This window comes from Gopherus flavomarginatus, chromosome 2, assembly GCF_025201925.1.
Source record: "Gopherus flavomarginatus isolate rGopFla2 chromosome 2, rGopFla2.mat.asm, whole genome shotgun sequence".
Classification (NCBI taxonomy): Eukaryota; Metazoa; Chordata; order Testudines; family Testudinidae; genus Gopherus; species Gopherus flavomarginatus.
This window is the reverse complement of record NC_066618.1, coordinates 257,967,118-258,021,813: the sequence shown is the minus strand read 5'-3', so window position 1 is coordinate 258,021,813 and position 54,696 is coordinate 257,967,118. Positions and strand designations below refer to the sequence as shown.

The 54,696-nt window shown below is 42.5% G+C and overlaps 1 protein-coding gene across 3 annotated transcripts; it reads right to left on the bottom strand.

The window, feature by feature from the left end:
- Positions 1-20,140: 20,140 nt before the first annotated feature.
- NDUFAF6 (NADH:ubiquinone oxidoreductase complex assembly factor 6) lies at positions 20,141-50,622 on the bottom strand. Of its 3 annotated transcripts, XM_050941185.1 has the most exons (9): positions 50,444-50,622; positions 47,860-47,959; positions 43,595-43,717; positions 40,254-40,310; positions 37,947-38,049; positions 34,545-34,678; positions 32,651-32,752; positions 26,612-26,668; positions 20,141-20,288 (listed from the first exon to the last, which is right to left on the bottom strand). In XM_050941185.1, the coding sequence occupies exons 1-9, from the start codon at positions 50,620-50,622 to the stop codon at positions 20,160-20,162; spliced, it is 984 nt and encodes a 327-aa protein (XP_050797142.1). In that variant the 3' UTR covers positions 20,141-20,159. The 3 variants fall into 3 exon arrangements, with proteins under 3 accessions (XP_050797142.1, XP_050797143.1, XP_050797144.1); XM_050941186.1 differs by lacking the exon at positions 26,612-26,668 and having other exon boundaries at positions 50,444-50,621; XM_050941187.1 differs by lacking the exon at positions 50,444-50,622 and having other exon boundaries at positions 47,856-47,954.
- Between the last annotated feature and the right edge of the window lie 4,074 nt (positions 50,623-54,696).

Sequence of the window (54,696 nt, the reverse complement as noted above, 5' to 3'; positions counted from 1 at the left end):
TTCCCTGGTGGACACACCAAGCTGAGCCCCCAGGCGGACTTCCTGCCTCCTGAGGCATAGTCATGGAACTTTGTAAGATAATAAGCAAGGACACAAAGTCATTTTTGCATCTGTAATGGAGACATTCACCTCTGAATGCCTCCTAATGCTACATGCGGTACTGCAAGCCTTTTTCCTCTCCTGGCACCCCCTATAGGTTGTTGACCTCATTTGGCGGGTCTTCAGTGGCTCAGGCTGAGTCACACGATCAAAATGAACCCCTTCCAGGTTTTGACATTTGTCATTTAACATTAAACACAGATGTCTTCCCCCCTAGTATCAATTAGGGATGACACAGAGTCACATCCTGTTAATGCATGTACTGCAGGAAGTATGTTGGAGAAGTCAGGAGTGAGTGTGTCACAAGTTGCATGCAGAGGTATGAAGCAATACTTGTCAGTGGTGCTGGTAATGGTGCCTGTTTCAATCCACATGGTATCTGTGCATTCCATTTTTGGAAAGTAGTGAACAGAAAGGACCAAAACAACTGTATCAGGTGACATAATTACCATGGTTCCTTTGACACCAAGAGAACCAAAAGCTATATGGGCACATACAGCATGCATAAGAATAGCCATACTGGGTCAGACCAAAGGTCCATCTAGCCCAGTATCCTGTCTTCCAACAGTGGCCAATACCAGGTGCCCCAGAGCAAATGAACAGAACAGGTAATCATCAAGTGATCCATCTCCTGTTGCCCATTCCCAACTTCTGGCAAATAGAGGCTAGGGACACCATCCCAGTGCATCCTGGCTAATAACCATTGATGGACCTATCCTCCATGAACTAATCCAGTTCTTTTTGGAACCCTGTTATAGTCTTTGCCTTCACAACATCCTCTGACAAGGAATTCCACAGGTTGACTGTGCATTGTGTGAAGAAGTACTTCTTTCTGTTTTAAATCTGCTGCCTATTAATTTAATTTGGTGACCCTTAATTCTTCTGTTATGAAGAGTAAATAACACTTCCTTATTTACTTTCTCCACACCAGTCATAATTTTATAGACCTCAATCATATCCCCCCTTAGTGGTCTCTTTTCCAAGCTGAAAAGTCCCAGTCTTATTAATCTCTACTCAATTGTCAGCCATTCCATACCCCTAATCATTTTTGTTGCTCTTTTCTGAACCTTTTCCAGTTCCAGTATATATTTTTTTAGATGGGGCAACCACATCTGCATGCAGTATTTAAGATGTGGGCGAACCAGGGATTATGTAGATGCAATATGATATTTTCTGTCTTATTATCTATCCCTTTCTTAATGATGCCCAACATTCTGTTCGCTTTTTTGACTGCTGCTGCACTTTGAGTGGATGTTTTCAGAGAACTATCCACAATGTCTCCAAGATCTTTTCCTTGAGTGGTAACAGCTAATTTAGACCCATCATTTTATATGTATAGTTGGGATTATGTTTTCAAATGTGCATTACTTTGCATTTATCAACACTGAATTTCATCTGCCATTTTGCTGCCCAGTCACCCAGTTTTGAGAGATCCTTTTGTAGCTCTTCGCAGTCTGCCTGGTACTTAACTATCTTGAGTAGTTTTGTATTATCTGTAAATTTTGCTATCTCACTGTTTACCCTTTTTCCCAGATCATTTATGAATATGTTGAATAGGACTAGGCCCAGTAAAGACCCCTGGGGGACACCACTATTTACCTTTCCCCATTATGAAAACTAACCATTTATTCCTACCCTTTGTTTCCTTTCTTTTAACCAGTTACCAATCCATAAGAGGACCTTCCCTCTTAGCCCACGACAGGTTACTTTGCTTAAGATGCATGCAGAAGAATCCTTATGTCCACTTCCTCCTGAGTATTGTACTAGTCCTGGGCTTCTTAAACACCTCTACTAGTAATGGACTTTACTTCTTCACCATTGGAAAAGCCTCCAGCATGAAGGCATGTTTGTGCTGGATGTGCTCCTACACTCTCATGCATTTTGACCCATATATTCACAGCGGAATGTTTCAAATGGCTGCTTGTTGGAGGCCATGCGTAGAGTTTTTTTCCATGGATGTACAGGATGTCCACCAATCACCTGGTATTTCTTGCATCCAACTTTAGGTCCTGTCTAGCACTGTCTTTGTGCAGTTTTCACTTAGTTATTGTTGTCATATCTGTCAAACGCTTTGATGACAGAATTAGCTTTTTCATATTCTTTTAGGACTGCCTCAAGTACTCAGCAGCCAGTTCATTGAATGCAAGGAATTTGTCTCCAGTCATCATTTGTATGACAGGCATGGCATCTCTGATGTACAATGTGGTTTCTTTGTTGCATGCTTTTAGCTCATAGATTCTTTCATCTTGAACTTCCAGCTGATGCTCTAATTCAGCTCTATCTGTTCTTTTCATTGTTCCATCACCACAGAAGAGGGACACAGGCACTGGTCCAAGTGAGTGATTAAGAACAGTTGTCATTGAAACATCATCTCTGTATCTTGCTAAGAATAGGGTTCTGCAGAAAACAATTTCTGATTGATAGCTGCTGTGATTGTCCCTCCCTTGCCAAAGTTAAATATGGTTTTATTGGCCATGTCAGTAAATGTTTTGATGCCAGATTTCTTGACTGGGCTGAAGAAGCTACGTGTCCTATCAGAATCAAGCCACCTTTCACAAATCTCTGCATTTGTTCTTCACCAATATCAGCTATTTTCAGATCTCTTGTACATCTGATGTTACATGCAGTCCAGTAGGTATCTTGATAAGCACCTCTGGATGTGATTCAGGGTCAAACAGGTTATAGAATCAGGGTTGGAAGGGACCTCAGGAGGTCATCTAGTCCAACCCCCGGCTCAAAGCAAGACCAATCCCCAGACAGATTTTTGCCCAGATCCCTAAATGGCTCCCTCAAGGATTAAACTCACAACATTGGGTTTAGCAGGGCAATGAGCTATCCCTCAGAGAACTGTTATGCTATACTGACAACAAGCAATGAGGAATCACCTCCAAAGGTAGAGGAGGAAAATCCATGTACCCACAAGGCTGAGAGGATCACGGCTACCACTTCTAGGAGGAAACATAGGGTAGTGGTTGTTGGTGACTCTCTTCTGAGGGGGACAGAGGCACCCATCTGTCGCCCTGACAAGGCATCCTGGGAGGTATGCTGCCTGCCAGAATCCCGTATCCGAGATGTTATGGAGGGATTGTTGAGGATCATCTCGTCCTCTGACTACTATCCCATGCTACTCATCCATGTGGGAACCAATGATACTGTGAGGTATGACCCTCAGCAGATCAGAAGTGACTACAGGGCTCTGGGAGTAAGGATGAGGGAATTTGGAGCATAGGTGGTGGTCTCTTCAATCCTTCCAGTGAAGGGTAGGGGCCCAGGCAGATACAGATGCATCCTGGAGGTGAATGCCTAGCTGCAAGGATGGTGTCACCAGGAGTTCTTCAGTTTCCTTGACCAAGGTCTGCTAAACAGAGATGAGGTCCACCTGTTGAGGAAGAGGAAGAGCATATTTGGATACTAACCTAGTGAGGAGGGCTTTAAACTAGGTTCAAAGGAGGCAGGTGACCAAAGTCCACAGGTAAGTCAAAAACATGGAGACCTGGGAGAAGGGTCAGAATCTGGGGGAGCATGGGCTGTTATAACAGGGATAAGGGAGAAACAAGACAGAACGGGGGCTGGAGGGGAATCATATCAGTATCTTAGATGTCTGTACACTGATGTGAGAAGTATGTGGAATAAGCAAGAACTGGAAATGCTAATAAATAAACACAACTATGACATAGTTGGCATCTGTGACAGGTTGGATCACAAAAAACCCCTTGGGAACTGCCAACTGATGTGCTGAGATTACCTCTGAGTCCGTTTTCCCTGGTAGCTTGAGACTTCAGTGCCCTGCCTGGTTTGAGCCAGACACACTAGCCTGCTGCAAACACAGACCCAGATCCCCAAAGGCTGCAGGCTTAACTGAAAACAGCTTAAGAAGAGTTCCTGTCTCCAACACTCAAATGGCCAGCTTCCAATGGTGTCCGAACCACAAATAAATCAATTTTACCCTGTATAAAGCTTATATGGGATAAACTCATAAATTGTTCACCCTCTATAACACTGAGAGAGAGAGAGAGAGAGAGATGCACAGCTGTTCACCCCCCACCTCCCCAGGTATTAATACATACTCTGGGTTAATTAATAAGTAAAAAGTGATTTTATTAAATACAAAAAGTAGGATTTAAGTGGTTCCAAGTAATAACAGACAGAACAAAGTGAATTACCAAACAAAATAAAATAAAAAATGCAAGTCTAAACCTAATACAGTAAGAAAGTGATTACAGATGAAAATCTCACTCAGAGATGTTTCAATAGGCTTCTATCACAGACTGGACACCTTCCTAGTCTAGGCCCTTTCCCCTGGTACAGTCCTTGTTTCAGCTCAGGTGGTAGCTAGGGGATTTTTCATGACTGCAGCTTCCTTTGTTCTGTTCCACCCCCTTATATATTTTTGCACAAGGCGGGAATCCTTTGTTCCTCTCTGGGTTCCCATCCCTCCTTCTAAATGGAAAAGCACCAGATTAAGTATGGATTCCAGTTCAGATTATATATCATATTTCTAGTTTCAAATACTGAAGTGTTACATTTATACAAATAGGATGACCACACTCAGTAGATTATAAGCTTTGTAATGATACCTTACAAGAGACATTTGCATGAAGCATATTCCAGTAACATTATATTCACATTCATTAGCATATTTTCATACAGTCATACAGAGTGCAATGTCACAGCATCAGAGACACTTGGTGGGATAATACGCATGACTGGAATATTGGTATAGAAGGGTATAGCTTGCTCAGGAAGGACAGGCAGGGAAAAAAGGGAGGAGATGTTGCCTTATATATTAAAAATGTATATGCTTGGACTGAGTTTGAGATGGAAATAAGTGAGAGACTTGTTGAAAGTCTCTGGGTAAGGATACAAAGGGTAAAAAATGAGGGTGACGTCATGGTAGGGGGCTATTACAGACAACCTAACCAGAAAGAAGAAGTGGATGAGGCTTTTTTTAAACAACTAAAAAAATCATCCAAGGCACAGGACTTGGTGGTGATGGGGGACTTTGACTACTCAGACACCTGTTGGTGAATATAACACAGCAGGGCACAGATTATCCAACATGCTCTTGGAATGTATTGGAGACAATTTTTTATTTCAGAAGGTGGAGAAAGTTACTAGGGGAAAGGCTGTTCTAGATTTGATTTTGACAAATAGGAAGGAACTGGTTGAGAATTTGAAAGTGCAAGGCAGCTTGGGTGAAAGTGATCATGAAATGGTTGAGTTCATGATTCTAATGAATGGTAGGAGGGAGAACAGCAATATAAAGACAATGGATTTCAAGAAAGCAGACTTTAGCGAACTCAGGGAGTAGGTAGGTAAGATCCCATTGGAAGCAAGTCCAAGGGGAAAAAGAATTGAAGATAGTTGGCAGTTTTTCAAAGAAATATTAAGGGCGCAGGAAAGATAGGAAATATGGCTTAACTAGGAGATCTTCAATGATCCAAAACTCAGAGTCCTACATGAAGTGGAAACTAAGTCAGATTACAAAGGATGACTATAAATAAATAACACAGGTATGTAGGGACAAAAAGGCACAAAACGAGATCAAACTAGCTGGAGACATAAAAGGTAACAAGAAAACATTCTACAAATAAATTAGAAGCAAGAGAAAGACCAAGGACAGGATAGGTCCGTTACTCAATGAGGGATGAAAAATAATAACAGAAAATGTGGAAATGGCAGAGGTGCTTAATGACCTCTTTGTTTCGGTTTTCACCAAGAAGGTTGGTGGCGATTGGACGTCTAACATAGTGAATGCAGTGAAAATCAGGTAGGAACAGAGGCTAAAACAGGAAAAGAACAAGTTAAAAATTATTTAGACAAGTTAGATGTTTTCAAGTCACCTGGACCTGATGAAATGCATCCTAGAATACTCAAGGAGCTGACTGAGGAGATACCTGAGCCATTAGCAATTATCTTTGAAATGTCATGGAAGACAGGGGAGATTCGAGAAGATTGGAAAAAGAGCAAATATAGTGCCAATCTATAAAAAGGGAAATAAGGACAACCCAGGGAATTACAGATCAGACAGCTTAACTTCTATACCCAGAAAGATAATGGAGCAAATAATTAAGCAATCAATTTGCAAACATCTAAAAGATACTAAGGTGATAAGTAACAGTCAGCATGGATTTGTCTGGAGCAAATTGGGTCAAACCAACCTGATAGCGTTCTTTGACAGGGTAACAAGCCTTGTGAATAGGGGAAAACAGTAGATGTGGTATATCTTGACTTTAATAAAGCTCTTGATACTGTTTCGCATGACCTTCTCATAAACAAACTAGGGAAAGGCAACCTAGATCGTGCTACTATAAGGTAGATGCATAACTGGTTGGAAAACCATTCCCAGAGATTAGTTATCAGTGGTTCATAGTCATGCTGGAAGGGCAAAACAAGTGGGACCCTGCAGGGATTGGTTCTGGGTCCAGTTCTGTTCAGTATCTTCATCAATGATTTAGATAATGGCATAGAGAGTACACTTATAAAGTCTGTGGACAATACCAACCTGGGAAGGGTTGCAAGTGCTTTGGAGGCTAGGACTGTAATTCAAAATGACCTGAACAAACTGGAGAAATGGTCTGAAGTAAATAGGATGAAATTCAATAAGGACAAATGCAAAGTTCTCCACTTAGAAAGGAGCAATCAGTTGCATATACACAAAATGGGAAATGACTACCTAGGAACAGAGGTGAAAATAAGCTGGTGTGCCGTACCGGGGCTACCCAGCTTCCCCAGGCAGCAATTTAAAGGGCCTCGGGCTCAGAGCAATGGCTGGAGCCCCACACCCCTTAAATTGCTGCCAGAGCTCTGCTACTGGAGCTCTGGGGTAGCGGCAGCAGGGCTCCAGGGGTTATTTAAAGGGCCAGGACTCCTGCTGCCTTTACTGCCCTGGGCCCTTTAAATAGCTGCCGGAGCCCTGCCGCTACCCCAAGGCGGCATGCGAGCTGATTTTCAGTGGCACTCACACTGCCCGGGTCCTGGCCACCAGTCCAGGGGGCTCTGCATTTTAATTTAATTTTAAATTAAGCTTCTTAAACATTTTAAAAACCTTATTTACTTTATATACAACAACAGTTTAGTTATATATTGTAGACTTAGAGAAAGAGACCTTCTAAAAAGGTTAAAATGTATTACTGGCACACAAAACCTTAAATTACATTGAATAAATGAAGACCCAGCACACCACTTCTGAAAGTTTGCCGACCCCGGTCTAGATAATACTTAGTCCTGCCATGAGTGCAGGGGACTGGACTAGATGACCTCTCGAGGTCCCTTCCTGTCCTATGATTCTATGATTAAATACAAAATAAAACCTTCTACCAGGCAGACTAGATCAGGGGTTCTCAAACTGGGGGTCAGGACCCCTCAGGGGGTCACAAGGTTATTACCTGGAGGGTCACAAGCTGTCAGCCTCCACCCCCAAACCCTGCTTTGCCTCCAGCATTGGTGTTAAATATATTAAAAAGTGTTTTTAATTTATGTGGGGGAAGGGTGGTCGCAGTCAGAGGCTTGCTATGTGAAAGGAGTCACCAGTATAAAAGTTTGTGAACCACTGGACTAAACGCTAGATTTTATGTACAACAGCTTACACATGGAGCAGCATTTTTGATGGGTGCCACCTGGAACTGGGATACCACTGATCCCACCTGATTCACCAGACTGGGCTTCCTTTACACTGTACTGCTATGACAGGCCCTCAAGCCCCCTCCAGCATACATACAGGTAGAGACACACCCAGGTGCAGTTACACACAGATGCTGAGATCAGCTCTGCATGGGAAGGCTCAGATAAGGCACCTCTCAGTTCCTAAACCCAAAATTATACCATCTTGTGCTGCACAGGGAACTGCACAGCATAAGCTCATGAAATTTGCCCCCATCCTCAATGTGGATGAAGATATGCAACAGCTTTCTCCCCCCAGTTATGATTTCCACACACTGGTTTTAGACAAAACAAAAACAAGGTACAAAACAGGTATAACAAGGTACAAAAACTACAAAAGATAGATTTTAAGTGATTATAAGGGATAGCAAACAGATCAAAGCAGATTACTTAGCAAATAAACAAAAAAGCAATCTACACTTAATATACAAAGACATTGGATATAAGTAGCAAATTCTCACCCGAATTGTTTTTTTAGGCAGTTAGCAGATATTCTTGAGGGCAGGGTTGCTGGACCCATTTTTATAGTGGGGGTGCTGAGAGCCATTGAACCAAAAACTGTAAATCCTATATAAAATGGAAACCACTTCAAGTCAGGGGGTGCTACAGCACTCCCCGCAGCTCTAGTTCCAGCACCTATGCTTTAGGGCAAGCTGCACTTGCTTGCAGTTTAAAACTCCAGGTATTCCTTTCACAGGCTAGAAATCTCCCTAGCCTGGGTTCAGCCCTTCTCCCCTAGTCCAGTCTTTGTTCCTTAGGTGTTTCCTGCAATTTTTTTGGGCGGGGAGTCAGTGAAGAACCACGATGATGTCAATCCCCTGCCTTAAATAGTTTTTGCATATGGTAGGAACCCTTTGTCTCCCCACTTGGTTCCCATGCCCAGTCAGTGCAAAAACACTAGTATTCCAAGATGGAGTCCAGTGGCAGGTGATTTGGTCACATACCCCTGTAGGGACACAGCAGCCATGACTCAGAGGCTGTTTGTAGGGTCCTCAGGAAGGCTCCCCGGTGGGAGATTAGCATCTTCTAAGACCTATTGTTTTCCCTAATGGCCCTTCCCAGCCAGCTATCTAGACTGATTGCATTCTGCCTAAAGGACTTTCCCCAGGTATAAACACATTTGTAATAGGTGCATAGACAATATTCCTAACTTCAAATACCAAAATGATACATGCATACAAATAGGATAATCATATTCAGTGAATCACAACCTTTTCAGTGATATCTTACATACCTATCTGGCATAAAATACATCATAGTTATGCCATAATCGTATCATCATAATATTACTATGAAGAATATGTTGCGTACTGTTACAGCATTATATTAGGAAATCACGTACACTTATATCTACTCACTATGCAGTACAAACTATGGGCATGCAATCTGCTTATGGTGCACAACATATAATGAGACAGATCTAGTGAGCAAATTTCAACCGAAAATATAGAAAATTATTAAAATTGTTTGTTAGATACTTTGATAATTCAGAATGTGCAGTGAAACATTTCATGTCAGTACATTGCAAAATGTTGATATCTGTCATTTTTGCCCCATGGTAAACATTTCTCTTCATTTCTGGAAAAACGAAACAACAGAAAAACCCCACAAAACTTGCCCATGCAAAACCAATACAAATCTTTTAATGCATTGTCATGTGGTAGCTTTGACCAATAAGATCACATTAAGGTGTTGAAATTAAATTAAACAGTAAAAAGTTATAATCATGTTGCAGTGTTTCTGACCCTGTGAAAAATATGACATTTTCTCATTTTGGGTACCATTGTTTCACCTTGCCTAGAGGCTGACCGCTCCATTTGACAGCTCCTCATCTAAATGTACATAAAATAAGCTTTCAAATTATATATGATGTGGGTGTATGTAGTGTGGGTACATTATGTTTCAAAAATATGGCCCTTTTTGGAGAATTGTCACATGCCTATAAGCATTGAAGGAGCCAGCACAGCCAAGAGTGAGAGTTATATTCTACTCCAACGTGGACATCAATAGAGTTGTTTGCCAAGTTCTAATCAATTACACCTATGCCAACCCATTGAAGGCAATGCACAGATGTAACTGAGGGCCCAATTTGAAAAGAAGAGCTCTATTATTGATGGTGTATGGAAAGAACAGAACACAGCTTGACTCGAGTTGAAATCCTGGCCCCAGTGCAATCAGTGGGAGTTTTGATGTTGATTTCAATGGAGCCAGAATTTCACCCTCTGAGCCCAGGACTAGTTAGAAAAGAATGTTTTTACAGGTAAACTGACCACAGAATCACAGAATCATAGAATATCAGGGTTGGAAGGGACCTCAGGAGCTCATCTAGTCCAACCCCCTGCTCAAATCAGGACTAGTCCGCAACTAAATCATCCCAGCCAAGGCTTTGTCGAGCCTGATCTTAAAAACCTCTAAGGAAGGAGATTCCACCACCTCCCTAGGTAACCCATTCCAGTGCTTCGCCACCCCTTTAGTGAAAAAGTTATTACTAATATCCAACATAACCTGCCCCACTGCAACTTGAGACCATTACTCCTTGTTCTGTCATCTGGTAACACTGAGAACAGTCTAGATCCATCCTCTTTGGAGCCCCCTTTCAGGTAGTTGAAAGCAACTATCAAATCCCCCCTCATTCTTCTCTTCTGCAGACTAAACAATCCCAGTTGCCTGAGTCTCTTCTCATAAGTCATGTGCTCCAGCCTCCTAATAATTTTTGTTGCCCTCCGCTGGACTCCCTCCAATTTTTCCACATCCTTCTTTATAGTGTTGGGCCCAAAACTGGACACAGTACTCCACATGAGGGCTCACCAGTGCCGAACAGAGGGGAATGATCACGTCCCTCAATCTGCTGGCAATGCTCCTACTTATACAGCCCAAAATGCTGTTAGCACACTGTTGACTCATATCCAGCTTCTCAACCACTGTAACCCCTATGTCCTTTTCTGCAGAACTGCTGCCCAGCCACTTGGTCCCTATTCTGGAGCAGTGCATGGGATTCTTCCATCATAAGTGCAGGACTCTGCACTTGTCCTTGTTGAACCTCATCAGATTTCTTTCGGCCCAATCCTCTAATTTGTCTAGGTCCCTCTGTATCCTATTCCTACCCTCCAGCATATCTACCACTCCTCTCAGTTTAGTGTCATCTGCATATTTGCTATGGAAATCATTGAGACAAGCATGGAGCCCCACAATGCCATTTTTATAGAGTCACTTTAGAGTAGAACTGCAATTTAACATACATAGAATAGATCAGTTATGGTGTTTACATGTGATACTGATATGAGTAAAAGGCAGTCTACAGAAAATTTACTTATATCTTAAAAGACTGTTACTGTTACTTTACATTAAAAAACAAAATAGTTAAAATCAAGTACACCCTGTGTGTTTTTACCCTATAGTATACAGATTTCACAGGGGAAACCAGGGGTCCTGACCCAAAAGGGAGCTGCAGGGGGGGGGCACAAGGTTATTTTATGGAGGTAACAATATTGCCACCCTTACTTCTGTGCTGCCTTCAGAGACGGTTGGAGAGTGGTGGCTGTTAGCCAGGTGCCAAGCTCTGAAGGCAGAGCCCCGCCAGTAGCAGTGCAGAAGTAAAGCTGGCAATACCATACCATGCCACGCTTACTTCTGTGCGGCTGCCTTCAGAGCTGTGGGGCCAGAGAGTGGCGCCCCTGACTGAGAGCCCAGCTCTGCAGGCAGCAGCACAGAAGTAAGGATGGCAATACCATCCCATGCCATCCTTATTCCTGTGCTGCTGCTGGCAGCAGCTCTGCCTTCAGAGCTGAGCTCCTGGCCAGCAGCTGCTGCTCTCCAGCTGCCCAGCTTTGAAGGCAGGGATGCTGCCAGCAGTAGCACAGAAGTAAGGGTAGTGGTACTGCAACCCTTCCTATAATAACCTTGTGACCATCCCATAATTTTTTGGGTCAGGATCCCTATAATTACAAACATTGTGAAATTTCACATTTAAAAAGCTGAAATACCGGATTTTACAATTTTTAAAATCCTATGACTGTGAAATTGACTAAAAGGGACCGTGAATTTGGTGGGGCCCTACCTAGAAGAAATCAGGCCAATTTATCTTTGTATAAATCATAAACTGAAGTTAGGAATTCCACTCATAGGTTATCTTGTTCAGAGTTATAGACTTGATAGGAAAAATTCTGCTCTGCAATGAACAAAAATTCTAACTGTAGTGTGCATAATCTAACTAAATATAAAGGAATGTATTGGCTGCTATCTTTGGGGTGCATTCTCTGCACATTTTATTGCTCCTACCTGTAGGAAGAGACAAACAAAGCATGCTTATCGTGGATGGTATGCTGTGTTTGTATCTTTTCCTTTGCCTAAACAGTAGAAACAGCATCTGATTACTGTTGATTATTGGATGGCAAGAAAAGACCACTGCAGGTCTTCGGTCCTTCAGAAATGTCTACACTGGAACTGGAAGGTGAAAATTCCAACTCAAGGAGATGTACGTTCTGATGGGATTGTCCTGGAGGTGGCTAGCCCTTCCCAATGCATGTGCCACTGTGACCACACTTCTGTTTTTAGAGTGCTAGCTCATGTATGTCTCTTTGTGCTGGAATTTACACCAGCTCTCATGCAGACGTACCCTTACTGAAAGCGCCTTTTTCAATAGGAATAGGTAGTTGAGAAGATTTCTCCTGCAGTGGTTGCCAGCACTGCAAGGATCTGAAATGGATTTCCCACACAAGAGAGTACAAAGCGCACTTGTGAAATGTTCCCATCTGGTTCCTAAGTGCCATGTTTAAACTGAGGCAGGAGAGATACTAATCTGTTTTACAATCTCAAATCCTACTCCCCTTCTCTTCATTTCTGTTTGAGGAGCAAACTTTCTTTGGAAAGAAAATTTACACTCGAGCAGCAGTCCAGTGAATTCTGATGTTAGGAGCACTATCTGCCACAGAACTTAAACCCATAAACCACAGCACAATTTGAACTAGTCTGTGGGATCAGGAGCAAATTATAAGTTTTTGAAAAAAAACATGCCCAGGTTGAGCTATTAAATATTACTGTGTAATGTAATGGTTAAAGATGCAATCTAGTGTCAAGGATTGAAGCCAGTTGCTCCGATTTTAGATCATCTATCTTTAAAATGTTAGAAAATATATTATTTAAAATAGGCTTTTAAATTAAGGTTCATGTAAATGGGGGAATTTCACACCTGTTTCTCTACCATTCAGTCTGTATTGCAAGCATAACAGTACTACATTCATAGAGCTATCTTTGCAACTCAAAGGGATTCAGACTTAGCTTACCTTGTTTTTACCTGACTAAATGAGGATTTTCTTGGACCTTTTTTAAATTCTATGGAAGTAGGAGACTAATAATACTGGGAGTTTATAACCAGGCATAGCGCAGGTAGCTCCTCTACCAGCTTTCCTAATGCAGCTCAAACCTGACCTGAACAGCCTATCTATATTAACCATTATAATCATCAGTTCTTCTGTCAATCATGGTAAATTGGCTAGTGGACAATATTTTATAGAGACATAATAGATTAAGCCACTGAGCTGATTTTACTTTTATAAACAAACCAAGATTTAAACTACAGTCACCAGCTATGAAGTCTACTGCACATGTATTGTGGCTCCCTTTTATTTTTCAGTGAATGTTTAAAACACAGCAAAGCTAAATCTTGCAAAATGCTTTGGATCAGAATTTCAAATCAGCAAGTACTTCTATTGTTCCTGCAGCGTTTCTGTGTACATCCATGACAATCAGTAACACTAATCTAATCTATCATGGTATTTATAAGGTGTCTTTTACTTTAGTATCTAAGTACCAATATCTGATCTTAAAAACTGGATTTGTACATGCAAATTGGCATTTAGGCACTTATCTGATTTTCACTTGCAAATGCAAGATTTGCAGGCACAACAGGTCTGTATGCAGTTTCTGTAGCCACACCTCAGTCACCCTGCCTCTGAAAATCTGGCCTAATGAGTCTCTTGCACTCACATATTTCCCCTCCCTTCTACTCATCTCTAGTGCATATAGCTAGACTTATTCTATATCTACATAGCTATATCTTGCATTTTCAGAGAAAATCAGATAAGTACCTAAGTGCCAGTTTACATGTACAAATCCAGTTTTTTATTAGTATTTGTGTTTAGCTACCACTGTAAAAGACACCTTATAAATACCATAGATATTGGTATCAATCTGGGCCTTTTAGGGTAGGTCTACTGTGCAGCTAGGAGGTGCAACTCCCAGTGCAGATAGCTCAGCTTGGGCTAGTGGATTAAAATTAGCAGTGGGATATTGTGGCTCTGGCAGTAGCTCAGCCGGACACTTGAGCTCAGACCCAGGGGATCAGGTGGGCTTGGACTTGAGTGTGTCCTAAGCTGCCACCAGTGCCGCAATGTCCACACAGCTATTTTTAGCACACAAGCTAGAGCTAAGCTAGCATAACTCGTCTACTTGTGCTGGGAATCACACCTCCTAGCTGCAATATAGACATATCCTTAATTGACTTATATTATATATAATCCTCAATATTGAACACTGTCATTTATAGACATCATGGATGTATATCAAGTTGAAAACAGCATTGGGATGTCTGTATAATAGATTTGCTTACTAAAGAAAGTCCAGTGTTTATTCCTGTCTGGTTCTGATTCTAGGAAAACATTGTGGGTTGGCATGTTTAGTAAAAGAGATCCTGAGACTCATTATAGGTTGCCAGTGAATCTGAAGATTAAGAGGGCAGACTGATTCATTGGGTACTTAAGGAAAAATTATGATATTTGGGTTCAGGTTGACGAGCTATGACTGAACTAATTTTAAAAAAGGACAAATCAGTTAGCACTAAATTAAAGAAAAATGTCCTCATTTGTCACATTCTGCCTACATACAGTTTAAAATGAGCAATGGATTGTGCACCATGTCAAGGAAAGGATTTCTATTTCTAGGCAAATCCCAGCCATGTGCGTGGGTTGTTGAGAATTAGATAAAAAAAAAAAAAAAAAAAAAGTCTACCAATTAACAGTCCCGTCTCTTTTGATCTGGCCCACAGTTCATAGCAGGCGTAAATGGGCCGTGTACTCAAAGTAATGCATACAGGACTGAGTAATCCTTAGCTGCAGACTGCAGTAAGTGGGTTGTAGATGCTTCCTGAACTCTACAGCAGGCATATAGAACAAGAGATATATCCCACTACTCTTCATATGTGGAATTTGGAAGCTAGTGAATCCCTAGTTGCATGAATCTGCTAGCTATGCTCCCGCCACTTCCTCTGGCCTGCTCACAATGCTCGACCTTTCACTGCTACACAGACTTATGGCAGAAGTCACCTGGTAGAGTGGGCAAAAAGGGGTTCAAGACTCCCACTTACAGGCTTTCAGTCTCTGACCCCTGGAGCAGAAATTCAGCTCTCTCTTGCATTTCAGATTTTATGCAAATACAGAATGGCCCAGAGAATATGGAATATAACAACTGAAATATAAGACCAGACCAACTGTCCACTGAGTTTAGCATCCTGTCCCTAACAGTAATAAGTACAATATGTTTTAGAGGAGAATGTAAGAGATCAAGCACAGGCATTAATAATCTGTCCTTAAGGGAAGTTTCTTCCTAGCCCCAGGCAAGTAGGTCCTCCCATCTTATACCCTAAAGCATGAAGGTTAATCTCCTTTCTTATTATTCTGTTTAATGTAACTGTGGGTATTAGTCATAATTGCTTAGGGGCCTACACTATTAACTTCAATGGGATCTCAGGATACTTAAGGGCCACAGAACTTATCTTCTAAAAATAAATCAGTAGTTTACAGCAAAGGCTCACAGCCCCTCAAATAAAGATGGAAACATATCAGGTGAGAAAAGGGAGGTAAATCCTTGGAAAATATGCAATAGGAAAAAATGGAGCTCTTCATGGTAGGGACACTTATATGGATATAACATCCACAATTACTATAGTTCAGGTTTAAAATGGTTTTGAAGGAATCCAACACAAGTCAACCTCACAGCAGTGAACATTAGGAAGAAATTTTCCCTATTGGCAGATTATGCCAAAGTTACCTCCTGCAGGGCTTCTTGCACCTTCTTCTGTCCTTAGGTCTGCCACACTCATGCTCTCAGACAGCAAGGAATATGAGGTGGTGGTAAATTGTACCCTTTGAAGAGCTGCTGGAAATCTCTCCCTAGCTGAAGCAAGAGGGGAGGCATGTGGGGAGCTGTGACTGAGTTACAATGGCTCCCAGGGTTCCTGGATTAGCATAGCCGCATTCCACCTTCTGTGCAAGGCTTACTGCAAAAGGCACAATCTAGCTCTAAACAGTCCCCAGCACAGTGGTATTACTATTGTAAACTGCAGTTGTTTTGCAAAACTAGTGGACAAAATTGCTCCTCCCTTCTAAAATAAGAGTATGAGCAGAATGGATCTCATAATTCCCTCCAGAAGGCAGTCCTTGCTGAAGTAATTGACTCTAAAGGCCACTGAAAGTGCTTTTAGTATTTTGAGGTAGACCATAACCCTTTCATATTGTTTTCTTGAGACATTAGAAGGTAAAGGATAGTATTGTGGTTAAAATATAGGACAGAACCTCGTCTTTGTTACAGTAGACTTCTGATGTAACCTTAGGCAAATCACTCAGCTCTTCATGGTTTGGTTGTCGCATCTGTACAATGAATATGAACAACTATCTCCTACAACTGTTGTGAGAATTTATTAGCAATAATTAAGATCCTTAGATGGAAGTGACAGGGTCGGTCTCCGCACTACTCTGTGTTGAATTCAACTGCTGGGTACCTAAGGTATGTTTACACTGCAATATAAACCCTCAAGTTAGCAGAACTCAAGTTAGAAGACTATGGTTCATTAACCTAGGGCTTCAGTGTCTACACTCATTTGTAACCCCAGGTTAGGAACTGTTGAAGCTTGGGTTCCAACCTGGAGCTTAGTGGATGATACCAACCTGGGATGGGTTACAAGTGCTTTGAAGGATAGGATTAAAATTCAAAATAATCTGGACAAACTGGAGAAATGGATGATATTTAATAAGGACAAATGTAGTAAATTGGATGATATTTAATAAGGACAAATGCAAAATACTCCACTTAGGAAGGAACAACCAGTTATTTCCCATTTTGTATGTGTGTAACTGCCTAGGAAGGAGTACTGCAGAAAGGGAGCACAAGCTAAATATGAGTCAGTGTAACACTGTTGCACCAAAAAAAAAAGAAAGAAAGAAAATGAAACATTGTTCTGGGATGTATTAGGAGTGTTGTAAGCATGACATGAGAAGTAATTTTTCCACTCTAATCCATGCAGGTATGGCCTCAACTGAAGTATTTTGTCCAGTTTTGGGTGCCACATTTCAGGAAAGATGTGGACAATTTGGAGAAAGGTCAGAAGAGCAACAAAAATGATTAAAGATCTAGAAAACATGACCTATGAGGAAAGATTAAACAAAAATAGGTTTGTTTAGTCTGGAGAAGAGAAGATTGAGGAGAGATGCAACAGTTTTCAAGTACATAAAAAGATTGTTACAAGGAAGAGGGTGAAAAAATGTTCTCCTTAACCTCTGAGGATAGGACAAGAAGCAATGGGTTTAAATTGCAGCCAAGGTGGTCCAGGTTGGACATTAGGAAAAACTTCCTGTCAGGGTGGTTAAACACTGGAACAAATGGCCTAGGGAGGTTGTGGAAATGCCATCTTTAGAGTTTTTTAAGAACAGGTTAGAGATACATCTGTCAGGAATGGTCTAATTATTACATTATCCTGCCTTGAGCACAAGGGACTGGACTAGATGATCTGTTGAGATCCCTTCCAGTCCTATGATTCTATGACTGGACCCTCTGAGAATAAATTATATGACCAGATTAATTTTTGCAGCCATTGAAACAAAGACGTGCAACCTATTGCTTTTGTACCATTCACTTCCACAATCAAAACAGAATTTGAGCAACCAGATCAGTCATTTTATACTAACAAGTTAACAGGCAATGGAGGAGTTTTTCAAAGGCACTAATGGCAGTTATCACTATGTGTACCTTTGAAAATGTCCCCTAATTAGTCTACTGAAGTACCAACACCAAATCAGCTGGTTGTTCATATATCTCATGAAGTGCACAAATATGAGAAAATATTTAAGTGAGAGATCCAGAATATAACTAAAAATAGAAAGAGACTAATCCCACGAATGTGGGATTAATTTAAATTATATAAAGAAAAATTTATTTTCAGTCACCAATTCTGATGGCCATCATTACAAGCAATAAACGATAGGATTATATGGTGGGGCATTGGCAAATTAAGATCCGTACTGAGGTTGAGAGGTACTTAAATTATTTTAGGGCATATTCTCAATTCCATGCACACACATCATTCCTAAAACCAGAGTTATGCATGCATATGAAAGGGGAAAATGGTCTCCTAAAGGGTATACAGGAGAGAAAATAAATTGTATGGTTAAAAAAAGCCTACTGCCATTTGTGATTCAGCCTGTTGCTTTATTCTCTAAGGTCACCATAAACACTCATGTGACCATACAGAGCAGTGACTGATTTATTTATTCCATACCCTTTTTACTAATTCACTTACAAGCTTTCTCTACTAGTATGCTAGTCATTCACTATATCACATGGTTACTAACATTAGCACAGATTAGCCCTTCAATTGATTCTTCTGTATCTATGGCAGTCAACTCTCCTCAGATCCAGCACTGAAGCAAGGCATTGCTCTGCTTCCATGTCGGGAGTTCAGAGTTTTAACAACTTATATGTTGGCTATACTGCAGAGGTTTTCCTGTCTTCTCGCACTCGGCACTAAGTTACTGTATCAGCTTCCTGCTGCATTTCAACTTTCCAAAGAGACTCCTTGTAATGAAAGACAGATAGGGCTGCCTCTATTGCCCTGACTCAGCCTGCTAGGAAGATGGTTGTGGACAAATTGCAGGATAAGCCAGTTGTAATGCTTTATATAAAAAAACAGAACAAAATCAGAGAAAAATGTGTTGCTGGCCTGTTAGTAGCACATTAGGGAGCACTGTGGTGGCAACAGTAACTATTTTTTTAAGCAGACCCTTTTGGCAGATTCAAAAACAGCAATGATGAGCTAGTTGACTGAAGAGATGGTGATCACAATACTGAACCTTTAAGATTTCCTGACTTCTAGTCCTGGGCGGAAGAATCCAGTGCATTCATACATGACAGCATAATGCCCAAGATGCCTTTTTACTTTCATGCCGACTTTGCTTACTGCATTTGTAACAACACAGAATACAGAGTCAAGAGAAAGTCCTGAAAGAAACAGCTTCAAATTGAAATTTCTTATTCAGAAATAGTGAACTGCAAGATTGATAAATACTTGTAGCATTGAAAATATAATCAAGGTAAGAAGCACAGCTTTCGTCTTTCATTCAATGGAATTGTTTTTAAATGTTTAATATTGGATTCCCCAAGTTTCCTCCATAGTAACAGTCCTGTGACAGAAAAAGCTAAGGCTCATGCTCTCAGAAATTCATTATGTAGCACTGTGCAATCAAAAACCATAGGATCTTGTTATGCAACCAAGCATCTGGGGAGATTAAACCTGATTTAAAAAAAAAAAAGAAAAAGAAAAAAAACCTCTAAATGCAAAATATCTATGTAGCAGGAAAAGGATGACAGCAAAGGAAACTACAGGATTTGTGCAACAAACAAAAATGGACATTAGGAAGCACAATTTTATGAAAGAAAACAAATATCAGAAATACTGAGCATTTAGGTTGTTATCTTTAGAGATGCTGAGCACCTACCAATTCCCATTGAAATATGGAGGAACTCCATCGAGAGTTGGAAGTGTGAACATCCAGCATATCTCAGAAGCAGGTTTCTGCCCATGTGGGGACTGACGAGCAAGGACTTGGGGACAAGATGAAGGCATCAAGAAAGATTTCAGTGATGGTGCCGTCAAACCAATGACATACACAAGAAATGTTGCTTTGTGTAATGTGTAATTTGTAAAATACTAAATAATGTTGCTTAGCTGAATACGAGAGTATAGACTGTAAGCTCTTTTGCACAGGAATCGTGTCTTCTTTTATGTCAGGAAAGCATTTAGCAGATAGTGTAATAATATTAATGGAGGATTATCTAAAGTATTATTTACTTGAAGCCAAATTTTAAGTGTGGTTATTACAAAAAAATGACAACAAGAGTAACCTTAGAACAGTTCATATCTATGTGTCTGCCAAATCACATCTGCCTAATTTACTGACAAGAACAAGCTTTTCTTATGATCAGTAAGCTAACAGCTACAGGTCATGCTCACATGTTACTTCCAATTAAGAATAGTTCACAGAATGCATTACAAAATTGCTTATTTAACAAAAATTTCTATAAAATTATCAGTTAAAAAAAGCAATACTCAGTCTGACATGTTAAGTCTATTTTTAATATTTTTTTTTCCAGGATCTAATATATAAATACAATGGTAGTAACGTACTCTTCTTATGTAAGCTTGGATGGAATATGTTGAAATCTACTTTCTGTATTTTATATAAATAATCCTCTAAAGCAACCTAGAAAAGAAAAAAAAAAGGTTTAGTATGTATAACGTACACAAATAGCCAACAGATACAAACAGCAGTATATGAAATATTATTTTATAAACATCTAAACCATTCTTGACAGTCTATGAATACATGGAAAACCTTTTGAGAAACTGTGCCCTTAAAAAATAGAAAATAAAACTATTGGTCAGTTAGACACCTCAATCTATATTTAGGCACCTAATTAGGTGGCATAATTTTCAGATGTATTAAGCACCCCGGACTCCCACTGAAATAAAAAAAAACTATTACTAATTAACAATTAATTTGGTGCATTACCATTTATAAAAGGACAGTTACCTGTTCCCTAACTGGCGTTCTTCAAGATGTGTTGCTCATGTCTATTCCACAGTAGGTGTGTGTGCTCGCCATGTGCACCAGTGCCGGAAGTTTTTCCCTTAACAGTACCCGTAGGGGGAGCGCTGCTGTGACCCCTGGAACAGCGCATCTATAGCACACTATAAGCGGAGCTGCGAGCTCTCCCCACCCTCAGTTCCTTCTTGCCAGACCAACTCCAACAGAGGGGAAAGAGGGCAGGATGTGGAATAGACATGAGCAACACATGTCGAAGAATGCCAGTTACGGAACAGGTAACTGTCCTTTCTTCTTCAAGTGCTTGCTCATGTGTATTCCACAGTAAGTGACTGCAAGCTATGTCTGATGGAGGTGGGTAGGAGTTCACAGATTCCCTGGCTGAAGCACAGCTCTATCGAAAACAGAATCATCTCTGGAGTGGGAGACACAGTGCGACATGAACGTGTATAATGAGGACCAGGTAGCAGCTCTACAGATGTCCTGGATAGGGACATGGGCCACAAAGGCCGCCACTGAGGGCTGAGCCCTTGTCGAGTAAGCCCTTACGATAGATGGTGCGGGAACCCTTGCCAGGTCATAGCATGTGTGGATGCACTGTGTAATCCACCGGGAAAACCTCTGGGTGAAGATCGATTGACCCATCATGCGCTCGACTGAAGCAATGAAGAGTTGCAAAGAGCTGCGGAACGGCTTAGTCCAATCCAGATAAAAAGTCAGTGCTCTGCACACATCGAGCGTATGGAGGCAACATTCCTCATTAAGAGGCATGAGGTGTGGGGCAGAGAATAGGCAGGAAGATGCCCTGGCCCATGTGAAAAGCAGAGATCACCTTGGGGAGGAATGCCGGGTGTGGGCAGAGCTGAACCTTGTCCTTGTGAAAGACTGTGTAAGACGGGGTCGCAGGTCAGGGCCCTGAGCTACAAGACCTGCCAGGCTGACGTGATGGCCACGAGGAAGGCTACCTTCCATGAAAAGTGAGACTATGAGCATGTGGCCAGGGGTTTGAACGGGGGCCCTGTGAGGCAGGAAAACACCAAAATTTAGATTCCACTGAGGGACAGGGGTTCTAGCATAAGGAAACGACAAGTCTAGCCCTTTGAGGAAATGTCCGGTCATGGTATGGGAGAAAATTGAGCAGCCCTGGACCGGCGGCTGGAAAGCCGAAATAGCCGCAGGTGCACCCTGACGGAGGAAGGGACCAGGCCTTCAGTTCCAAGGTGAAGAAGGTACTCCAGGATAAGTTGGAGCAGGGCAGACATTGGGGAAGTACCCCACCTACCTGGAGAACCTGAACCATTTCGCCAGGTAGGCTCGGTGCATGGATGGCTTCCTACTTTCAAGGACGACACGCCTGACCCCTTCCGAACACCTTCTCTCCTTCGCATCTAGCCATTGATCAGCCACGCTGTCAAATGGAGGGTGGCCAGATTGGAGTGGAGGAGGCGGCCCTGGTCCTGGGAGAGTAGGTCTGGGTGGAGCAGCAACGGCTGCGAAGAAGCCACGAGCAAGCCCAGGAGGGTCCCATACCAATGTTGCTGGGACCAAGCTGGCGCGATTAGGAGGATGCGCACCTTGTCCATTTTCACTTTCTCCAGGACCTTGCCAATGAGGGGAAATGGGGGAAAGGCATAAAGGAGTTAACCCGACCGTGACAGGAGGAAGGCATCTGAGATCGCGTTCCTCCCCACCCCACATCTGGAACAGAACCTGTGGCAACAGTGGTTCTGTCAGGTCACAAACAGGCCTACTTGGGGAGTGCTCCATGCTCAGAAGAGCTGGTGAATGATTTCTAAGTGGAGTGATCACTTGTGTTGGGAGTAGAAAACCCTGCTCAAGTGATCGGCCTGTGTGTTGTTGACGCCTGGCAGGTGGAAAGCTTTCATGGAGATGTCGTGGGCTATACAGAACTCCCAGAGGTTGAGGGCTTCCCGGCAGAGGGCCGAGGACCTCGTCCCACCTTGCCTGTTGATGTAAAACATTGCGGCAGTGTTGTCTGTGAGAACTCTGACCACCTTGCCGCGCAGCTGTGAGCTGAATGCCACACAGGCTAAGCGTATCGCCCTGAGATCTCTGACGTTTATGTGAAGGGACAGCTCCGCAGTGACCACATCCCTTGGGTCTGTGAGTTCCCTATGTGGGCCCCCCAGCCCAGGTCCGATGCATCAGACACTAGGTCTAGAGACGGAGTCGGGTCCCGGAAGGGAATTCCCTGGAGCATATTGGCCGGGCAGGACCACCATTGTAGCGTGGCAATCACCCGTGCCGGTACCGAGAGGACCTTGTCCAGTTTGTCCCGGGCCTGGGAGAACTCTGAGGCCAACCAGAGTTGGAGGGGCCTCATCCAAAGCCTGGCATGGCAGACCACGTACATGTACGCTGCCATGTGGCCCAGGAGCTGTAGGCATGCCCTGGCCGCGGTGATGGGGAACTCCATGATCAAGGCTATAAGCCCCTTCAGGGTCTGGAACCTGTCAAGGGGAAGGGAGGCTGTGGCCTTGGAGGCATCCAGGAGAGCGCCTATGAATTCTATGTGCTGCACCAGAACCAATGTCGACTTGGCCTCATTTACTAGGAGGCCTAGGTTGGCACACGTAGCCAAGAGTAGGTCCACGTGGTTCTGTACCTGGGACTGCGAGCTGCCCTTGAGCAGCCAGTTGTCGAGGTAGGGGAATATCTGTACCCATGGCATCTGAGATAGGCTGCCACTACAGCCATACACTTTGTGAATATCCTGGGTGCGGTGGATAGGCCAAACGAGAGGACTATAAATTGGTAGTGGTCCTGTCCCACTAGGAGGCGTTTGTGCCCCTCAAATATATGGGCATGGAAGTATGCGTCCTGAAGGTCCAGGGCCGCATACCAATCGCCAGGGTCCAGAGCAGGTATGACACATGCCAGAGAGACCATGTGGAACTGGCATTTTGCCATGAACCGATTGAGGTCCCACAGATCCAGGATGGTCCTGAGCCCCCCTTTTTGCCTTTGGGATCAGGAAGTAACGGGAGTAAAACCCTTTCTCCCGGAACTCCCCCGGAACCTTCTCCATAGCTCCCAAGTTGAGGAGCCGACCCACTTCCTGCTGTAGCAGGGATAGATGCGACAGGTCCCCCCGCCGTCCGAGGGAGGGAGGTGGGGGGGCAGGGGTGAGACAAATTGTAGCGTGTAACCCTGGGAAATGGTGTTGAGGACCCATTGGTCCGATGTTATTCGGGACCATTCTGTAAGAAACGTACACAAGCGGTTGCTGAAGGCAAACTTTATTGGTAGAAGGGTCCTCTCGGGGGTCACCGGGGTACCCTCTTGCAACCAGTCAAAACTGTCTCTTGCCCTGCTGTTTGCCCCTGGAGGGCCCAGGCTGCGGGGCAGAGCGAGACTGCCTCTGAGGTCACCTCTTTTGGGTCTTGGATCTCTTGTAGGCAGGCTTATATCTTGGCTGAGGCACAGGGATGGAGGCTTGCGTCTTAGGCTTTTCCTTGGACGGGACGAAGAGCCTGAGGGTCGCGAGTCCTTCATGCCATGGAGCCTCATGTCTGTCTGTTCTGTGAACAGGTCCTTGCCATCAAAGAGAAGATCCTGCATCACAGACTGCACTTCCACGAAGATCTCAGACAGCAGTAGCCATGATGCCTTGTGCACAGACACAGCCAAGGTTATGGACTAAGCAGCCGTTGTCAACTACATCCCATGCCGACTGCAGAGCAGCCTTTGCGGCGGTGGCACCCTCCTCCACCAGCACCTTAAAATCCTTCCTTTCACGCTCCAGAAGGGAGGGCTCGAATTTCAGCAGTGACCTCCACAAGTTAAACTCCATATCGACTGAGGAGGGCCTGGTGGCTGGCCACCGGAGCTGAAAGCTGGCCGACAAATCTTCCTGACAAACGAGTCCAGTCTTTTAGAGTCTTTATTTTTGGGTGTGGGTCCTGGTTGACCCTGTCTTTCCCTATGATTTATGGACTCCACCACTAGGGAGTTGGGGGTCAGATGGGTATAAAGGTATTTGTGCCCTTTTACAATATTGGGGCCAGGGAGGCCAGTGTTCGCCGGAGGGCGCTGGAGATGTTAGCCACCCCTTCGTGCAGCAGGAGGGCCACTCTGCCCGGTACTGAGGACAAGAGCACGTTGAACAGGGAGTCCAAGGGTCCCTCCATCTCCTCAGCTTGGGTTGGAGACTGGATGCAACTCGCTTTAGTAGCTCCTGATGAGCCCTGAAATCCTTCTGCAGTGCGGAGGGGGGTAGGGCTGCAATTTTATCATCCGGTGCAGGGGAGTGGGCCGGTACGGGGCTCTGCATGTCAGCTGGTGCCACGGGATCCACCCCTTGGTTGGACTCCTCATGCAGTGCCGGGGATCCATGACCCACCGATCTATCCCTCGGGGGTCTGGATAGTGCGGCTGAAGGAGCCTGCGATGCCCCTGCTATTGACCGAGGGCCTTGCTGGGTGTGCATGGGGGGGTCAGGGGATCCACTGGCACCACTGGCTTTGCCAGGGGGGCCCCTGCCATTGACTCTGGTGCAGCACCAGCTGGTCAGTTTGGCCCAGCTGGAGCATAGGGTTCTGCATGTAGGTCAAGGCTGGGGTTACCAATGACCTATCAGTGCCATGGGAGCAGTACGAGCGGTGGTACCAAGAGTGACATCTGCCACAGGACTCTGACATCGACAAACAGTGCCATCTCGAGCTGCTACTCCGAGACACTTCGACGCCTGGATCTGCAACGACATGGAGCTGGCAATCCCCACTAGGAGCCGTGGACACAGTGCCTCGAGGCGAGAGAGCTGGAGCATGACCGGCAACGGCGCTCTGTTGGGAGCGGCTTCAGTAGCTCCGCCAAGAATGGGATCATCTACGGCGTCTGCCCCTATCCCACCGATACTCTGTACTCAGCGTGGAGTAGTGCATGGAACTCTGCTCCGACGGCACCGGACCAGAAAACCTATTGGGCGATGAAAGCAGAGGCTGGAGACAGGACATTGAGCGGCGAGTGGGCCAGAGAGCGATTCCCTGACTGGGATCTGCGTTGGGTCAGCATCGACGGTCAAGAGCTCAGCAGCAGTGTGGAATCTGGGTGCCGGTGGTGCCCCGGGCACCTGCAGAGTCATAATGTCCTTGGCCGCCTGCAGGGCCTCCGGCATCGAAGGCATGCAGACGTCCGGAGAGGCCTGAGTCAACGCAACCAGGCTGCTTTACTCAACCTGAGTTGGAGCTCTAGAGCCCGGGGGTGGGGGTGGGGGTGAGGGTGGAACTGGGGCTGCCCGACGCGGGTCTAGCCTCACCCCTTGCTTTCTCTCGATGCCTCCGAGAGGATGGGGCCTCTCTCTGCTTCTTGGATGGGGAGCGATGCCGGCCACCAGAAGATGCTGGGAGATCGCTGCGCACTGAAGACGAAGTTCCCAGTGCCGATTCTGCTCAGTGCACTAGGGTTGGGGCCAGTGCAGACTCCATAAGAAAGGTCCAAAGTCTAATATCTCTCTCTTTTTTAGTTCTGGGTTTAAAGGACCTGCAGATCTTACAGCGGTCACTGATGAGAGATTTGCCCAAGCAGCAGAGACAGTTGGTGTGTGGGTCACTTCTAGGCATCGAACGCCTGCAAGACTCACACAATTTAAATCCTGGGGCCCAGGGCAGGCCCCCGCCTGAACACTAACTAACTAAGCTGAAACCTTATTGAACTAACACATACAGGTGCTAGTAACAACTAAAAGAGTTCTGGGATGAGCTGCAGCAAAGCTGGAGCAAGTTGTTCCGATGCATCATCACTGGCGGCAAGAAAGAACTGAGCGTGGGGGGAGCATGTGGCTCCCCTTGTAGCGCGCTATAGAGGCTACGGGTACTGCTGAGGGAAAAACTTCCGGCACCGGTGCATGTGGCAAGCATGCATACCTACTGTGGAATACACATGAGCAAGCACTCAAAGAACTTCTTAAACTAGTCACAAATTACTTCATCACTTAAAGAGTGCACTGTTATCACACTTACTGTATAGAGAAAGGCAGGAAATGCTTTAACAGGAACATTTTTACTGAAAGACCTAGCCTGAAAGGAGAAGGAAAAAAGATACTGAGTAGGGAAGTTATCATGTCAAAGTGAACTTCAAATACTGAGTTTTATGGCTCAAACTGGCAAAACTTATCATGAGCTTGAATCTTACAGATTTGAATATACTGCAATGAAGAGTACAACTTTCATTATATAAAAAACCAAGCACCACCCTTCAGCATATATAGAAGTAATTACAAAACCAAGTGTCTAATATTGTGAGATGCCTGTTACCATTCCTGTGCCTTTTCGCAGGCTTAAACTGTAGGTATAATCAGAAAATTTACTATGTAAACTGATCTATTTTTATTCCACATATCTGCTCCCCATGTGTTCTGCTTGTTTTTATATAAGAAATGCAGTTTTACTACTTTTATTCCTGTTAGCAATTTATGAGAGAGAGGGGGGGTGGGGGACTGACTTCTGGTCCCCAGATCATAAGAATTAATAACTTAGGGCAGGTCTACACCAAAAACTTAAGTTGACCTGGCTATGTCACTCACTGGTACAAACAAAACAAAACAAAAAAAATCACACCCCTGAGAGAGAAAAAGCCAACTTACACCTTGATGTAGACACCACTAGGTCATTGGAAGAATTCTTCCATCAACCTAACTACCAGCTGTAACTACAGCAATGAAAAAAACCACTTCCCTCACTGTATCAAGTATCTGTACTATGGCACCACCACACAACAGCTGTAGCAGTGCAGCTGTAGTATAGACATAGCCTTGGGTTCCAATGCTGCAATCAAATCTACTAGCTCAGACCACAGGGTCTGGGCAAAGCCCCACTGATTTCTATGGGGCTCCGCATGGCTGTGCGGGGTCTGAGACAACAGATCTGACTTCAGGATTGGAGAATAAACTGCAGTTGCATTATTTTTAAATCAAGGTGTACAGTTCATTGAATTGAAGAAAAAAATTGTCCTTTAAGATTTCTTTATTTATAAATACAGGATCAATTTTTTCCCAAAAACATTTTTTCTGCTTTTTTAACTTTAAAAATACCAAGAATATCAATGACTGAATTCCCTGTTTTTTCTAAACAGCCCCCTGGAGAACTGGACAAACAGAATGGAATAGTAATGGGCTGAATCTTTAACAGCCCTCAACTGAAAGGAATATCCCTTAAATAGTCCAAAGAGCAGGATTTTTTATTTTAACCTTTGAGGTTAAACAGGAGAAATAAAGGACAATTTTCCCCCGTTTTGGGGGGTTAAGTTCACCCTTAACTAAACCTACAATACACTTTTGTTGGGTTATATTTACTAGTGATGATGCATGAGCCAGAAAAGGATCCAGCTTGACTTTCCCATGTCTAGCAAGGCTGACAGTTAGAAAAACATTTTTTTGCTTGGTAAACTGAGCATATTTGATGTTGAGCAATTGAGAAGCATAAAAAGAACCAACAGAAACCATCTTTCCAGAGTTACGTTTCAGAATAGAACTATATTTTTAAAAGGGAAAAAAAAAGTGTCAGTAGGACTTAAGATTGTTAAAAGGGACTGCCTTTGCAACAGGACTTTCACTTGTATTCAATACAATTTTGATTGTTTTCATTGTATTTTAGTCACAAAGCTTTTAAAGATAATTACTCTCTTCACTAGCTTATTTTGCCCTCTACTGGTTATAAATTTAACACTCCCTCAGTATGTGCAGTAACTGTTATTGCAGGAGCATATCACATCACTTAGGGCATGTCTACACTATAAAACGTGCCGGCACAGGTCACATTGGCATAAAGCCGCCACAGTTATTATATCGCTTGTGAACATGCGTACCTGACTCCTTGTGTTGGTGGTGTGTACACTCACAAGGAGTGGTTGTGTCGATGCACAATGCAGTGCACTATGGGTAAGTATGCTAGTGTACAACTCGCCCCCATCCAGTGCCAAAACTTCCCAAAAGACAATGCAATGCACAGTGGGCACAAACAAGTCATGCAGGGTGACTGGGACTGCAGGGTGCAGTTCCCATTATGCTACTTTCTCCACCTCTATCCCATAACTGCTGTGCCTATTATGAAAATCTCACAAACCCACATGAGACTTGTCACCATCTGCCATCTCTGACAGAACTATAGAGCCTGTGGTATTGCCATAAGCATTGCATGCATGATCCTCCAATATCTGCAGAGCCACAAGAGGTGCCAGGAGAAACATTCCAATTTCCTGGTGGGCATATTCCTGTAGGACATAGAACCATTCAAGATTGTTGGTGGTGTTCATAGAGCAGCTGCAAGCAGCAAAACACTGCTTCTGGGCCCAAGAAAGGTGCACTGGCTGGTGGGATTGCATCCTAATGCAGCTTGGGATGATGAGCTGAACTTTCGGACACGCAAGGCCACATTCAGGGATCAGTGTGCCAAGCTTGCTCCAGACCTCCAGGGTAGGGACACCAGAATAAGAGCTGCACTGACAATGGAGAAGCAAGTGGCTATCATGTTATGGAAACTTGCAATGCTGGATTGATACTAGTCAGTGGGAAATATTTTGGAGTTGAAAAATCCACTGTGGGAGTGGTTGTCATAAAAGTGTGCAGGACCATTAATCATCTCCTGCTATGCTGAACTGAGACTCTCAGCAATATGCAGGACATAGTGGATGGATTTGCAGCAGTGGAGTTCCTGAACTGCAGTGGAGCAATAGACAGCATGCATATTCCTATTTTAGCACCAGACCACCTTGCCGCAGAGTACAACAGAAAGGCCTATTTTTTGTGATTATGCAAGCGCTGGTGCATCACTTGGAACACTTCACTGACATCAATGTTGTCTTGTCAGGCAAGTGCATTACACTCAAATCTTTAAGAACACAGGACTTTTCAGAAAGTTACAAGCCCAGACTTTCTTCCCTGACCAGCAAATTACCACTGGCGACGTTGAAATGCTGATAGTGATCCTTCGGGACCCAGCATACTCCTTGTTCATTAAGCCATATGCTGGCCACCTATACAGCAACAAGGAAAGACTCAACTACCAGCTCAGCAGGTGAAAAACGACAGTTTAATGTGATTTTGGTAGATTGGAGGGGCACTGGCATTATTTACTCTCAAGGCACAGAGCAAAACCACTCAGGGATGCTTTGAAAGAGGACTTCAATGGCAATACACCACAACGCATTACTATTGATTTTGCTCTAGCTGGCCCTGCAGTATGAAGACCTGTTAGGAATTGTGTGGTGTTTGGTACACATCTATTAATATAATATTGTCAATGCACCTATTAACTTTGTGGTGCTTGCTGTACATATATATTATTACACTGTATTTGTCACTGATCCTATGAATTGTGGCATAGTGTACTATAACAACTAACTGGGTACTTTCACTACCACCAGACTGCAATGGAGTCTCAAATATGTCCTGGCTCATAGCAGAGCTGGACCTCCCAGTTGCATGTACCACAAGTATGGCATGCAGCTCCTTGTAAGAGTGGCAGTTAAGCACAGGATTGAATATTGGCCTCCCTGGTCTTATGATATACCTGACACAGTTCCTTTGCTTTCACAGAGCCCTGCTGTCAATTCCTATCATATCTCTTTTCCTGCTTCCCCTCTGCAATCTGCTCATAGATGTCCATGTTTCTGCAACTAGTTCATAGCCATGCCTGCACAGCCTCTTCTCCCCGCAGGCCCAGGAGATCCAACAGCTCCTGTCCAGTCCAGGCTGGAGTGCGTCTGGAACGCGTAGCCTGCATGGCCAGCTGGGCAGCTGCACACAATAATGGAAAGCTGGTAGGTGTGCTTGCCAATATGGACAATCACTAAAAGGCATTTAAAAAATGTGCAGGGTTTTAAGGGGAGGAACTGCCAGTCTCTGATACCCAGGCAGTGGAGTTCTCAACTGTGACTAGAACAGCTGCTGGAGGACTGTTAAGGTTAACATAGGTAACACAGCGTCTACATTCGCACTGTATCGACCGCAGTACTTTTTCAGAGTTTACATTGGTGGGAGACAAATTTCAGTGTAGATACATGTACAGCTAGGTCAACACAAGGCAGCTTACATTGACCTAACTTGGTCAATGATGGTAGACTTCCTGGGGTCAGCTTTTTTTTTTTTTTTTAAGTTAGGAAATTATATGCAAAAATCCTAAAAAGAATGTTAACATTGTAAAGTCAAGCACACAAAACCTAGGAAATGTTAGGAAATACCAAACACACTGAAAAAACAAGGCCTAGTTGTTTCAAATTGGACACCTAAAATTAGTGGACACTTGACAATTTTGACCTTAATCTTTATGTGCTGCTGTTGCCCAGCTGTAAATAATAATAATAATCATCATCACCTCCTCACAGAGATGTTGTGATGTATTCAGACATTATAGTGAGAGCACCATAAAAATTCCCATGAGGGAGTTAATAATTTTGTAGTTAGTGCAGCATTTGGATGTTGCTAAATAAGGCCTCGGGGCACATGCCAACTGTGAAGGACAAAAAATGTTGAAGACCCATTCGTTAAATGAGGCAGAGATGCTGGGAGGGGAGGATGTTGGCATGTATAATTACGTAATTAAAGAATATCACAATGCATAAGCACAAGGGGGCTGAACTAAGGTTACACAGGCATTTAACTTTTGAGAGCTTGTCTTTGCACCTTAATATTCTTTTAATGTAGTTTTTTAATGCAATTAATTAATTAAATGTATACACACACACAGATTGTTGTAACATCTGATTAAAAGCATTTCTTGTACTATTTATATTTTCTGGAGAAATGGGAAAATGTGCAAGTGCTTATGTAGTATGTACCAAAGTGCTTTTTATAAGCATAGCCCATGTGTTTTATTTTCAATATGTATAGCAACAGAGAGGTAAAGAGTAGGTCTCAATGTGGTTTCTTAAGTTCAGATCCACTAATTGATCCATGTGAATAACAACCTCTGATAAAGCCGTGGTACAAATACTGAAGTTTGAAACAGTGATCCCAATCAGACTGGCTGTGGAGCAAACACAAAACCAGAGAAACATTGCTGGTGTAGCTCACTATGCATATAGTAGGTAGTTTCCAGGAAAAAAAACTTTGGTACTTAAAGGCAAAATCAAATGCCTAATAATTATTGCACCTGTGTCCAAAATACACAAAGTAACTCATGCACACAGTCTATGGCTGTGATCCTGGAATCTGATCTGTGCAGGCACACCCTTGCAGATCCTACATCTCATAATGACATACAATAGAACCTCGGAGTTACGAACACCAGAGTTACAAACTGACCAGTCAACCACACATCTCATTTGGAACTAGAAGTATATAATCAGACAGTAGCAGAGACCAAAACAATAAAAATGCAAATAGAGTACAGTACTGTGTTACACATAAACCACTGAAAAACCAAAATGTTTTTAAAAAGAGACTTGATAGGATAAGGAAGCTCTTTCAGTGCTTGTTTCATTTAAATTGAGATGGTTAAAAGTAGCATTTTTCCTTGCAAAGTAAAGTTTCAAAGCTGTATTAAGTTAATATGCAGTTGTAAATTTTTGAAAGAACAGCCAAAATGTTTTGTTCAGTTATGAACAACCTCCATTCCTGAGGTCTTCATAACTCTGAGGTTCTACTGTATGTGCGAAAGCTTTCAGTCAGTAGTTATACACACATACAGCTGTCACTCTATAAAGATAAATTCATGCAAGTGTGTTATGATAAAGAGAACCTCCATTCAAAAATTAATTTATTGTTTTAGAATAAGTTTTTTGGTGGGTTTATTCTCCAACTAAAAGGACCAAACAGTTTAACACTACAAGGCTGTACTCCTCGATGTAATTGCAATCAGCACTTTTAAGATCACTTTCAGCATAGGCGCCCAGGACTGAATAGGCTGGGAGACGGATCTTCTACATGAAGGTAAAAGTCTTTTCAAAATCTTTGTTACAATAAATAAGGTGCCCAACAAGACACCATCTAAGACCACATTTTGACAATGCTTCTTAGCATTAAAATGGATTATATGCTATCAACAAGAAAAGAGAAAGCTCACATGTTCTAGATGAACGTGCGCCTGGCTGGCAATGTTGTAAATTACATCTCTCACGTTTTTCTCTTGATTGGCTCTTATGAAATCTTCTTGGGATACTCCATACTGAGAGTGAAAAGCAAAAAAAACAAAAAACACTTATTTCTGCTTAACAAGAGACAGTAGGAAAGCCAGAAGCCTGCCTGGCAGACAGACTACAATCAAAAATCTGTAAAACGTTTATGCATATTTTTAAAGTAGTCAGTAGGAAGCAAAGCTCAGTGAAGGAAAAGACAGGAAAGAGTAACTAACTCAGTCTTTGCATAAACTGACTTGCTGAATATTTTGTATTAACTAGGGATAACTGAGCTAGAATTTAAATTCTGGTAATCTGCAATCAATTTCTTGCATGTCAAGTTAAAAAAAAATCAACTGAGGCTAAGCAGGGAAAGGGAAAAGTTATGGATTAACCAGAAATACAGCTGTTTAGTCCATGAAGAAAGGTATTGTCATAGGGCTGGTCTATACTACAAAATGGTACCATGTTTGAACACTTATGGAGAATTGAATTAGATGACACAATGGTGACCGTGACACTGTGGTTAATGCAGACTAAAGACAAGTTTTATTTAGCATCATGTCAGCTAACTTATTCACAAGGCTGATTGAACATGGTAAAATTTTATAGCGAAGACAAAGCCACACAGAGGATATGGATTCAAGAGCAATCTAGTGACTCTGATTAGCTGCCAAGATACCTCTTGCCTCTGCAGCACTCTCAGATTACTGGTTAAGAGGCAGATTACCTTTGCACCCATCTCCTACACCCACTGAAGACTGAAAAGTTTCATAGTCACACGCATGGCTGTGATGGGAGGGACAAACACAATTCTGTGTGGGTGTGTGTATGTGTACATGGGTATATGATATTAAGTTATACTGAAACAAAAAGGTATGAAAGTTGGAAGACCCTAATCAGCCTCCACCATGAGTTACTGTTTTGTATGGACGTATCAGCCATTTTATGCTTTTGTGCCGGTCACATAATACTGACCTAGCAGGAAAGCAAAACCAAAAGGTTATCAAATTTGGAGCTCTTCATTATTCTACACAAAACAACCAAAACTTGCAAATCAAGGATATTAATTCACATTTAAATGATATTCATAGAAGACTAGTGCATGTGCCTTAAGCACTGCCACAATTAGATGGATTTATATAAGAGCAATAAGAATGATGTCACAATTTGAAAATGCAAACAAATTATAAATATTCAATGCCTATAGATTTAGCCACAGACTCATTTGAACATTAATGGGAAACTTGTGTTTTAATCCTTGTATCACTGACAATTACGTGTTAGCGTAAGGGCTGCTGAATTCCAGTGCCAGTTAGGTGTTTTCTCTCAAGTTGTACAACTAGACCCCACATGCTATAGCAATGAGTGAGCAAATACTTATAGTTACTACTGAGTTTCACAGAAAAATCAAGAGTATGACCACAGCATAGCAAAGAGAAGGCTAGGGAGCTCATTCTGAAACAAAGGGAACAATACTAGAAAATTTAGCACTGGGAGGAAGGAATGATTCCCATTCCATGTGTATTTCTGCACATGAAGAAAAATCCTAAAATGTTACTGAATTTAATAAAAAAAATTGCAGTGAGCTAGTACAAAAATAAATAAAAATCACTCTAAATCATACCTCCCAAAAGACACAAAGCAACATGACCAAGACAAGCCCTATCACTGAAAGAGCATGCTTGGGGTACTGCAAGCCACAGGAAGTGAACCTTCTACTAATAGCAACTAGGCTCTTCGACATTTACTTTCTGGTCTAACAGAAAATACTATATATCTAAAGCTGAGTGATGTAGTTACAGATACTATATTGTTTGTTCCCAGTCTATACTTTCTTACCAACATACAAATGTCCATAGGAAGAAAGACCTTTCGTCTTTTACTATGATATGGAGTTGCTCTTAAACAGGTGACAATGCCTTGTGCTTTCCCAATGTGACTGGCTGCATGGTCTGCATGGATATCCCGCACACCTGTATTTGCAGAAATAAAGGTTAAAAACCACATAACGAACCACAGAATAGCCTGAGTGTAACATATTAACAAGTCTCATGAGCAGAAACTACACGACTTTCGTATTACAGCTGTAAAAAATATATTTGCCTCAAACAGCATATGTTCACAGATTGTCCTTGAGACCTAATCTCAGAGGTGAAAGCTAGTAAACTATTGCAGCAGCCATTGGCTGAAGTGTGGTTTCTCAGAACGTTTATGCTTTACTCTTCAGGGAAGAGAAAGACTTTAGTGACTAAGAGAAAGACTTTAGCTCACTTAGCAAAGTTACTTTGGCATTTACTCTCTTCAAATATTTGTATATTTATATTCCCAAGCCCCTCACTGGATGCTTAGTCAAAATATCCTTTTATTTTGCTTTTCCCCATTCCCTTGATCCGATTCATATTCTTTGCTATCACGTCACATTTGAAAATTATATTTAGTTCACTAATATAACTTGTCTAATTTAGGTATGCCTGTATTTTATGAAGTCACAGCTTCTTCTCTTAGCACATTTTCAATATTATTCTTTAATATTTATATTATGGCCTGTGATACAGCATGGCCAGAGGGCAGCAGGAGAGGGTTAGAAGGGAGCCTTATTCCCTGTAAGGGGAAGAAAGTTTGCTATAGATTAACTAGAGCACCTAACGCCAATTAGAGCACCAGCAGTCAGTCACATGATAAAAACTCCTGCTTCAATCAGACAGTGTGAGAGTTGGAGCAGAAAGGATTGGTGTTGGAGCAGAGAACAGTTTGAAGGGAAGCAGAGGACAGTTTGGAGAAGTGCTGCGGTAGGCTAAGAAGTCCTAGACCCTAGGTGAGGATCACCTGGCTTGTGCAGAGGGAGGGCAGGAAGCCTCCCACAAGCTGAAGGGCAGGAACTGTCAGTTCAAGTGGTTCACTACTATCCTCAGGGCCCCTGGGCTGGGACTTTGAGTAGATGGTGGGCCCAGGTCCCTCCCTCTCCACTCCCCTCCTCAACGACACTAGTGGGGCAATTAATATTCCAATTTACGGGCAAGAAATGGCACCCTGAACCCCCCCCAAAGAAGAGAAAGCGCAAGACCCATCATAATAGTGCTAGCAATTTGCCACAGGCCATATCTACACATTTGGGCCTGGACTATGTACCGTAGCACAAAGAGATATGGCTAAGATTTTTAGGTTGTTTTTTTTTTTTAAGTCCATCTAAAACATCAGAGCTGGTGAGGGAAAAAGTAAGCTCTGAGACAGACATGGTAGGCATAACATTCTCCAGAGTTGGTTCTATCGAATTAAAAGATGCAAGTCAGACCGTCAAAGAGATTTTCCTCCAAAGCATGGAGGCAGATGATTACTATCAACATTAGAAGTACAGAGTCTGACAATCCAGGGTTCAAGAACCATGTGGTAAGTTCTCACCCTACTGCTTTCTCTTACACAAGGGCCCATTGTATTAGGCAATATGCAGACAGAGTTAGACATTGTCCCTACACTCTCCACTCCTTTTCCCTTTCTAAATGAATACAGCTACCAGTCTGTATATAATTAGCCCATTTTTTTAGGGTTTGATTGGTTGTTTTTTTTTTTTACTTAGTATGTGATTACGTTTTTTTTGTTACATAACTGCACTCAAAAACAAAACAATGTAAAACTTCAGAGCCTACAAGTCCATGCAGTCCTGCTTCTTGTTTACCCAATCGATCAGACAAACAAGTTTGTTTACATTTGCAGGAGATAACGTTGCCTGCTTCTTGTTTACAATGTCACCTAAAAGTGAGAATAGGCATTCACGTGGCACTGTTGCAGCTGCCATTGCAAGGTATTTACGTGCCAGATGCATTAAAGATTCATATGTCCCTTCATGCTTCAACCACCATTCCAGAGGACATGCTTCCATATTGACGACGGATTCTGCTCAATAACAATCCACAGCAGTATGGACCAACGCATGTTCATTTTCATTATCAGAGTCAGATGCCACCAGCACAAGGTTGATTTTACTTTTTGGTGGTTTGGATCCTGTAGTTTCCGCATTGGAGTGTTGCTCTTTTAAGACTTCTGCAAGCATGCTCCACACCTCGTCCCTCTCACTTTTTGGAAGGCACTTCAGATACTTAAACCTTAGGTTGAGTGCTGTAGCTATCTTTACAAATCTCACGTTGGTACCTTCTTTGCGTTTTGTCAGGTCTGCAGTGAAAGTGTTCTTAAAACAACCAACCTGTGCTGGGTCATCATCCAAGACTGCTATAACATGAAATATATGGCAAAATGCGAGTAAAACAGAGCAAGGGACATAAAGTTCAGTCACAAATTTAATTTATTTATTTATTTTTTAAACGGGCGTCATCAGCCTGGAAGTATGTCCTCTGGAATGGTGGCCGAAGCATGAAGGCGCATACGAATGTTTAGCATATCTGGCACATAAATACCTTGTAATGCCAGCTACAGAAGTGCCATGCAAATACCTGTTCTCATTTTCTGGTGACACTGTAAATAAGAAGAGGGCAGCATTATTTCCTGCAAATGTAAACAAACATGTTTGTCTTACTGATTGGGTGAACAAGAAGTAGGACTGAGTGGACTTCTAGACTCTGAAGTTTTACATTGTTTTGTTTTTGAGTGCAGTTATGTAACAAAAAATGTACATTTATAAATTGCACTTTCATGAAAAAGATACTGCACTACAGTACTTGTATGAGGTAAATTAAAAAATACTATTTCTTCTGTTTATCATTTTTACAGTGCAAATATTTGTAATAAAAATAATGTACACTGATTTCAATTACAACACAGAATACAATATATATGAAAATGTAGAAAAACATCCAACTTATTTAATAAATTTCAGTTGGTATTCTATTGTTTAACAGTACAATTAAAACTGTGATTAATCGCAATTAATTTTTAATCAATTAATTGAAAAATTTCAGTTGGTATTCTATTGTTTAACAGTACAATTAAAACTGCGATTATTCGCAATTAATTTTTAATCAATTAATTTTGAGTTAATCACGTGAGTTAACTGCGATTGACAGCCCTTAATTTTATAGATTTAAAAGTTGGATTTTCGGAAGTGCTGAGCGCTTACCTATTCTTCTCCCATTAAAGTCAGTGGAAGCTTTACTGCTGACTTCAATGGGAGCAGAATTAGCTCAACCATCAGCACTTTTGAAAATCCTCCCCATTAATAAATATAGTAGCAGTACTGATACATTCTCCATAAAACCCTAAATAATTAAAAAAAGAAAAAAAAGCACATACCCAATATTTCCAAGGTGAGATACAAGAGAGCGCTATGAGTGTTGTCAGCATATGTTTCAAGTTCCTGGATGTTGCGATATGCTCGGTCATCCAAATTTTTCTCCTGTAGTTTGAGCACAGAATATGAATATATATGAGTCTGTATTCCAACATGAACATGGGGGTTTTTTTGTGCAAACTGATCACTATGAGCAGATCTACATAATCCTTCATTAGGGTATAGTAGACAAAGTAACTCACGTTCGGGGATGGGGAGGAATCACGTGTGTGTGTATGAATATAACCATATACACATTAAGGAGTACATTTAAAAACATCTCCAGCAATACAAAATAATATGTATGTGTAAGGGCAACCAGCTAAGGTTGTTGAAGGAACCACAACTGTTATGGATTTAAATTCTCTCTTGCAATATTGCATTATCATTAAATCAATTGATGCTTGTTTATTTTACAAGCGCTTTGCCAATATAGCTATACTGACAGAGTTCCCTGCCATAGATACAGCGTATACCAACAGGAGTTTTTTGCTGGCAAGAACACTACCACCACCCCAAATGACATTAGCTATGCTAGAGAGACAAGATGGGTGAGGCAGTATCTTTCACTAGACCAATTTCTGTTGCTGAAAGAGACAAGCTCTAATATCCTGAGACTGACATGACTACAACACTGAATATTAACTATGCTGATGGAAACACACTGTCAGCATATGTACATCTATACTGGGATTTTTTACGGCATAATTATGTCAGCTAGGAGGTGTGGTTTTTTCACATCTGACCAATACAGCTATGCCAACAACTTTGTGGTGCAGACCTGGCCTTAGAGTCTTCATGCCATGCTACTGCAGACTCACACCCTTAGTTCTGATGAAGGTACTGTACTGTATGTTCACACTAACTGCCTATTCTATTCCATTGTCAGCGAATGAGGCTTATATCTCAGAGAAAGAAAATTACGGGTATCAGAATATGTTCTTCTAGTGCGTGCTTTTTAAAAGCACTTTTAAGCTACTGAGTATACTTGGCTGTCTCATGCAAATACTGTCAGAAACAGAACATCCACTCACTATGATAGGAAGGCTGGTCTTGTGGATAAAATATACAGGCCTGAGAGTCAAGAGACCTGGATGGTCTATGCTATAGACACCTTGTGTGTGCTTGGGCGAGTGACTGGACTTCCAAGTCCCTTAGTTTCAATGCAGAATGTGCATATTAACACTTATCTACCTCACGCTGATGTGGTAATGTTAAAGTAATTAAAAGTTTATAAATGCTCTGATAGGAAGTATGATCCAGGAGACTGGAGACCCAGATTCAATAGCCTGCTTCACCACAGGTTCCCATGTTACCTTCAGTAAGTCCCTTAACTTCTCTGTGCCTCGGTTCCTCATCTGTACAATGGGGATATTAACATTTCCCTACCTCACAGGGGTGTTGCGAGGATAAATACATTAGAGACTGTGAGGCATTCAGACAACTAAGGTAATCAGGGCCATATTAGAGATATATAGATCTTGTAGGGAAGGCAATATAAAAGTGCATGTCATCATAAATGGCATTTGTTTGAGTTTTTAAGCTCATAACTCATCTTGATATGAGGCAATATAGAAATGTTTTAAAGTAATTTCTAATAGCCAAACAGACAAGGTCACAGAATGCTGTCAAGAGATTCAGATGATGTAAATGGATAGGAATAGGATGGCATGAAAAGGCAGTCTGAGAAAGTTTTTCACTTTGACTTCTTATAAATTGCAGAGCACTGCATCTTTTAGAAATGAGAATTGACCGGAAGCCAGCTGTGTGTGAGAGCTAACTGTCTCTGATCTCTTGAAGGTAAACTCACCTCTGTGCAGAGGGCCAGCCCAAGGTCTAAGCACCACATAAGCCCACAGACCCCTAGACCCTCCAGTCAGCAGTGAGGCAAATTCGCAGGGTGGCATTCGGAGGCTTGTACTGATATTGCGAAAGTGAGGGCATTAGTTTTCAGAGCTGACAATCTGCAAGCTTTCATGAAAACTGCAGTTTTTTAAAGCAAAAAATTTGAAGTTCTATCCTCTCCACCATGACCACAAAGATAATAGAGAATATGAACTGGAATCTCAAGGAGTGGAGTTTTAAAGCAAGGGAGAAATTTTTAAAAACTACCAGGGGTCAGTATATTGGACACTCCTGTTCAAAAAAGAGAATACAACCAGACAGAAACAGAAAGATGAGCTCTTTAAGTTTGGGTTAGGTACACATGATTCAAAAAGTCAAAAATGAGAGGAAAAATTAAAATGCATACAATAGATTAAATTACTTACTCTTTCATCAATAATCTTCAGAAGCCACCTTTTAGTCAAGTTATGTTTCTTGATAGCCTGGAAATGAACAAAGAAAAGCCATGTTACAGTTTAGAAAAAAGAAAAATTTGGAAAATTATTGAAAGCAGGGTATGATCAAGGCTGTAATTTTTTAATGACCTTTTTGTTATTAAAAGTAAGATTTGACTTGCTCTGTATCAGCTGGGTTAAATCAAAATGGAAGAATAAAATGTGTGTAAAAAAGAAATTAAGTACAAAACTTTTCAACTGATCTCTCTTTACTACTGCTACAGAAAAAACAGAATCTTGTGCCTCAAGCCAACATGTAAGTGAAGGAGAAATTTAAAAAAATATATTTTCTTTAAAATGTAATTTAAGTCTACACATTCATTCCATTACTGAGTCATTATATTACAACTTTCCACAAAATATTTGCAGATCATGTTGTTCTCTTCCCAAATGCTTTTTCAAGAGAACAATAATTAGTATGAGTATATAAGTTATGTCAACAGATACTGTTTATACATAACATTCTAATATACATGAGTATTTTATATATATATAAATTATAATTATTTAATTATAGAAAACTGATAATCCTCTACCATCTCCTGTTTAGCCACTCATCTCTGTCAAACTCTTGCCCTCCTTCCACAGCTGCTCCATTCTATTCCAGTTTTTTCAATCTTATTATTTACAATAATTCCCCCCAAATCACCTTCAGTTTTGCAGCCAGTATGTCCTGTTGGAGTATAATAAATTTGACGTGATTAACTGTTTATGATAGAAGTTTGGGAGCAGTCTGTTCTCAGAATCAAGGCTTTCTATAGATCATTATCTGCCTCTTTACATCTAATTTAAACCCTAAATAACTATTTTTAAAGATATTTAAAAAAATGTTGCAAAGATACATCTTTCTAATGATTTCAGTAGACTTTAGATTAGGCCTTAGATGCCCAACTGGTTTCCCAGTTTGTCAGCACTAACTGTCTGGTAAGTGCATTGGCTGCAATAGTGCCATAGTGGTCAAGAAGCAGCAAGTTGAGTTCTGTTAAATTACAGACACTATGGCCCAAATTGTCAATAATTACTTCTAATTTTGGGTGCATAACTTCAAACATATAGGTCCTGACTGAAGTTCTGAACACTGACAACTCCCATTTAAATGTGTTTAGAATTAGGCTCTCAGTGTCTCAACTGGCGTTCAAGATGGAGTTAGAGGTCACTTTTGAAAAAAGATAGCCCACACGTACCTTGTAATTTCATACACAATCTGATGAGTTTCCTGATAAAATACAAAACATTTTCAAAGATCAGAGTTTTCAAGCCTGGGTGTCTAAACTTCAGAGCCTAAATCCATATTTTAAAATCAACGGGAGCTGCAAGCGTTCAGCACCTCTGAAAATCAGGCTAGTTTCATTAGGTGCTTTCATATGAATTTGTTCACCAAACTTTGGGAACCAAGTTTGAAAATGATGGCCATATTGCATATAAAATATTTGGGAATAGGTATTTAATACATACTAAACTGATAACTGATGTGTAAAACTGCAACTGTTCCCCATGCAAACCTAGTAATGAAAATATAGTATGCAATGTTTTTGATAGAAGAAACATTAACTAAAGAAGCTCTATGAATTGGGCTATGAGAGAGGTCAGCAGGTTATCCATGAATTTGGACTGCTTTTTCAAGTTATTTTTTACAGGAATTGTTTTTTATTTTTATAACAACCTGTCCTTTTTTGGACAGCTTCTCTCTGCAAAGACTGAAATGACCATACAGGATCATTCTGGGTGTGTCCAGCGGCACAAGAAATAAAATCACAACTCCGGGAATCAATATGAGTGCACCGTTATGAGGTAATCCAAGGAGATTGCTAGTTTCCCTCAGTGTTCTCTTTGCCCAGCAAAGCTGATTGAACATCCAAGAAATGCTTTTAAGCTTTTTGAACTATTTCTCACAAGCTCATTTGGCAAGTGATTCTGTTTAAAGGGCCTGATAGAGAAGCCAGCTGTGAGAGCAACCCTTGTTGCAGAAATGGATCTATTCATCTCCTCCCATTACAAGATTGGTTTACTCCCTGGAAAGAGGGTATATGACCAGCAGGTCTAACTATCTCAAAATCTGACATTTTATTCAGATGCTCATCCACATGATGTTTTCCAAAATTACTCTTTGGGAAGAAACCATTGTTATTCATTCAAGAAGGCCCCAATGAGGAGAGCTGGGAAGAACATGTTTAGACATACCCCAAGCCAGTGTATGCTGAATCTATTAGATCCAGACAAGAGACAACCACATAGGAGGGGATCTTTGGAATGGAAAAAGAGGAACCGAAGACCAAATCCATTCCTGGAAGCACAGACAAAGACACCATTACAGGGAGTTTTCATATTTTTTCTGCACTTTTGACACGGACAGAGGCACACAACGCTTTAGATGGAGGGTCTAAGATGTTAGTCTGCGGTCCTAAGGCAGTGACTTATATTGTAAAGCAACATATTGGGGTCTATTTATTCCCATGTTAAGTACAGGCAATCATCAGTTATCTGGTGCAGTGGGAGTCCTAACTAGAGTGAACAGGTTTGGTCAGCTGATCATTTTGTCCCCAACCATGGCCAGCGGAGATGCTAAATTGTAGACATGCTTGAGTTTGTTGTTCTGGAACTTCCATGAACTTACACAGAGGCGTCTTGAAGCAAATATTTCAAAAGTTGGCAGGTACATAGAATCCCTGTAACTCAGCATCCAAATCAGGACTTGCATTTTGTGAAAGTTTTTTTAAAAAAATGACCAACTGTCAGCTATGCAGTTTTCTAGGGAGTCAAAGTGCAATGGAATACAAAATAGTGTGCATTATAGTTTTAACTGTGAGGGTGTGGGCCTTCTATAGTGTATCTTTCTTTATGTGGTCTCCTTTCTGGCTTTAGTTTCTGATCACACTAATTTCGGTCTTCTTTTAGTTCTTAAACCTTTGGAAAAGGCTAGCACAGGCTCAGGAAAGTTTACTTAAACACTTTAATTGGTACTGATTTACAATTGTCACTCTAATGATTTTGTCCCTTCACCTGGTTAGAAGGCAAATTCTCTGATTAACATAGTTCTGACCAGTTGCTACATTTTTCTGGTAACTTCTCCCTAGATATCAGCTTCATGACTGCCCATCTCTCCCTTTTTTGCTTCGGGTTGCTCTCAGTATAACACATACAACATATCATACAATATCTGTATAACACAAAATACAGTTAGTATGCAGTATAGCACATGCAAAACAATAAAACATTTTCCGCTAGTAACAGAATAATTGTAAGTCAATTTTAAGACAGGAAAGATATTTTACCTTCCACAGTTCTACAGCAACTGGCTGATGTGGTGGGTTATCACAGTATATATCTTCCACAGTTTTCCTCCAAAACTGCATTCGCATCAAACCTATGGTCTTCTGCGTTATGGAGTCTTTAATCTGGAAAGAATATATGTAAGACTGAAATTTACAGTTTAATGGAGGCATTTAGTTTACGACACTTAAAGAGCATAACTAAGTATCATCTTTCCTGAATTATTTTTCTGATCACATGCCATCAATATGCATCTTTCACAAGTAAGACCAAGTCTACACCCCCAGCTAAATTGGCATGCTGCGATCAATGCAGTGGTGTTGATTTAGCGGGTCTGGTGAAGACATGTTAAATTGATGGCAGAGTGCTCTCCCATCAAGTCTCTACTCCACCTCCCTGAGAAGCGGAAGCTATGGCCACAGGAGAGCATCTCCTGTCAACATAGCTCAGTGCAGACACTGCTGTAAGTTGACCTAAAGTTATGTTGACTTCAGTTACATAACTAAGTAGCATAACTTAGATCGACTGACTTACAGTGGTAGTGTAGACCAACTTGGTCATTTGAGGACTCACCTAGGAAGTGGGAGACCTAGGATCTAGTCTCCCTAATCCATTGACTTTGTTTAGTCAGAGTGCAACAACTTCAACATGAAAGACTGAGGGAGCCCCACATTAGAATATCCCATAACCCAATGGTTAGAGCACTCACTTAAAAGGGGTCACATCAATGTTCAAATCCTTTCTTCCCCTCAGGTAGAGGAGAGACTTGAACAAGTGGTCTCCCATATCCCAGGTGAGTATCCGAACCACTGGGCTAAAAGCTGAGAGAAGCCCTCTTCCTCCTCTGTGGCTTTTTGCTAACACTGCAGGCACCTACTGCAAACAGAGAGTTTGCAGCTGAGAATCCCAAGACAACATGGACACCTCCCTGCAGCCCAGACTTAGGTGCCTCTCTCCAAGACAAGGGTGAATTGTAGCATACACCCCTCTTATTGGATGACTAGCTTAGGTAGCTCCCTGCCCAGCATGATGGCTTTTGTGAATCACAGTTGAAGGTGTCTCTCCCCATTAATTGTATAGGAGGTTAGGGACTTAACTCAGGACAGGTCTACACTATAAATTTACAGCAGCACAGTAGCTATGAGCAGTAGCTGTGCCACTGTAGAGCTTCTGGTGAAGATGCTCTAATGGGAGAGGTCTCTCTTGTTGGCTTTATATCTCTACCACCACAAAAGGTGGTAGCTATGTCGGCGGGAGAAGCTCTCCCGCCAACATAGCACTGTCTGCGCTGGCACTTACATCAGTATAACTGTGTCACTCAGGGGTGTGGATTATTCACACCCCTGAGTGAGCTAGCTACACCAAAGTAATTATGTAGTGTAAACCAGGTGTCAGGCTTTGTGAATCACAGGGATTTTCTAGGTGCCTAAAAGTTAGAAATTGTGACACACAGCCTCACAACACCTAATTTCTTAGGCCACAGTCACTGCCCAAAGAGATTACAATCTAAAACAGTGAGCAACATACCAAAGGAGTAGGAGAAGGAGAAAATAAAATACATGTAATTTTTATACATATACACACACGTACTTTTTCTTTTTTTAACATGACTTCAGAAGGAAGGCACTAAAGACACTGAGGGCCTGCAGGAGTGAGTCAGATTTTTACTACTATCAGGATTTCAACAGCTGCAAGAAAACAAGTCAGATAGTGACATATCTATCATCAAGAAAACTGCCAGCAGAGCTTGGATTCCAGTGTTCAATTGTTTGTGATGATGTACAAAGCAGAATGTTAAATTATTTGCAGTTTGGATACCTTAGCAGAGGGGTCAGCAACCTTTCAGAAGTGGTGTGCCGAGTCTTCATTTATTCACTCTAATTTAAGGTTTCGTGTGCCAGTAATACATTTTAACGTTTTAGAAGGTCTCTTTCTATAAGTCTATAATATATAACTAAACTATTGTTGTATGTAAAGTAAATAAGGTTTTTTAAATGTTTAAGATGCTTCATTTAAAATTAAATTAAAATGCAGAGCCCCCCAGACCAGTGGCCAGGACCTGGGCAGTGTGAGTGCCACTGAAAATCAGCTAGCGTGCTGCCTTCGGCACACCTGCCATAGGTTGCCTACCCCTGCCTTAGCATCTTGCAGGTTTGGGCAGTAAGTGCCTTGTCAGCAATGCTGAGTTTTTCAGCTCCCCAAAGCAATGTACAGGCTCAGCATCTCACAGGGACAAGCCCCTAATAATTAATAGCTTGATTTTCAAAGGTGCTGAGCAACTGTAGCTTACCCGTGAATTAACAGGAGCTGTGGGCACTCAGCTTCTTTCAGAAATATGGCCACATATATCCCGAATGAAATAACACATGTTGGGTGAAATTCTAGCCCCACTGAAATCAATAGCAAAACTTGGGGAGGGGGAAATAATCAGGGCAGGATTTCACCCCACGAACATAGTATACTAAATGAACAATTTTATTCTTTAAACATTTTGCCAAGTTATTCAGGTATTTTATTAAAAATAAATTCTGACAGTTAACTTAAAGTTTCAACTGGCGCTCCTTCAGTTCACCAAGATATGCAACAATTAAGATTTTTCATCAATCATGCCTGTGTAAAAACCAGCTTTTCTTCAGTCGTGCAATTTTCCAATAATAAGTCTATGACTATTGTATTTATGACTCTAGACAAGCTGTTCGCAGGAAGGGCCAATACCTCTGATAGAAACAAAAATGTGTCTAATATTCCACAGTGAAGATCAAACACTTTGCCCATATCTTCCTGTAAATTATAAAAGATTACTTTCATGTACATTTCACCTTAGTCACTTGCTTTACCTATCACAAAAAAAAAAATCACATATACTGCCTTCAGTCCAACTAAATTACTATGAATTTTTTAAACATTGCTACTAGATAATATTTTTATATGCATCACTTGGCAATTAAAATACTAAACTGCAGCAAGCTATTGCATACTAATGTAATTCTTGTTTTCGTGATGAGTATTTGTTTTACTGCTCTTGATATTTTCTTGTACTTTTTAATCACAGATATAAAATATATTTTTTAAGATTCAGCATTGCACTACTGCAACCCAAAGACAAGCAGCTATTTCAAATATTCTTCTGAAGGCACATGTATTAGGAGACTGGGCTGAACCACAAAATCCAGATCAGAATCTGGATTTCAAACACACAAAGTTCAGGTCCTGGACCAGTTTCACCTCAGAGGAATCCACCCCAGGGAATCACAGGCAGTGTTCCCACTGCTAGGGAGGGCAGCTTTAAATTCTGCCAGGAGTTTGCCAAGAGTCCTGACAACAGAGGCTGAACAGGATTATGTTTAATCAGCACATCTCCTGGGCTGTTCCAGACAGGCCTTTCTTGCAAGCATCAACTTTTATGGTTGCACTGACAGTCTGCGGGTCACTGTGGTGGGGCAGATCTCCACCCCAGTCAGGAAGGAGTTAAAGAGCTCCTCTGGGCAAAATCAGCCTTAACACAGCAGCACACTTGTGAGGCTTGTCAAACCTGCAGATAAGCAGGTCCTTAAAAGGGAGGATGATGCTTGCTCAGTGTAGGGTGGCAATCTGAAGGTGTTCCCTGGCACCCTGCAATAGGAGTTGCTCACCAGGAAATGGATTGAGAGCCTTGGCTGCCCAAGCTCTCTCAGGAAAGAGAAGGGCAGGTACTTTTTTCTTTTATTTTTCTCCTTGGCTTCCTGAAGGCCTAGGGCTCTGCTTTTTGAGGGCTGTGGAAGCATACTGACTTTTTGTTTGGACTACTTTAACTCCTCCCACCAGAGGGCAGATGCCCTGAACAGCACAGCTGAAGGGCTTTGCACCAGAGACGGGAGCACTGCCCACCCTCTGCCTTAGGGGACATTAGAGAGATATAGCCTACTACAGCCATAGAGCAGAGAGAAGATGTAATCACATTGGGTTTTTTTTAAATCTGCAACCTTCCCTCCTGAAAGTCTGCCAAATCTCTGCCAGCATAGACCTAGAAACGAATCTGCCCTCAAGATTTTTGGTTTGTTCCTTTACTGATATGAGTCAGCTGCACAATTCAGATCCAGGTTTAGATTCCAAGCCCCCTCAGTTTCTACAGGTGTTTAGATCTGGGGTTTTGTGGTGGACCATCTGTTTATCATCCTTTGAAACACAAAACTTTAATCTCAGCATAGAACACTTCTTTACAGTTCAACCTGGAGTCTTGAAATGATTGTTTTAGTTCAGTATTTCACAAATATATTTTAATACCTGCCTGGGCCAGTTCAACGTTGAAGGCTCTCAGTGCAAAAGCAGAGGTGCGGGATTCTGCAGGCAACAACAGAGAACACAGAAACCCTTCATAGTCACGTTTCCTATATATGACAAACAAAAAGAGATTATACATTTTATTAATAAGCATTCTACTGGTCAGCACTAAACTTACTTCCAACAGGAGTGAACTGTGAGCTCGACTAGTAACTCTAACCAAAGCAAAAACAGATGTTTTTATTTTAAACAGTTAAAAGAACAGATTTCATTCACTCCCCGTGGGAAGTAATCTGAACACTCTGTGCACCAGCAGGAGCAGCTGCACTTGCACCTTTCAGAATCAGGCTTTAAGAGATTTGCCCACAGTCACAAAGGAAGTCTGTGGCAAAACTGCAATTACAGTCCAGATCTACTGACTTCCAGTCTTGTGTTCTAATGAAACCATGCTTACAGAGATTGTAGTGTTTTATTATAAAACACAACACTCTTTGGAGCTTGGCAGAGAACTGTTTGTTTAACCAGTGAAGTTTCTGGGTATGTCTACTTCTGGAGCTGGAGCTGTGATTCCCAGCTTGAGAAGACATATCCACATTACCTCTGATTAAACTAACAGCTAAACATATAATATAGCTGCAGTAGTGTGAGCCATTAGATGGGCTACCCACCCCAAGTAAATGCTTAGGGTCTTGGATGGGCATGTACTCAAGGCAGCTAGCTTCTCCGGCCACTTATGCTTCCATATGTACACTCTATTTTTAGTGTGTAGGCTCACTGAGCACTAATGCAAATATGTCTCTCTGAACTATGAATCAAACTCTGAGCTCCAAGTGTAGATATGTCCTTTTGTTCGTTTGCAATTCCAATCATAGCATAAAGTTTACAACTGTGACATCCTGCTGATCTAAACTGATATACACTCCTTTGGCCACTTGGGAGTGCCATTAAATTAAAAACAACTGCAGCACACAAAACCATGCCATAAAATGCAGAGATTTATTCAACTATTCTTATTGCAAGCAGAATTCAAAACTGTCTATATAGTTACGGTGTCTGTTTTTTCCACCCCTTGCATAAATAGGGTGAAACTTTGCACTCAAGGTTCAGCCCCTAACTTCAAGAGGCAGACATCTGGGCACACATTTACTCAATTTCATGAGAACTGTTGATCCCCTCCCACCCCATTTTAGTTATGTTTGTTTCATAGATGAGGTAAAAATAAAATATAAGTGGGCAAGTTTTAACTATTTAATTCTGAGTGTCAAGGCAAAAAGAAATCTAGATTTGCAGACAAGTACTTTGTGGAGATAAAAACAGTAACTGGAAATCTACTGTGAATTTTCAGAACAAATCCCTGAAAGTACTTTGGGTGACCTTGGGCAACTACTTTCTAAACCACTGAGGTCAATGGAAAGACACCCTTCGATTTCACAGAAAGATCATGCATCTGATGAAGTAGGTATTCACCAACGAAAGCTTATGCTCCAATAAGTCTGTTAGTCTATAAGGTGCTACAGGACTCCTTGTTCCTTTTTACAGATCCAGGCTAACACGGCTACCCCTCTGATATCTACCCCTCAATAGGCTTAGGAGCAGGTCCTTGAAGGGAACTTTCATAGTTAATTACAGACCAACCAAATGTTTCTTTAAAATTGTCTTAACTAAGGAATACCATCACTTTGAAACCTAGTCATTCTTTAAAAATGAGTTACAAAAGTATCCAGTACTACACCTGCCTCTGCAATATTGGTAGTTGTACAATGACATTTCCCTATTTTGCAAGTTATTCTCTCTCCTGTTAGTATGTGAAAACCGCTACTCAAACAACAGAGGAAACTGACCGAATACATAGGGGAAAACAATGAAACTAATGATACAAAGTCCCCCCACTCCCTGTTTAGAGAGGAACATTTTCTTCCCTGTAATAAATTTCAGCTATAGTAAGCTTAGGTGTAGCTTGTAACAACAAGGAAGCAGAGAATGTTCAGACAGAAGTATGTTTTTATGCTGATGGTGTGTCCCTTTAAACATCTCACTATAGCCATGAACACTTTCAGTGAATTTCAGTGAAACTGATTAGTCTTCATTTTAAAGTTCTCCATGCTTTAAATCCAATTTTACCTCCACTCTCCTCATCCACGAGGGTAAAACTCCCCCCAAGGGGATACATTTTAAGACTTACATTGCTTGTGTAACTTCAGCTCCCCCAAAATGAGAATTAATTTTAAAGGTAACTTACAACAACTACAAAGTAAATTAGGGTCACGCCTTTTATTGCTTTTTCAGTATGTTACAGCCCTCCTCCCCCACGGGGCTGTGGCTCACTGGGAGGACAGGGGTTACAGACTCTCCCCCCCCCCGGCGTTCAGAGTGGGGGCGGGGGTTACAGCCCCTCCCCCACGCGGCTGGGACTCACTGGGAGAAGAGAGGTTACAGCCCCCCCCCTCCCCACGGGTCTCAGGGTGGGCGTTACAGGCCAGACCCACCCTCGGGGCTGGGGCTCAGGGTAGAGGGATTACAGCCCCTCCAGGGGCTGGAGCGCAGAGCGGGGACGGGGTTACATCCCTGCGCCCGCCCCACACCGGACTCACCGCAGCAGCTCGGCGCAGTACTGCACCTCCCCCCCGGGGCCAGGCTGGCTGGAGGCCGGGGCCGCGCTCCTTCCCCAGACCGCCGGCCGCACGAGCCGCCCGCGGGCGCTTGGCCCCAGCAGCTGCCGAGAACAGGGCCCGTAGCGAGCCCCGCAGCTCAGTGCCATGGCGGCCGCCATACTGCCTGGCGCACCGCCCCTCCTGTCAATCACCCACTGCCGGCCTCCGCCGGGTCTCTAGTGCCCGGAGTGTAAAAAACTGCTTCTGGTGTGATTTGCTACCGGTAGCAGTTACTGATACAAGGTTGGGCAACAAAATGGCAAATGAAATTTAATGTGGATAAATGTAAAGTAATGCACACTGGAAAAAATAACCCCAACTATACATACAATATGATGGGGGCTAATTTAGCTATAGTGAGTCAGAAAAAAGATCTTGGAGTCATCGTGGATAGTTCTCTGCACGCAGTGTGCAGAGGTGGTCAAAAAAGCAAACAGGATGTTGGGAATCATTACAAAGGGGATAGAGAATAAGACTGAGAATATATTATTGCCCTTATATAAATCCATGGTACGTCCACATCTTGAATACTGTGTACAGATGTGGTCTCCTCATCTCAAAAAAGATATTCTAGCACTAGAAAAGGTTCAGAAAAGGGCAACTAAAATGATTAGGGGTTTAGAGAGGGTCCCATATGAGGAAAGATTAAAGAGGCTAGGTCTCTTCAGCTTGGAAAAGAGGAGACTAAGGGGTGATATGATAGAGCAGGCCTGCACAACATACGGCCGTGGGGAGCCCAGAGCCCTTTAAATCCCAGCTGCGGCCGGGAATCAAAGGGCTCTGGGCTGCCCGTAGAGATTCCCAGCCGTGGCTGAGATTTAAAGGGCTCAGGGCTCCCCGCGGCTGTGGGCAGCCCAGAGCCCTTTGAATCTCGGCCTGCAGACGCTGATTGCCCCCTCCCCGGACCCTTGCCCCAACTGCCCCCCAGGACCCCCACCCCCTATCTAAATGCCGCTGCTCCTTGTCCCCCAATTGCCCCCTTCCGAGACCTCTGCCCCAACTGCCCCTTGGGACCCCAGCACCTATCTAAGCCTCCCTTCTCCTTGTCCCCAACTGCCCCCTCCTGAGACCCCCCCCAACCTTCCCCCAGGACCTCGCCCCCTACCTGTCACCTGATAAACTCCTGGGACTCCCATGCCTATCCAACTGCTGCCTGTCCCCTGACAGCCCCCCTGAACTGCCGCCCCATCCAACCCCCCCTGCTCCCTGTCCCCTGACTGCCCCCCAAAACCCGCTACCCCTTCTCCAACCCCTAGCCCTGTTACCATGCCACTCAGACCAGTGTGTCTGGCTCCATGCAGCTCCAGACACGTTGCTGCAATGCTCCCCCGCGGAGCCCACAGCCTCCCCCCACCCTCAGCACCTGCCTTCCAGATTTGAACACCTCAAAATTCAGGAGTGCTCAAACTCTGTTTGGGCAGCTGTTACTTCATTTGTCCCAAATCAAATATACTGATCCACTGTAACTTGCTGTAGAAAAGGTAGGATAAAATTGAGCAAGAAATGCTTATTAGGACTGGAATTGCTATTTTCAACAGCCATTACCTTTTTGTTTGTTTAAAAGGAAGACAGTGATATTGCATTGGCAAATTCCCCATAGAAAGAAAGAGTGGAACAAAAGAATAATAAAGGCACCTCAACTTTTCCTCATTTATGGAGGACAGTCTTATAATATGCATCCAGATATCCTCCAATCACACAAGCTGAAAATTGTTCCACTTTACTGCAGCTCTGTAACCTTATGGGAACCAATCCTGTCTGTGTTTTGTGCACATTCAAAATTCCTGCTGAATGACCTGCCCTGGGAGCGTTACCAGTGACCCACGGCTGGGGCGGCAGGAGGTGCGTGTGTGAGGGCACTGGTTGGGGGAGCCCAGGGCTGGGGCAGCAGCAGGGTGGGGGGAGGGCACTGTTGGGGAGGAAAGGGGGAAGCCCAGCGCTGGGGCGGCAGGGAGTGTGGGTCGGTGGGGGGAGAGCCCAGGACTAGGGCAGCAAGGAGGTACAGGGGGGAGCCCAGGGCTGGGACAGGGGGCAGCCAAGTTTTTTTTTGTTTGGGGCAGCAAAAAACCTAGAGCCGGCCCTGCCGGTTCCCCCAGCCGCTGGAGCCTTGGGCCCTTTAATTTGACCCTGAGGGCTCCCAGCCACCTTTTCAGCTGGGAGCCCCCGGTTGATTTAAAATAAAGTATCACCTCTCCACTCCCAACCTTCCTTTTTGGCCCACAGCTGTTTTGGTGGGGCAGCGCTGGGGAAGGAGGATTTGTTTCCGCAAGGCTGGGCGGCCCTGGGGTGGGGTGTTTCTGTGGGGCCGGGAGGTTTCAGCCCTCAACTGTTTTCTTTGGAGTAATGTGGCCCTTGCCGCTTTACGAGTTGTGCAGGCCTGTGATAGAGGTATATAAAATCATGAGTGATGTTGAGAAAGTGGATAAGGAAAAGTTATTTACTTATTCCCATAACACAAGAACTAGGGGTCACCAAATGAAATTAATAGGCAGCAGGTTTAAAACAAATAAAAGGAAGTTCTTCTTCATGCAGCGCACAGTCAACTTGTGGAACTCCTTGCCTGAGGAGGTTGTGAAGGCTAGGACTATAACAGTGTTTAAAAGAGAACTGGATAAATTCATGGTTGTGAAGTCCATAAATGGCTATTAGCCAGGATGGGTAAGGAATGGGGTCCCTAGCCTCTGTTGGTCAGAGGATGGAGATGGATGGCAGCAGAGAGATCACTTGATCATTGCCTGTTAGGTTCACTCCCTCTGGGGCACCTGGCATTGGCCACTGTCAGTAGACAGGTACTGAGCTAGATGGATCTTTGGTCTGACCCGGTACGGCCGTTCTTATGTTCTTAAGGTTGTTCTTATTTGCTGACTTGTCCTAATTTGCTACCCTCTGACCTTTCCCGTCTTCTGGTCCGGGGATAGATAGCAAATTGTGAGCAATCACTGTACATCAGCCTATTCTGCCCACCACTGGCTACACTAACTTTCTTTTATATGCAACAAAGAGTGTCTAAAGGAAAAAGTTGACAGTGGTGTGAGATGGAAGCATAAAGTCTTCAGCTTTCAAACAACCCTGTCTCCTGTATCAATGTGTCAATTACTTCTTAATAGAGTGAGGTCATTTAAACATCATGTATTATGCAGCTTATATATATTTTCGATGAGTATATTATTAAAATATAAATTAAATAGTACAATGACATGCATCTGCTCAGTGATAACAAAGGTAAATGATGAAGTGTTAAGAGTAATGAAAATAACATTTTAAAAATTAATCAATTAAAAGGAGCAAAAGTATATTTAAAATAGATTACAAGGAAGGGAGTCACTATTCAGGGAATCCCAGCAGCAGATAAGACAAATTTGTAAACTGCTATGAGACTTTATGCAGTCATATAAACTGATGAGTGATTCTTTGTTTCTGAGAGGATATATGTAAAATATTTCACTGAATTAAGTCTCCTGCAGCGCCTCAGTAGATTATATCAGATAGGAAGGAGCTGAGGTGACTAGGCACTGGGATGCCCAGCCCTGAGAAGCCCATGCTGAGATGGACTGTCCTGTGAGACAGAAAATAAAAAAGCCCCTCTGACCAAATAAAAAAAAAATCTGCCCCCACTTTCCCCCACCCTATTTTTGCAAACACTAGTGTCTCAGTCCACAGGGGTATAACTGTTACCCTGTGCAGTGTTTTGCCCTCTGGCAGCCTCTGACCCCTGAGTTCAATTCCAGCTCCCTGATTTTGCCTCTCCTCAGCCCCTATCCTAACCCTGCCTCCAGCTGCTTGACCCCCCTCAGCCAGTCCATTTCCATCCCCTGCTCAGACCCTGGCCGCCACCCCCTCCAATTTGCCCCCTTTGCCCCTTTTTAAGCCAAAAAGCTGTCCACAGCATGTGATGCCAAGTAAGGGTAGGGTGAAGGGCAGTTGCTTCGGCAGATGTTACTGAGCATGCTCAGTTCACCCTAACTAGCAAGTCAGATAGCAGTTTTCAGGCCTGGTCCACACTACACAGTTAAATCGATTTAAACAGCGTTAAATCGATTTAACTCTGTACCCGTCCACACTACAAGGCACTTTAAATCGATTTTAAGGGCTCTTAAAATCGATTTCTGTAATCCTCCCCAACGAGAGGAGTAACCCTAAAATCGATATTACTATATCGATTTAGGGTTAGTGTGGACGGAAATCGAAGTTAT

Excerpts from the sequence above, each read along its gene's own strand:
- NDUFAF6 (XM_050941185.1), bottom strand. The coding sequence starts at position 50,622 with ATGGCGGCCGCCATGGCACTGAGCTGCGGGGCTCGCTACGGGCCCTGT. Across the intron at positions 47,960-50,443 it reads TACTGCGCCGAGCTGCTGCG|GAAACGTGACTATGAAGGGT; the intron begins GTGAGTCCGGTG and ends TGTCATATATAG. Across the intron at positions 26,669-32,650 it reads CGCACGTTCATCTAGAACAT|GCTAGGTCTTTCAGTAAAAA; the intron begins GTGAGCTTTCTC and ends TTCTCCTTTCAG.